At 32.2% G+C, this 72,089-nt stretch overlaps 7 protein-coding genes across 7 annotated transcripts; 2 read left to right on the forward strand and 5 right to left on the reverse strand.

Moving 5' to 3' along the window:
* Positions 1-5,295: 5,295 nt before the first annotated feature.
* On the forward strand, positions 5,296-6,043 carry LOC133789720 (lysM domain-containing GPI-anchored protein 2-like). The gene has a single exon (XM_062227484.1). The coding sequence runs from the start codon at positions 5,324-5,326 to the stop codon at positions 6,041-6,043; it is 720 nt and encodes a 239-aa protein (XP_062083468.1). The 5' UTR covers positions 5,296-5,323.
* Positions 6,044-8,620: 2,577 nt separating this feature from the next.
* Positions 8,621-9,272, reverse strand: LOC133790380 (histone H3.2). Its single transcript, XM_062227991.1, has one exon. It carries the CDS (start codon positions 9,178-9,180, stop codon positions 8,770-8,772), a length of 411 nt encoding a protein of 136 aa, XP_062083975.1. The 5' UTR covers positions 9,181-9,272; the 3' UTR covers positions 8,621-8,769.
* A 6,877-nt stretch (positions 9,273-16,149) lies between these two features.
* Positions 16,150-20,877, reverse strand: LOC133790382 (uncharacterized). Its single transcript, XM_062227993.1, has 4 exons — positions 20,275-20,877; positions 17,513-17,796; positions 17,056-17,283; positions 16,150-16,966 (listed from the first exon to the last, which is right to left on the reverse strand). Exons 1-4 carry the CDS (start codon positions 20,696-20,698, stop codon positions 16,436-16,438), a joined length of 1,467 nt encoding a protein of 488 aa, XP_062083977.1. The 5' UTR covers positions 20,699-20,877; the 3' UTR covers positions 16,150-16,435.
* A 9,565-nt stretch (positions 20,878-30,442) lies between these two features.
* LOC133789721 (uncharacterized) lies at positions 30,443-32,176 on the forward strand. Its single transcript, XM_062227486.1, has one exon. The coding sequence runs from the start codon at positions 30,443-30,445 to the stop codon at positions 32,174-32,176; it is 1,734 nt and encodes a 577-aa protein (XP_062083470.1).
* Positions 32,177-41,022: 8,846 nt separating this feature from the next.
* Positions 41,023-45,409, reverse strand: LOC133790383 (uncharacterized). Its single transcript, XM_062227995.1, has 7 exons — positions 44,909-45,409; positions 44,296-44,472; positions 44,054-44,197; positions 42,083-42,202; positions 41,890-41,976; positions 41,305-41,748; positions 41,023-41,214 (listed from the first exon to the last, which is right to left on the reverse strand). The coding sequence occupies exons 1-6, from the start codon at positions 45,275-45,277 to the stop codon at positions 41,308-41,310; spliced, it is 1,338 nt and encodes a 445-aa protein (XP_062083979.1). The 5' UTR covers positions 45,278-45,409; the 3' UTR covers positions 41,023-41,214; positions 41,305-41,307.
* Positions 45,410-47,362: 1,953 nt separating this feature from the next.
* On the reverse strand, positions 47,363-51,474 carry LOC133790384 (glycerol-3-phosphate acyltransferase 9-like). The gene is made up of 13 exons (XM_062227996.1): positions 51,258-51,474; positions 50,488-50,634; positions 50,321-50,378; positions 50,099-50,217; positions 49,688-49,787; positions 49,495-49,590; positions 49,287-49,383; positions 48,808-48,895; positions 48,629-48,722; positions 48,401-48,486; positions 48,027-48,146; positions 47,793-47,891; positions 47,363-47,703 (listed from the first exon to the last, which is right to left on the reverse strand). Exons 2-13 carry the CDS (start codon positions 50,613-50,615, stop codon positions 47,655-47,657), a joined length of 1,134 nt encoding a protein of 377 aa, XP_062083980.1. The 5' UTR covers positions 50,616-50,634; positions 51,258-51,474; the 3' UTR covers positions 47,363-47,654.
* Positions 51,475-54,780: 3,306 nt separating this feature from the next.
* On the reverse strand, positions 54,781-57,794 carry LOC133790385 (transcription factor bHLH130-like). Its single transcript, XM_062227997.1, has 6 exons — positions 56,508-57,794; positions 56,061-56,410; positions 55,800-55,973; positions 55,622-55,687; positions 55,451-55,519; positions 54,781-55,343 (listed from the first exon to the last, which is right to left on the reverse strand). Exons 1-6 carry the CDS (start codon positions 57,070-57,072, stop codon positions 55,290-55,292), a joined length of 1,278 nt encoding a protein of 425 aa, XP_062083981.1. The 5' UTR covers positions 57,073-57,794; the 3' UTR covers positions 54,781-55,289.
* Positions 57,795-72,089: the final 14,295 nt, after the last annotated feature.

The following is a 72,089-nucleotide window of genomic DNA, read 5'->3' on the forward strand; positions in this document are numbered from 1 at the left end:
GGCTCCTGAGGCTGTTCGGTCCTTTGCGGACTTGAGGGTTGGATAGGTGGGCTAGGATTAGGACCCCTTTGTGTTGGTCCATTCATAGGTTGATCAGGCTGTGAGGCAGGTGTAGCCTGATTCCTAGCCAATTGCAAGGCTGCCTCGAGGGTTGCCATGGCTTCGTTCTGGCGACGGTCCATCTCCGCCTGCCTCTCAGTTAACTCCACGCGCTGCCGTTCAATTTCTTGCTGCTGCCACGCCATGATTTCGACAACACTTTCTTGGTTGGCCCTCAGATTGGCCAACTCTTCGTGCAACACCCCCAGAGTACTTTTTAGCGTCGCGTCATCCATTTCTTCCTCCTCAAATTCCAAATGTGGCTCATCCTCAGCCACGTTGGGAGGGGGAGGAGGCGGGTTAGATGGTGCAGCGCCGGCCGCCTGTCCAGTTTTCCTGGTAGTTTTCGCCATTGGTTTTCTCAACGGTGATATATTTGGCTCTCAATGAAAGCACCAGAATGTTGACCCAGATTTTGGCCAACTGACACGGAGTCAAAATACGCTTGACGTGGAAGGATACATTGAAATAAATGTAATGACGAAAATAATAAGAGTACAAGATTTTAGAGTGGTTCGGCCCCAGGATCTGGTAATAACCTACATCCACTTAGATTGTTATTGATATAAGATCAAAAGGAGTGATCAAAGAACTAGGGTTCAATGAGTTTCACCAACCTCTGAAGAACAAGACAATACCTCAAATAGAATCCCTCTAGTCTCAAAAAATTCGAAAGCCAAAAGTCCCTTCCTTGAGCTATCTTTCTCTATTTATAGGCTCAAGGGGGATTACATGAATTTGTTACAGATATTCTTTCCTAAATAATCGAATATTCAAGAGATTGTGGGAGTCAATTTCGAGATTTACAAAGATCTTTATAGAAACATCATGAAACATGCAGAACCCGCGACCATACTGGTTGCAGGTAAGTTTCAGCTGCCTACTGCTTATAATTTGTCTTCTGGTCGATATCCTAGCAGAGTTCCTCCAAGTGTCAGCCACGTGTCCGGGAATCACTTGCCACGTCATCCATTCCAGTTTTTTGGATAACATCCTTCTTCAAGGTTAGCCATTGTTGACTGTCTAGCTTCGCTGTGAGGTCGATTGCCAGGGCCCCATGGTGGGCACCAAATTGTAGACGTACGAATCTACAATTGAATCGATCGAAGGTGGGCACCGACAACTTGCACACAACAAAACGGGAGAAAAGGCTGTAAAGTCTTTGGGACACTGGAGTGGTGCCGACCAAAGAGACTCCGACAATCAAGCTAGTAAAATAGTTCGTAACAAGTAGGCTGGTAATAAGAGTAGAATACTTAGCTAAGGTCGTCGTCGAGAGGTCGATGATTCATTGAAAAGAGAATGCTTAGAGAGTAAGAATTGAGAAAACTAAGAGAGTTTAGTGTGCAGTTTGTGTCCCTTCTCTGAGAATGATTTCTTTCTTAAATAGGAATCTCATTTGGAGACTGAACAACCCTTTCTCCGTAATGCTTGGTCGAACGACGCATAGAGTCGGTGTCCGTGCCTTCTTGCTTGCGGACCAGGCGATCCGTGACCTTTTTCAACGCGACCATCTGTTCCATGAGTTGCCTGGCCGTGCCATCTTCTAGGGGGACTCTCTTGTTCCTTCTGTCGTTGATGTTGTTCCTGAGGTCGCCACCTCGGGGGAGGATCTTTTCCTTGCGGGCCCGCTCCTTCCGAGCGTTCAGTCCATTGCGTAAGTCTATTTGGGAAGTGTCGTCTCCTGAACTGAGGGCATGACGTTCTTCGTGGTGGGGCCGTTCCCGACGGTTCTTGTTAACCGAGGCACTCGAGTGCAAAGATCTTTCCCGCCCGTTTCGCCCTGGGGCGTGCCGGGGCGGTGCGATCCGCGGCCGCGTCCCCTACAGATCGATCGGGTGGCCTCGTCCTGGGACAAGGCGCACCTTTTCTTTCCTAGGGAGCGGCCGGGAACGGGTCCCAGCTTTTGCGACGGGGGTGGTCTTTTCTCGGGTCTTTCCACCGGCCTTCTTTCGCTCCCTGTCCGGGTTTCCTGGAGCTGGCTCAGGAAAAGGCTCCGGGGGAGGGGCCGGGCTGGCTCCTTCGGGGACCCCGGCTCGCTCTCGTGGAGCAGGCTGCTGCGCTTCTAGAAGCGGGCCAGTTGCGGAATTGGCTGCCGGACCTTGCGCGGCCATGAGTGCCTGCAGGGATTGAAGAGACTCTTGCATCCGTCGATGCGCCTCCGCATGCTCAGCGATCCTGGCTTCCTGATCCAGGACTTGTTGCCTTAGTCTGGTCACCTCCAAGTCTTGCTGGTCGGGCTCTCCTTCGGGGGTCTTAGGATCCGCAGCTTCGTCGTGGTACTCCCCCTCATTTTCCTCTTCATAATATTCCTCGTTTTCCTCTTTGTACTCTGTTCCACCCTCGTAGTCTTGTGACTCATCACGGTGAGATGTTTGAGGAGGCGCATTCTCGGGCAGATCTTGAGGGATATGCTGTGAAGGCAGCGGGTCTCTGTTGCCCTGCTCTGGATTGCTTGGGTCGAAGGTTGTGTGTCGTGTGTTCACCATTGTAGTAAAGGCCTGACGTTAGCACTAGCTTCCTTCAGCTCTCAATGAAAGCACCAAACTTTTTACCGAGGGTTTCGGTAACTATATTAATAAATATTATTTAAGGGTAATTGTAATGAAAGTATAAGATTAACATGGGGGTTTTACGTGGTTGGGGCGTTAACTAGCCTTAGTCCACGAGTCTGTAGTATTAGAGCTTGAAAAACATTTTACAATGGAGTTTCTCTCTATATTTCGACAGAGTCACTGTATCTTAGTTGAAAAGAGATCCCTTTTACAATGTTCTATAGCCTGTATTTATAGGCTTATGGGAACACTGGGTTTGGGCCGGGTATGACCCGGGCCCTTCAGAGATACGGGTATTCTTGGTCTTTCTAGTGGAAGCCCAATACAAAAGATACAACATACATGAATTCCAGACCAACTAAGGCCCAATACATTGGCTCAAGAGCTATATCTCGTCCGACAAAATGGCGCTTTTGGTCTGGACACTTCGAGTTACGAGGCAGATTCAGGAGACAAGACCAGTCAGAGTACTTGGCAGCGCAGACCTGAAACAACGGCGTGCAATCCCGAGGTGGCCTTTTCCGCAGGTGAAAAGTGGGGACAACGCCCACGCGCAGTGGGGCGGCTTCAGGTTCCTGGATGCTTGGTGATAACTCTACAAAATAGAGTTATTTTACCATGTTTTACATGCTAATTGTTGCTTAGTTCATGAGTTTTTAATTAACTTATTAAGTTTTTATGTAATTTTTAATTTATTAGTCTTATTGTAGTTTTCTAGATTTTTATATGTTTTTATAGATATGTTATTATAATATGTTGTAGTTTAATTATTTAAAATTAGTATTGTTAGTTTGAATGCTAAAAATATGATTTTATTGAAATTAAATGTTATGTAAATTAAATTTTAATTAATGTTTTCATGGGAGTTATATGATATATTTTATTAATGAAAATATTTAATTTTAATTTAGTTTATAATTTATTGTGTAGGAAAATTATTGCCCTTGAAAAGCAAGAAAATCAAAGGAAAGATGGTAATTTTGAAAGAAAGTAACAAGAAAAATGGTGTTTCTCCAAAAGCCCAACCACGTGAGGCCCACTCTAGGCCCAACCCGTGGCCCCCCCTCCAACACCCAGCCACCACATTGCTGCCATTTCCCTTATTGAGCCCAACAAAAAATGCATTTTGTCCCTTTGTCTCCTATGACAAAAATGCCAACTTTTTACCCTTTTTCCTACACATTTTCACCACAACATCATCATTACACTCTATAATTTACCTCTACATACCATATTTATTTTATTTAATTAATCTAATCAATTTAATTAATTTAAATTGATTATTTTAATAATCTCATTTTGGCTATAAATAAGGGTTTTGAAGACCATTTTGGGGTGCTTAATTTTTTGGTTACCATCTTTTTCTCTCATTTTCTCTCTACCATTCTCTCTTCCATTTGGGTTTTTCAAGAGCATTTTGCAAGTATGTATGTCATTTATTTTGTAATTTCTACTCTAGTTATGTGCTTCTAATCTTTTTCATAAGATTATTAAGATCATGATGAAGCAACTTGTAACTAGGTAATATTTATGTTGTATGTTGATTTCCCTTGTAATGCAACAAAGTCTATGGATTTTTCTTCTTCATATATTTCTTTCATCTTAAATATCTTGTATTTTAGATTGTTAGAACATATTTACACTTTGTTCTTCATTAGTGCATAAACATAATATTCTTTGTGTAAGATGTGTCATTAAATTGTACACATCCATGCTTAGAACAAAAATATTATGTTTTGCCTTATAAATAATGTTAATTGATTTATTTGTTATTTCATTAGATTGATTTACACTAAATGTTTTGAAATTATAATTTTGAAAAGTGAAGAAAAATCCTATCTTTTTATAAGAAATTTGTGCTTAAAATTATAAATCTTTTTGGAAAATGATAGTTTAAAATATTTTAACTATCACTAAAACTTTGGAATCAATATACTAATAAATATTATTAAACTTACATTTTGTGGATTTTAGTATCTTAATAATCTTTTCTTTTAACACTTATTTTCAACTCATTATTGCTTTATTTTTATTCTCTTAAATAGCTTTATTTTTCAATCTTTTATTTTATGTTCATAATATTAAAACTCATCAATCTTTGGATCTAGGTTAGAATTTATTATTTTTGATTTAAAATAGTTTCATTTTCGATTTTAGACAACTCCCTTGGGTTCGACATCCTTGCTTACATGATCACTATTCTATATGGACGAGTCGTGCGCTTGCGATATATAAATTTTTAAACATACCTGTTTTGGGTCCATCAAACAGATATGTTGTACACCAGATTTAGGATCATGTTTTGTACACCAGATATGTTGTACACCAGATACTAGTTTACTGAATGAAAATGTTGGCTCACTTTTTACATTATTTTTCTGGTTGTATTATGCTATTGGAAACCTTTTTTCAATCAAATTTCATTACAATTAAGCAACTATATATGCTACTAGATATCTTATAATCAATAAAAATATATAACAAATATATATGCTGCCAAATATATAAGATCCAATAAAATACATAAGCCATAAATGATGTTTTTCTTCATTTCTTCAACACAGTTACATTTTTTTCAGTTAAAACAACAACACAACAATTACATTTCACTATAATGCCAGTACCAGTACCACCACTTGCACTTAGCTCCAGAGAAATAAAAAAGAAAAATGGGTTCCACAACTTATCCAGCGATTCTCCTCAGCCTGTTCTTCATCTCGGCCCACCTCGTGGTTCAATCGGCGGCCCAAACGCCGCCGGTTTTTAAATGCAGTACTGGTGCGAAGACCACGTGTCAAGGCCTAGTCGACTACGTGGTTCCCAACGCCACCACCCTCGTCGATATCCAAGCTCTCTTCGGTATCAAAAAGTTATACACTTTTCTCGGCGCCAACAACCACCCGATCACGACTCCACGCAACACAACAGTGGCCGCGAAGGAGACGATCAAGATCCCGTTCCCCTGCTCCTGCTCTAACGGAACGGGCGCCTCGAGCGGAGCCCCGAAGTATACAGTGAAGCCCGGAGACGGACTCGACCATATAGCGAGAGAAATTTTCTCGAATCTGGTGTCGTACCAGCGGATCGCCGACGTTAACCGCATCCCGAATGTGAATTTGATTCAACCGGGGCAGACGTTTACGATTCCGCTACCATGTAGCTGTGACGAGTTGAACGGAACCCAGGTGGTCCACTACGGACACGTGGTGAAAACTGGAAACACCGTAGAGGGGATTGCTCAGGAATTCGGTACTACAGAGGAGACGATACTGAAGCTGAATGGGATTGTTAACTCTACTGAGATCCTGGCTGGTCAAGTCCTCGACGTTCCTCTTAAAGGTTTGGTTTTGTACACCAGATATGTTGTACACCAGATACTAGTTTACTGAATGAAAATGTTGGCTCACTTTTTACATTATTTTTCTGGTTGTATTATGCTATTGGAAACCTTTTTTCAATCAAATTTCATTACAATTAAGCAACTATATATGCTACTAGATATCTCATAATCAATAAAAATATATAACAAATATATATGCTGCCAAATATATAAGATCCAATAAAATACATAAGCCATAAATGATGTTTTTCTTCATTTCTTCAACACAGTTACATTTTTTTCAGTTAAAACAACAACACAACAATTACATTTCACTATAATGCCAAGTACAAAATAAAAGATAAAAGTACAACAAAAATACAGAAACCGGTTTCAACATCCTCCATCAACATAAAAAAATTTCCAACTTATTCATCTATTTTCTCAACAAAAATCTATCGTCGCAAAAGATTGCCTTCGATCTCCTCTACTCTTTTAAACAACTCATTATCACAATTATGTCTTTCACCACTAGGAGGGTCTATCCAATGAATAAAGCCACATCCATCTCTCTCATTTCTCTATAAATAAAATACAAAGTGGAGTTTAAGCCAATCATAATCAAGAAAAATAATTGAAACAACAAACCTTGTATCTTGGGCAGCCATAGAACCTTCTCCCGAAATTGTATACAATCCACGTTATGCCTAGTACGACCTCATATCCACAATGACAAAGAGGGGGACTCCCTTGAACTTCTCCATACCTTTTTCCCCTATAATATGCCATTTATGATGCTTGATGAAGACAAGTGCAGAATGGATAATTAAACCTAGGGTTTGAAGAGAAGAAAATCGTGAAGAAGAGGGAAGAGGAAAGAAAATAATGGTAGGCCTAAGTGTATTAATTTTACTTTCAATTTTTCAGCCACTATACATGTATTATGCCACTTCACCGAGTAAATGTCATAACTGAATAGAATGTCCATAAATTACTAACGTTAAAAGTTCGGGGGAATTTAAAACAAGTGTGTATTTTGTAGATTATATTAGATATTATTTAAATTAGAAATGCATAAGTGGGTTTTAAACATAATAAAGAGGTATAATTTAGTATTTGAGTATGTAAGCAAAATACAAAGTGAATAAAATAGTGTATATATATATTTTCTATTTCTTTTAAAGTAATTTTTATTGAAAAGACTATAAATTAGTCATATTCAAATTAACAAAAGATTTGGAAAACTCAGGCCACCAAACATGTTCATTGTCCACAAAGAGGGCCACTTATGCAAGTTTATGAGCTACACAATTGAACTTTCTAGGACAATAAGAATATTGAATCTGAATAAAATTATTACAAAGCATAGAAATATCTTGTAAAATGACTCAAGATTAGGAAGCATCTATAGAGTTTTGCCTAAGCAATCTAAATGCATTGAGACAATCACACTAATAATGACATAAAGAAATCCATGCCTTCGAGCCCCCTCTATCTAATGCTACTGAGACTGATTAGAGTTTGATCTTTAGATCAACAATAGAGGAGTTTGACGAAATGGTGACGCCTATATTGACCAGAACTAGATTGAAACAACTGCTTCCACCTTCAAAGAGTTCGCTAAGAATAGCATTCAAGAAAATATATATCATAGCTATATTGACCAAAACTAAATTGAAACAACTGCTTCCACCTCCAAAGAGTTCGCCATAAATAGTATTCAAGAAAATAAATACCAAAGGCTATGATTTTCCCATTGATAATAGTGACGAGGACAAGGATGATTAGAGTCAAACTAATACACTTTAAAGATTTAGTTTGAAAGTGGACTTAAATATTATTTTTTAATAATATAATATATAATTAATAAAACTATATAAAGAATAACTTATAAATTTAAAAGAATAATTGTTTTAGATAATAAATTTCATAAACTTTACATGAAAATATTGGGATGATGTTATTTTTCGGATGTGGTTGTGATATAGTATAAAATTAGAGAAAAATTCACTCTCTAAACAATACGGAACTTTATATTTCTATATATTTTGTTTGGTGAAGAAACTTATGTTTATTTGGTTTTAAACATTATTCTAAACCATTAGTTGCCAACAAAATCAATGCTTATGATGGTTAAGGTATACGCATTTGAAGAATCCTTATGGAAGCAAAGTTTTAATTTTTAATCAATCAAATTGATTTCTTGTAGTGATGTGTTTTGAGAGGTTCATTATATAGTTTTATAATTTCACAATGTTTTTTAATTTAAGGCTCATGTCGCACCATGGTTAATTAGTCACACCTCGTATTGTTTATTAAATTAAAAAAACAAAAAAAAAAACAGGATTCAATAACATATTTATGGATTTCCATGTATATTAGCTTTCCCAACAAAATATGATAATCCAATAACAAAAAATGGGATCTTATCATCTTCACTTTCAGAATCCAAATAATATAAATTGCGATTTCGCATTACATTTGGATCCAATCAAGTTTTTCGATTGGGGTTTCCAAATGTTCAACTGGGTTCTTAACATTTTCACTTGGACCTTAAATTTATATATAGGTAAGAACTGGAATTTGGATCAAGTAAATTAAAAACTTTATCATAAACGTATTAAAGAACAATAATAAAGCACAAATCTTGAAAACCAGAAATAGCCATTAGATTCTTAAAAGATATGAACAACTATTGCCCAAAACGGGTTACAGAAAAGAAATGCAGCCTAGATCTAAACTTCCATGACAGAAATACAAACAAAAGGTTTACATTTTCTGGGTTATCTCAACATCTTAAGCTCTCTCGCCCCTGATTCTTCGAGCAAGCTGAATATCTTTGGGCATGATGGTGACCCTCTTGGCGTGAATGGCGCAGAGGTTGGTGTCCTCGAAGAGTCCGACCAAGTAGGCCTCGGCCGCCTCCTGAAGAGCCGAGACGGCGCTGCTCTGGAAGCGAAGGTCAGTCTTGAAGTCCTGAGCGATCTCCCTCACAAGCCTCTGGAAAGGCAACTTCCTGATCAGAAGCTCAGTGCTCTTCTGATACTTCCTGATCTCTCTCAGAGCCACGGTTCCGGGCCTGAAGCGATGAGGCTTCTTCACACCACCGGTGGCCGGCGCCGACTTCCTGGCGGCCTTGGTTGCCAGCTGCTTCCTTGGGGCCTTGCCTCCGGTCGACTTGCGAGCAGTCTGCTTGGTACGAGCCATTTCGAAAGATGAAAGAAAGAGTAGAGAAAATTTCTTTACTTTGTTTGTTTCTTGAGAAAAGTTGGCGAGAAAACGAGTTGAGGTGGAAATGAAGAAGGTTTGAGAGAGTGTTTATAGACAAGTGTCGGAACCGCCAAAATCTTGAAAATTTGCTCTATTTCCGAGAGTTTGAAAGGAATGATTTTTAGCCGTTGATGAAGGATGGTATGAACGGTCAGATATGATTGATAGAGGCGGATAGCGATCCGTGCAGGCTTTAACAGCCAATCAGATTCTTTGTTTTTTTAAAGGGTTTTTCGCTTTGGGTGTTTGTTTGGCTCCATATACCTATATGGTGCCTTGGCCTATCTTTGGCTCTATATTCTTGGACGAGGACAGGATAGCACAAACCCTATGTTACACTGTCTAATTTTATTTTACCTCGAGTTCTTATTTACATAGAAAATAATTAATTTTTATTACAGATTTTTTTTTTTTTAAGGTAACTTGTGTAAAATTGAAACAGCCTATCGCTGCTGTTTTAGAAAGTCATATTTAATCAAATATATTTAAAAATCTAAGAAGAAAATATAATCAATATCTAACGGTTTTCAACAAAATAAAAAATTATTTGATCTTGATACTATTGTGCTTTGTAAGTGCATTAATATTTATAAATGTTATGTATTTTAACTTGATAATAGACTTGATTCTCAATTTCAAGAATTTTAATGATAATTTTTTATTTCACAAAATAAGTTGTTGGTGCAAGATTTCGTTTTAAAGCACTTATAATGGATGTGCTATTTTACTACTATTTTACATCATCAAAATTCTATTTTTTTCATTTTACATCAAACTACCATATATCAATTACTCTATTTTACATCACAAAATCTTTACTTTAATATTTTTTTTGTTCATTTAAATATTATCTATCACTTTTGTTGACCCTAGATTTGATCAACGACATAGAGTCAAATGAACGACAAATAACAAAAAAGAAATCAATAAGAGAATCAAATGGAAAGAAATTGACACAAGCGATTTATAGTGGTTCGGTCCTAATTCGATGGTAATGACCTACGTCCACTTAGTGTTCTTATTGATATTGAATCTCAATACTGTGATCAAAGAACTAGGGTTTTTGAGTTTCACAAGTCTTAGGAGAATTACAATTTCGGTAGATAATCACACTATGCTTTTCTCTCTGAATACAAGGATTGAAAGTTCAAAAGTCCAAAAGTCATTTCCTTGAGCCTTTTCACTCTTATTTATAGGCTCTAGGAGGTTACATGGGGCGATGGGCCTTAATTACAATTAAAATCAGCGTATCAAGGTAATAAAAGAAAATATAATAAATGTAATTATTACAAGATTGCGTATCTCAAAGGAAATAAATGGAAGTATGCGACCAGACTGGTCGCACCTAAACACGAGATTTAATGAAGCAATAAACATCTGGTCGATAGTCGAACAGAGTCCTTTCACTCAGAACTGCCACGTGGAAGAGAATTTTGCCACGTCATTAGGAGTCATTTTTTGGTAAACAACTTTCAATAATATCTTTATATATTTTAATATTTAGAACATTTATCTATATATGATGTCAAATATAATTACACTTAATTCACTGAAAGTTATAAAACAAACTAAAATATAAACTAATTCAAAAATATAAAAATAATAAAATTATTATAATAACGTTCATTTTATGTAACGCCCTGGTTACCCCAAGACAGTTACAGTGAACTTTGAACTGTGAATTTAACTCGTTAACCGAGTTTTTTGGTTAAAAACGTGCTTCTAGGTGTTATTAATAGGTTAAGGTGGAAAATCAATCAAAAGGAAATGATACATTTTATTTAAAACATAAAACTGTTCATGGGCCCATCAAAACATTTACAAGTTGTTTACAATCCAAAATGGTCATTACAGTTTAAATTTATAACCTGCCGATCTAAGCGGCAAAAATAGGGTAAACCCCCTAGTTCCCTTGAGAACTCCTTGGTCGTGGTGGTCAAGCGGTCGCATATGTACACATCACCACGTAAGCTCTCCACTCAAGGTTGGGTGAGCTTTTCTTTCCCTTTACCTGCACCACATAGCACCCCTGAGCCAAAGCCCAACAAGAAAACACAATAATGCATATAAATATTATCAAATGATTATCATTATAATCATACAGAGCTTATGTAACGCCCTACTTCCTTAGAGCCGTTACTAAGTGAGTTTAAAAACGTGATTTCATCTCGCTAATCGAAGTTTTAGATCAAACAGTGTAATTAAGCTATAAATAGAGGAAAAAAAAACCTTAGAAATAGTAATTTCCATCGAAAATCATAAAAGGTTTACACTTGGGATCCCAAAATACAGTTTAGAAATGTTTACAACATATTAACTAAACCAAGTCGACTAGACGACAAAATCAGAGTTTATTTACAAGCATCTCCCCAAAATCCTCTGGCCGTGGCAGCCAGGCTGGCCAATCATGTACACGCCTGCCTCAAAGCTCGGGGCACCAAAACGTCTCCAAGGGAAAAATGGTAAATTTCTTCAATATTCCCACCTAGACATTCTATCCTCAAATATATCTCCAAATATTTATTTGCATGTCCCGATATCCCCATAACACACCTAGTACCCAAATTACCCCTCGACTCGCCCCGAGTCGGAATCTCAACCCTGTTGTGACTCTCTGGCTAACCGCTCCCCAGGACTGTCTCGGATCGTGCTGCACAGTCATTTCACATATATATAACATATATCACATTCATGCCCCTAATATCCAGACGAGCCCACATGCGCATTTAACTCACTAGACATGCATCACTATCATATATTCACGTTAATTCACCCATTAACATATTAAAGCATATTAAATCATTTATTGCCCTCCAGGCACACTAATCAAGGCCCTAGGCCCGATTAGCAAATTCGGGTCGTTAAAGCTTATAGCCCTAAATAGATGAGTGAATTGTGGTTACGTTAACCATGAAGGAGCTTATAGCTCTAATCAGATGAGTGATTTACACACTTGAGGTTCTGGTAAACCATAATGAGTGACTGGAGAACAAGTCACTAGCTTAAACAAATGAGTGACTGATGGGTAAGTCACTACGGGGCTCGACACCCATAGCCATGTGACTAAACAGTCACTGGGGCTCGCTGGCCCTGGCTCTAAATGACTAGCCTTTGGCTAGACAAGCACTTTTAGTTTTCATCGAACTTGAGGTCGGTCCAGCATTAATGCTCATTTGAGTCATTCAATGCAAATGACGATTAGATCTAATCTTTGTCGGCTTGCGTTAACACGCTAAGGCCGTTCTTGACTTATGAGTCAATACCATGTGACCAGTGCTCAGTACCACTGCCAAACTTGACTAATGAGTCACAACTTCACAGTTGATACTGACACCATTGCCAAATCTGACTATTTAGTCAGTGCCATACACAAGTGAGCAAGATTTGCTAAGCATTTGATATTCAATCCATGTCGACATTTAAACATTCAACATGCCTCGTGAATAACCATGCATATCACATATGGGGTGCAGTTTTCTTACCTCTGATTCGAGCGATAATTAACAAAAGAATGACCATTGAGAACGATCTGTCTTTAAATTCCTTAGTGGTCACTTAGTCATAACCAAATATGGGATTCTATCAATACACTGAATAACAAAGGTTCCCGAACCAAGACCTAGCCTTCGGGACATCGAATCCCACTAAACTGGGTAGTAGGAACGATTCCGAGGCCTAAGGTTTGAGTTCCCATGATCAAAACACTCATTTGGCCTCAAAAACCCTCAAGAGTCGCGGCCCCAAAGCCCTGAGCTGCGGCCCCCAGCCAAGACAGGGGCACCAGGAGCAAGCGCCGCGGGGCACCTTCCCCAGTGCCACGGCCCCCAGTCCACCTCAACTCCACCGCCATCAGCATCATGCTCGGGTTGCGGTGCCCAAGAATAGGGTCGCGGCCCCCACCTGGAAATCAGCCATAACTCTGATTTCACACCTTTTAAACCTTCCAAAAACCTACTAAACATCTCCAAATCCAAAAATCAAAGTTCCCAAACATCCCAATGATCCAAAATCATCAAAACCTGAGGCTCAAACAAATCAAAAACTCATCAACACACAAAATCCAAAACAAAGCTTAGATACTCTAAAACTTAAAGCTTGGATTACCTTTTATCAAGTTGTTTATCGCTAAATCCTTCGGTTAAGAAGCTTCTAATCTTTCTTAGGATCACTATGCCTCGATCCTCGCTTGATTCCGACTCTTAAAACCCAAGTTTTCTTTGAAATTGCGATGAACGGTAAAAAGGAATAACGGGAGAGAGATAAAAGTGTTTGAACGTAGTTTTCTTTTTGACAGGTTATTCAAACTTAAGTAACCTCAAATAAATCATAATGCTCGGGGTCCCAAAAACACCCCGGGGGACAAAATAGTCAAAACTTCCAGAATTCCCTCATGATCTCACCAACTCCCAATATATCCTTAAATAATCATTTTCATAATCCAATATCCCAATAATTGACCCTGTCATGACAAAACCGCTAACTTGTGTTCTAAGCTCTCGTCTCATGCCGAATAACTCGAATATATCCACATAATAATGAGATCTCAACCATAAGTCACAAACATGCACCAAAATATACAAATATGCCATCAACGGGCCAAATTACCAAAATGCCCTTATAATGAAATGTGGACCCACATGCATGCATTAAACATCATATTATAAGATAATTCACATAAACATGCACATAATCATTTAATGGCATAATAAATCAATTATGGCCCTCCCGGCCTACTAATCCAACCACTAAATTGCGTTAGGGATTTTGGGGCATTACATTTTATATATTGTAGAAATTGAGAAAATATTTATATATAGGGTAAATGTCCATTTGGTACCGTGTGTTTTATCGAAATACAAACTTGATACCCTCTATTTTTTATAATTATTAATCGGTACCCTCTGTTTGCAAAAACTACATAGTTTGGTACCCTCCGTGTGTTTAAATTTTTAATATTCTCATATCACCCCTCATTTTAATGATTTATTTGATTTTTAATTATTTAATTATTTATAAATTATTTAAATATATTTTCAAAATTAATAAAATAAAATAAATGTTTAATTAAAATCTTATTAATTAACTTTAAATAAAAATAAAATTTTATTTTATTAATGAAAAAATACTAATATTTCACCTAATCTCACCATCACCATCTTAGTTCCTCACCCTCCCAATCTCACCATTATTTTATTTTCAATTGTTTTATTGATTTAAATATATTTTTAGAATTCGTAAAATAAAATAAATGTTTAATTAAAACTTTAAAATAATTTTAATAATTTAAAAAGAAATTTAATTAATTAAAAACAATAAAAATGGAATTAAAAAATTTAAAAATAATTAAAATCTTATTAATTAAATTTAAATAAACCTGATTTTTAGTTTAAATAATGAAGAAAAAAAACTCATATTTCACAAAATCTCACCCTCACCATCTCAGTTCCCCACCCTCCCATACTCACCAACGTTTTTGTTTGTTTCAAAGTTTGATTAATTTGTTAATTACATTAAAGTTTTAGGTTTATTTAAAGTTAATTAATAAGATTTTAATTAATTAATTTTATTTATTAAATTTATTTTAAAGTTTTGATTAAATATTTATATTATTATATAAAATCTAAAAATATATTTAAATTATTTAAAAAATATGAAATAATCGAAAACCAAATAAATCAATAAATAAGGGGTAATATGGGAATATTCAAAATTTAAACGCACAGAGAGTACTAAATTATGTAGTTTTTACAAAGAGATAGTATCAAATTTATATTTCGATAAAACACAAAATACCAAATGAATATTTACCCTTATATGTATTGAGAAGAATATATACATTATAGTATATATTTTTGGAGGGAGAGATATATGTGTATGTGTATACATGTAAATATATGAAAAGAAAGAGAAAATATACAACATGAATAGTATTCTATAACTCTACAACATGGATAGTATATTGTGCTAATTTTTTTGCATTTTACAACATCCAATGTTAAAATGAAAGTTTTGCACCTTACCAAGGCAAGAACCTATCATTTCTCTACATGCCACCATACTCAAACTTGGTTGGATTGAAGTGGGGTAATGCATCAATTGTTGTTTGGATGGCTCTAGGGTATGTCACCTGATATTGTAATGGTGTGCTCCTACCCTTTGAACCGTACAAGTAACACTTACTAAAAGCACTTAATACTATTTTTTTTAGTTTTGATATTTAAAAGCACTTTGTAAGATGTGTTTGGGTGTATTAGTAAAAAACAATTTTACAAGAAACAAAAAAAAGTAGCTTATTGTAAAAGAGTTTTTATTAAGTTAAAAGTTAAAAGTCAAAAGCTATGCCAACCAAAGCCATAAAAAGGAGCAACACACGGAACCCCACAACCACACAAGGTGCAACTCGAGGTCATGGACTTAAAGGCCAAATTCGACTGAACCTGAACCTGACAAGGCTAGCTCGTGAAGTTTTATCAATAATAATTGTTGTGTGTGGTTTTAACTTGTTAAAAATGACTTTGAGTAGTTATCTAAGACCACGAGTACAAGAAAGGCAAGCAAGAATCAACCAAAAGATAGATATACACTTCCTCAAGTACAGACATAACTAGTTAGTTTGGACATCAAAGTTCCAACAAAATATGCTGATGGCCAGATTGTATATAAGGTAGTGCTCGAAATCAACCAATAACAAAATACCAAAGGAAGTAAGCTATTATTTGGAGGTCGAATCGCTATAATTATGTTTCAAGGTATCTTAAATTCCAAAATACTTTGTCATAATATATAAAATGGATGTAAATAATAATAAAATTAAAATAATTATCTTACTAAAAAAGTTTGAACAAAATTAGTAAATAGTTAATTTTGATAAATTTATGAACATATTATTATATGCGACAAGTTAACTCAATTCAAGTTATACATATTTATATAAATATATATATATATTTTTTTCTTATATATTTTGTAATGCAAGTACATATCTAAAAGAAACAGGTTGAGACAGTTTTGTTTACATGTTCTTCAAATATACAAACCACATGAGAATTGAACCAGAGCAACTTGACACCTATTTTTCAATGCTGACCTTTATTTCTAAACTCACTATAGCACATGAACAACTTCCACTACTTAAATTTTCCTCCTTCCAAAACAATAAAAAATAATCAAACAAGAAACTCAGTAGTTAATATCAAACCCAGCTGCTGGAGAGAGCAAAATCATGGAACCTAAAGGAGAGCTCCCCGGCCGTGTCGCGAATGAGCCTTTGCTCAGTCCTATTATTACTACTGGCTCCGCCACCATCATGTGTATCAGGAGGCAGAGGCAGTACTTGGCTGTCACTTGGCTGGCGCACTAGTTGAACCTCAGGGGGTAATGGCATGGCGGGCGGTGGTGAAGCTGGAGCTCTCAGTCTGTGCTGGCTAGCACTTGCAGCAGCTGCTGCTGATACTAATGCCCTGTCCCATAGGAAGACATGTATGAAGATAGGAACCTTGGCGTGTCGATGTAATGACAGCTTCTGGCTGAGTGAGACCGTGTCAAAGCATCTAATTGCTCCTGTTGATGAAACCATCCAAGGAAGGACCTTTTGGTTCGATACTCTTGATACGACCAGCAGCCTAGAAGTGTCCATTGCTTCTCTGTATAAATCTCTCAGCCCTGATCGGCTGGAGGGTACGTTGTCATTGCCTTCCATGACTGATGACACGTAAATAAATCCCTGTGATCAATCACAAGAAGAAGATGAAATGAGCAAGAGAATGATCTGGTACTCTTGAGGAAATTGTATAGAATAATAGTAATTAATACCTCTTCAGTACGGCTGATTGCAAATCCAAGTTTGGTATCGTCTTCTTGTATCTTTATTTCAAGGGCGATTTCTCCTCCTAAAGGGGCGTACCATAGGCGAACAGCTCGAACAACACCTAAGTCAACCCCATGGTAATCCTCAAAGCCGTATAAACTTGAATTAGCAAGGGTCGCCAGATCGGACAACGACCCTGCATTCACAGTGGAAGAAGCCGTCTCTCCTGAGATCTGTCACACCAAACACAACGTCAAATTTAATTGGCAATTATAAGCCTATTTAATATGACGGTGGATCTTTCCGAGCACCAATTCTGAACCAAATCTCTATCAGTTTTTCTATGTTTTGTTCACTATTGTTTTGAACAGACGCTAGTTTTAGCAAGTGAGTTTTGATACATGTTGGCAATAAATGAAATGTTTTTATGGTATAAGCATTGATGTGTTGATGAAATTATACCTTGGTGAGGAGGGATTCCGTCTGTATGTTCATGAAGACAACAGGGACCCCAGAGGCCTGAGAGGCATTAAGCCAAGCATTTGCCCTAGCAAGAGTGTCCTCAAGATCATTGTAGCGGAAAGCAGCTCTATCAGGAGCTTTTGGAAGAAGAAGTACAGAAAAGAAGGAGCTAGAGTTGGGAACCGATAGCAACTCCTGCATCCTTCTCTCCCATGGATATGAAACATATCCATCTTGTAGTCGAGTTCTTGATAAAGCACTAACCATCCTAGCATTCCTTGAAGCTACAAATCATAGCATATTCATATTAATCACACATCTGATTTAATCCACTCTAGCATGTTTTAGCTATATTTAATCCACATTCTGATTATAAATCCTATTAAATTCAATTAATATTTAGAATGGATTTGTTATTATGTATATGGACTTAATTAGTAGAACTCTAATATGAGAACATGCAATTTGCCCAACAAAACATAAAATAATGGGATATTTACGGCGAAATTACCCAAATTATTACGTTTGTAGCACTCAAATACCCAAGTTATTTTTTTGCCCACGAAAATACCTTCCGTTTATATTTTGTTGCAGTTGTTTAATATGTCACTAAGTGCACCACGTGATGTCAAATTTGCTTATAACCTGGGTACTTTTGCCGTAAATATCTCATAACTTGGGTACTTTTGTCGCACATATCTATTAAATTAGTTACTTTCACCACAAATATTCATTTAATTTTGTACTTTCAACAACATGTCACAAACACACTTAACGGTACGGTTGCAACAAAACATGAACGGAAGATAATTTCGCCGGCAAAAAAATAACTTAGGTACTTAAGTACTACAAACGTAATAATTTGGGTATTTTTGCTGCAAATATCCCTAAAATAATTAATGATAAAAACACAAACATATCACTATAACACTAAAATTACTACAATAATTGTCCCCAACCTTCATTTTCATAATAAAAAAAATGTAGGTATCATCATTTCACATACAATTATGTAAATAGTATATAAGGTTTTTTTCTTCAATTAAAGTCTCTATTTTTCACAATTTGTATTATCTAGGTTTCAAATTAACATTTTATTAATTGGATCTCTAACTTTTTTAAATTATGCAAGTTAGATTCTAAATATTAATATTTTTTTATCAACTGGGTTTCCAATCTAGATTCTAAAAGTAGGACATTGATTAGTCAAAATTTAAACAGTAATTCCCATTAATACTACTTTAAACCACACTAGGCACGATAACATACTATTTTAATGTGTGATTTAAAATAATTGTATACTATTGAGTGTATTTTGAATATGTAAAATAATTATGTATCTCTATTTCAACTAAAGTAACTTCTTTTGTAGAAGAACCCATGTAAGTCATGTGACTTAGTTTATCTTGATCAACCTAGTAAATTTCCATGCAAATGCAATGGAGATGAATATAAAATTTCACGTAAATTCAACTAGGCAGAGATCAAGAAACAAACAAAATAGAACAATAGTTTTCACAAAAGGAAACCACGGGTGTGACATGACATATATATATATATATACATATTACATGGTTTTGTTGGCTACATAAAGTGGCGCTGCTTTTAGATTGCAGACACGTTATTGAGTCTGATATTTACCCAAAACTAAGGTGAAATTAGAACATGAATGATTCTGGTCAAGGTGGGCCAACCACACACCTTTTCGATAATGTCATAGACTAACAACAGTAAAAAGTCATTAGATTCTTCTCACTTGATTCACACCGATTATATAATAATACTAACCATACCCCATTTGCCGTTTGGTTTTATTTTAAATTTAGAAAATTATTATAAAAGTTGAAACTTAGATGAGACAGCTCATTCAAATAAGAGTTTATAAATTGATAAAAAACAAAAGAAATAGACAGAACGCTAGGAAGTCTAAGCTAAAATCTCAACAAAAGATTCCCAAGGTCCAACTATATGGCCCTTTGGTTTTGGTCTTAATTAAGGGTTAATTAAGGCTAAGCTAAAATCTCAACAAAAGATTCCCAAGGTCCAACTATATGGCCCTTTGGTTTTGGTCTTAATTAATGGTTAATTAAGAGATGGTTTGTTTTGAGTAGTTGAGTTGTCTTAAAAAGTATAGAAAGAGTTATAATAGACGTAAAATTAAACATACACAATAATTTACTTTACCTTTAAAATAAAATACACGTGACATACACACAAATTATTAACTTTAACTCGTTATGATTTGAACCAAATATAAAAAACATATTAGATTATCATTCTCATATTTACTCTACCCGTACCAAATACTACCTAAATCTTAACCTCCCAATTACAAAAAATAAAATGAAATAAAATATTAATCTTTATTAGAAAAAACTAGCACTACACATAAATTCTAATTTGGTCATTGTCCCCAAATATATAGTTTCAAACAACAAATTTATAGAGATGACTCACATAACATAAATGCACTAATTATTTATATTGAATTTAAACTAGGTTGATTTCATCAATTTATTTAATTTATGTGGGACCACAAAGTGGGATTAATCTCAAATTAATTAATTATTAATTAATACATTAACAATAGCAAGAAGCAAGCCAGAACAGAACTACTAGATGCACAACAAGTCTAAAATTAATTAATTATAATGAAAATTAATGGCGAAATGATTATTATATATTCTCACGCGTGTGAATAAGCAAACTCGTGTGAGCGAAATAGAAAAAGGTCAAAGGAAAAGTCAAAGAAAGAAACTCACCCTGGATTTCGAAGCAATCGGACTCGGTCCGATCCGAGAAGCCGACGGTGTAATTGGGATCGTCGATGGACCTAAGCATGTACTGCTTCTTCCCGGCGGATTCGTTGGGGACGATGCAAGCTTGTAACTCGGTGAACTCGTCCCGGCCGCGGCGAACTCGGACATGAATCGAGGTGTCTTTTGCCCTAAAAGAGCTGTGGAGAATCTTCTGGACTCCGCTCCGGCCATTCTTGAAGGGAGCTTTGACGGTGATTGAGGTTCCAATTCGAAGCTCCTCGACTATGTCGCCGGTCTGGAGCATATCGTCGGTCCACTCATCGGCTTTGGAGCTCCCTTTCAGGCACTCGATCGATAACACCGTCGGTGATTTTGAGTCTCTGCTTGGTGAGTCTGACGAGTTGTTCTGCGAACGATCCATGGTCATTTTGCAACTCTGCAATTACACATCTATATATTATATACATATACTGTACATATATACGTGCACATATATATATATATATAGTTCTTCTTCTGTAATTCTAGAGAGAGAAATGTGAAAGGGTTTAGCCGAGAGAAAAGAAGATAGAGAGAGAAAAAAAATGGAGTTTGCCGAATTTCAAAGGTTGGGTGGGTATAACATTCTCTATGTTAGAGACAAAGTCAACATTTTTTATAGATTTTTTTTTTTTTTGGAGTTTCTCTCTGTTTTAAATATAGAAAAAATATCTGGATTTTGTTTTGGGAAATTGTCTTGGATTGGATCTATTTGAATCTCCAAATAATACTTTATATTTACAAGATTTTTTTTCTCTCTTTAAAATTAGTCATACGTGGAATATTTTATTTTTAAATTAAATTTTGGTATAGTAAATTATTTGAAATTTTATGTAAAATTTACAAAATGCTATAAATAACTATAATATACACGATCATTAAAACAAAAATCGCATTGAAAACTGTTCACCGGTCGAGAATCCCACTGATGAACTCTTTCTCTAGTCCCTATACCATAAAAACACACACTATATATAATAGGATGTAAAATATATTTAAGGGTTTATATCTTTTTAGATCATGTGTTTTATCCTATTACCTGTTTGGATCCTGTGTTTTGACAAATTACTTGTTAGACTCTATGTTTTGTAAATAGTTAAAATAAAATCCTAAACTCAATTTTGATGAAGAAAAAATTGAATGTAACAACACAGTTTTTAAGCATACTGATTTTATTTTTGTTCTGAATTGTTAGTTTGGTAAATTATTTGTGATTTTAGTTGAGAAAATATTGACCGAAATCGGATTTATGGTCCTATTTTAACTATTTTACAAAATATAGGGTCCAAAAAATAATTTTTCAAAACACAGGGTCCAAACAAGTAATGAGATAAAACACAGGGTCCAAAAAAGTATAAACCCTATATTTAAAGGTGTATGATATTTAGAAAAATGTTAAAATCATTTATAAAAAAAAACTTAGAATTTTATTTATAAAAATTAATTAATAAAAGGACTTACTTAATTCTTTTTTCAAACTCAATCACTTACCAAATAAAATTTCTCAAAGACTTAATTGCCAAATAACAAAAAAAAAAAGACTCAGATTGTATTTATTTTAAAAACCCTAATAATACACTTGTTTAAAATAAAATATAAAAATAATTTAAATTAAAATTTTTAGTAAATTTAAATTCAAATGTTTACTTTGGATGAAAATAATGCAGATGAGATTAACATCACATGATTTCACTTTTGTCAAAAAAAAAAAGAAGTTATTATGATTTATAGATATTGGGATTGTATTTGTTTTTGTATATATGGTTGGTGGTGAAATTAAAGCTATGTTGGAAAGATATTAGGATATGTTGGACTCTTGTAGTTGGAGATGGATATATATATATTTATGGGTTTATATTTGTTTTTTCTCATTATTTATTTGGACATTGTGTTTTGACAGATTATTTTTTGGATCCTATGTTTTATAAAATGGTTAAAATAGAACCCTAAACTCAATTTTAATGAAGAAAAAATTAAATATAACAGCACAGTTTTTAAACAGAATGATTTTATTTTTGTTATGAATTGTTAGTTTGGTAAATTATTTGTGATTTTAGTTGAGAAAATATTGACCAAAATCGGGTTTAGGTTTTTATTTTAACAATTTTACAAAAGATAGAATTAAAAAAATAATTTGTCAAAACACAGGATCCAAACAGACAATGAGAAAAAACACGTAGTCCAAAAAAAAGTATAAACCATATATATATTTATGGCTTTTATCCTTTTAAAACCAATAATACATTTCTTCTCTCCTTTGAAAAAAAACAACTAATTCTAATTGGTATGATTATTATGATATCATATTAACTTAACCACTATGACATCAACCAAGTTATTGTTAAGTAATTCCCCAACAAGAATAATCACAAATAAAATAATAATATATATTTCTTCATTTAATATTCTTTGTTTTGAATTTCACTCTATATTTTTTGTTGAATAATGGAATTGTATTTTTGCTTGTACGACAAGAGTTATTGTGAATATTTATGTATATATATATTACGTGCGCCCAAACGTAAGAAATGTTTTTTTTTTCTTCTAGACATAACATAGTAATTTCTCAATAATAATAATAATAATAATAATAATAATAATAAGATATTAATTGCATGTAACATGCAGCTATGTATTTGTTATTAAATTTCATTTATTTTTTAACAAAGAGGTATGAAAATGTTGACAGCCGTATATTATAATAAACTGTAAAAAAATTTATTGGCATTTTTGATAATAAAGACAAAATTAATTAAAATGGTATTTTCGAAATTAATAGTTTCCTCTTTTGTAATATTTTGTGGTAAATTTCGAAAATGGGTAGTTTCTTGTTTTGGTGAAATATGTCTTTATATATTCAGATTTTTATTTATGTGTTAAATAAAATAAATATATATATTTTCCTATAAAAGATTATTTTTTTCTTGAAATGGAAATTATTATTATTTATTTTATTTATTTGATTTGGTTGCCCAGAAATCGTGTACAACTTGCAATAATAAAGGATATATTGTTTCCTTATTTATTTAAGGAAACTGGGTTGAAAAAACTGTCCAGGTTCAATGAATCTGTTTGAACAGATTGCCAGTCTGTTTGAACAGATTCTGACTTTCCTGTTTTGGAAAATTTTCCATTTATGGGCTGTTTGATTTCTGACTTGTTTTCCACGACCTTAAGGGATTCTAAACAGTATATAATCATCCATAGGTCATTGGTTTTTTATCATCTCTCTTGGTGTATTATTTTCCAAATATTTTTCAAGTTTTAGAGAGACTTTTTATTATGTGAAGAACTTGAGTCCAGCAAGTTCTTAGTGGTTTATTACAGTGTACTTCTGTATTGTTTTCTTTGTGTTAATTGTGCAGGTTGAACACACTTGGACATTGGTCATCAAGCTTCGGGAGAAGTTTTGTTCGTGAGTCACTTTTCGGGAGGAAAAGTGCAAGTGTTATGATTTGAAGGGAGTTCAAGATCTTAGCACTTCAGAAATTTGATTAGAGGTTTAGATTACAACAGTTGCGACAAATTCAAGAGGGAGTCTTTATTTGTATAAGTCAATTTGGTTTTGTAATCATTTAGATATTCTTCTAATAAATTTCATTCTCTGGGCGTGGCCTCGTGGACTAGTAGCAATCTGCAAAGATTGCTGATATCACGTAAAAATTCGTGTGTTCTTTACTTTATGTTCGTTTTTATCTTCTGGTCACAAACTGTTTAAACATATCTGGTGTCTGTTCAAACATTTCTGTAACAGTTTAACAATTAATTATTTAATTTAAATAATTAAGTTGGTAATCTTAAAAAACGGAATTTCAATTGGTATCAGAGCGGTTCACTAAACTCTTAGTGAGATCTTGTGGTTATTTTCCGTTTGATTTGTTTTGTGTGAAATGTCTTTCTTTGCAGAAGGTAGTTCGGTGTCTCGACCTCCATTGCTAAATGACTCAAACTATCCATACTGGAAAGTTAGGATGAGAGCTTTCATAAAAGCTCAAGATGAGAAAGCATGGAGAGCAATTTTGTCTGGATGGTCACCTCCTACTGAAAAAGGTGAAGATCAAGCACAATTGTAAAATCTGAACTTGTTTGGGACACAGAAGAAGAAAAACTATCCAGCTATAATAATAAAGCTCTTCACGCCATATTTAATGGTGTTGGAGAAAGTTTTATAAAACTTGTTTCCACATGTGTCTCGGCTAAAGATGCTTGGACAATTCTTCAAACTCAGTTTGAAGGAACTGTAGATGTTAAAAGGTCTAGATTTATCATGTTACAAACCAGGTTTGATGACCTTAGAATGTCTGATTCTGAAACACTATTTGAATTTTATGAGAGATTATCTGATATTTCTAATGAGTATTTTGCACTTGGTGAAAAACTTGATGATTATGTTCTTGTTAGAAAAATCGTTCGAGTTCTTCCTGACAGGTTCAATGTTAAGCTCACTGCTATGGAAGAGGCAAAAAATTTCAGTACTATGAAGGTAGAAGAACTGATGGGGTCACTTCGTACCTTTGAGTTAAATCAAAAGATTCGTCAAAAAGACAAGCCAAGCTCTTCCAAAGAAAAGGAGAAAACCATAGCTTTCAAGAGCACTGAAAAGGAAGTCTCAGATGATGAAGATGGTGATAATGAAATGGCAATGCTTGCAAAGAATTTTCGAAAATATATGAATAAAATAGGAAACAAAAAATTCAATGGCAAGATGTCAAAAGGTAACCCTTCTTCTCTTAAACCTTTTCAAACTAATAAAAAGGGTATTCAGTGCAGGGAATGTGAGGGATTTGGTCACATCCAGTCTGAATGTGCAAATACTTTGAAAAAGAACAAAAAAGGTATGATTGCTACTTGGAGTGATAATGACTCTGAAAGTAGTGAAGATGAGGAAGGTAATGTCGCTCTCACTTCTATTTTACCTGGTTCTAAATCTGTAAATGAAAAAATTGTTTGCTTGAATAATGTTTCAAAAGATGAAAAAAATTCTGATAGTGATGAATCTGAATTGAATGATGAGTCTTTGAGTGAATCTTACAAAAAAATGTATGGTTCATGGGTGAAAGTGTGTTATGAAAATCGGTCATTGGTAAGCAAAAATAAAGATTAATCCCTTGAAATTAAACAACTTACTGATTTGAATGAAAATTTGGAAAAAGAAATAATTTCAAAAAATGTTGAAATTAATAAGTTGTCTAAAGATTTGGATACTCTTGAGAAAAATGTTAGAATGCTTAACCCCGGTTCAACTATTTTTTAGAATATACAGAATTCAGGTCAAAGAAGTCATGTGGGACTGGGTGCTTCAAGTTCTCAAAAATCAAAGAAAACTGTCTTTATCTCGGCTGGGATGTTATCGTCTGATGTTCCTGTTGCATCCTCAGTGAAATCTGTTGTATCCGGTACTCGGTTTGTTCCAACAGAAAGGACACAGTCAGCAGGTAAATCCAATGGTAAATTCGAAAAATTCATTCCAATCTGCCATTTTTGTGGTAGGAAGGGTCATATTCGTCCTAAATGTTTTACTCTTATGAATTTTGCTAAAAATGAATATTTTGAAAATTTTAATTATTTTGATGATTTCAAAAGAGTAAAAAAGGAAAATGTTCAATCAAAGAAAATATGGATCAAAAAGAATAACTGTTTTGCTGGTTTTACTAGTGAATATGATAGATCTGCTTCTTCATATTTTTGGTATTTTGACAGTGGTTGTTCAAGACATATGACAGGTGACAAGTCTATTCTTACAGACATAAAACCTATGCATTGTGGGTCTGTTACTTTTGGCAATGGAATTGAAGGTAATGTTCTTGGTATGGGTACTCTTAACTTTGAAGGGTTGCCTAGAATCAAAAGAGTGTTACTTGTGGAAGGCCTTAAAGCTAATCTTCTAAGCATAAGTCAAATTTGTGATCAAGGTTATACTGTTAACTTTGATAAAGAGAATTGTTTTGTTTTAAACAAGAATGGTGAGAATGTTCTTGAAGGTTATAGATCTAATGACAATTGCTACACTCTTCTGCCATCTATTATGTGTCAATCTGTTGTGAGCAATAACACTGATATGTGGCATGCTAAACTTGGTCACATAAATTTCAAAACCTTGAAAAAATTGTCACATGCAGGGAGTGTTCGTGGTTTACCTAAGCTAGGTAAAGAATCTGATGGTAAGTGCAAGAGTTGTCAACTTGGTAAGCAATTGAAAATTACACATAAAAGTGTTTCTGACATAAACACTTCGAAAGTTTTAGAATTGCTTCACATGGATCTTATGGGTCAAATTCAAATTGAGAGTTTAAATGGGAAAAGGTATATTTTTGTTTGTGTGGATGATTTTTCTAGATATACTTGGGTGGATTTCTTGAAAGAAAAATCTGACACTTTTGATGCCTTTAAAACTCTTTATTTGAAATTAAAAGTTGAAAAAGATTGCAACATTGGAAAAATTGTTCGTATAAGAAGTGATCATGGTAAAGAATTTGAGAATTCTATCTATGATGATTTTTGTAAGTCTGCAGGTATCTCTCATGAGTTTTCAGCTCCCAAAACTCCTCAACAGAATGGAGTTGTAGAGAGGAAAAACCGCACTCTTCAAGAAATGGCTAGAGTGTTGCTAAACAGCAAAAAATTGACCAAACGGTTATGGGCAGAAGCAATCAACACTGCTTGCTATATCATAAATCGTGTTTTTCTTCGTCCAGGTACATCTAAAACATCCTATGAAATTTGGAAAGGTAAGAAACCAAGTGTGGCTTACTTTCATGTTTTTGGATGTGTTTGTTACATTTTGAGAGATAGAGAAAATCTTGGTAAATTTGATGCTAAGAGTGATGAAGGTGTTTTTATTGGATACTCCACTAACAGTAGGGCCTATCGTGTGTATAACATGAGAACCCAAACTGTAATGGAGTCGGCTAACGTGGTTATTGATGATTCCAGGGATTTTTCTGAGTTTTCTACTGAGGAAGAAATTGAAAGGTTTATTGATGAACCTACTGAAAAACACGAAGAAGCTTGTGTCAGTGATACTACTGTTGCAACGTCTGGTCCGTCTGTTCCAACAAATCACGAATCCGATGAAACAGATTCTGGACAGACAGAAAAGAAATTTCCAGATATTATTTTGGATGAAGTCCAAAAGGAGCCATCAACCAGAGTTAAGTTAAATCATCCAACAGATTTAATACTTGGAAATCCAAAAGACGGTATGGTAACACGAAGAAGGTTTAGTAATGTTGTTCAATTTGTTTGTTTCTTATCTCTAATTGAGCCTAAAAATGTGAAAGAAGCTTTAACTGATGAAAATTGGATTAAAGCTATGCATGAGGAATTAGAACAATTTTTTAGAAACAAAGTGTGGATCCTTGTGCCAAGACCGTTGCATACTAATATTATTGGCACAAAATGGATTTTCAAAAATAAATCTGATGAATTTGGTACAATTGTGCGAAATAAAGCAAGATTAGTGGCACAAGGATACACACAAGTGGAAGGAATAGACTTTGAAGAAACATTTGCACCTGTTGCAAGACTTGAATCAATTAGATTATTATTGTCTATTGCTTGCTTGATTGGTTTCAGGTTGTTCCAAATGGATGTCAAATCCGCATTTCTCAATGGGATCTTGAATGAAGAGGTATACGTTGAACAACCCAAAGGGTTTGAAGATCCCCATGCACCTGATCATGTTTACAAATTGGAGAAAGCTCTATATGGTTTGAAGCAAGCCCCTCGGGCTTGGTATGAGAGACTCTCTCAATTTCTTGTTTCTCATGGATACAAAAGGGGTGGAGTAGATAAAACTCTATTTATCAAAAATATTAAATCTAACATAATTATTGCTCAGATTTATGTTGATGGATATTGTATTTGGTTCTACTTCTGACAATGAGGTGCAGGTATTTGTGAAGCAAATGAAAGAGGAATTTGAAATGAGCATGGTGGGAGAATTGACCTATTTCTTAGGTTTACAAGTCAAGCAATTAGATGAAGGCACATTTATTTCTCAAAGCAAATATGCTAAGAACTTGGTGAAAAAGTTTGGACTTGAAAGTTCAAAGATATCCAAAACACCAATGGGAACGACTGTGAAGCTATCCAAAGATGAAAATGGTGTCAAAGTGGATCCTACATTGTATAGGAGCATGATTGGTAGTCTTCTTTATCTCACTGCTAGTCGACCTGATTTGAGTTATAGTGTTGGTGTGTGCGCCAGGTACCAAGGAAATCCCATGGAGTCTCATGTTGCAGCTGTCAAAAGAATAATTCGATATGTTCATGGGACTGTTGATTATGGTATTTGGTATTCAAAAGAAACTAACCCTAATCTAGTGTGTTTTAGTGATGCTGATTGGGCAGGTAACACGGATGACAGAAAAAGCACTAGTGGAGGATGTTTCTTCTTGGGAAATAATCTTGTTTCTTGGCACAGCAAGAAACAGAATTCTATTTCTCTCTCAACAGCTGAGGCCGAATACATTGCAGCGGGAAGTTGTTGTGCACAACTTTTGTGGATGAAGCAAATGATGATGGATTATGGGTTTGATCTTGACACTTTAACTATTTTTTGTGATAATACAAGTGCAATTAATATTTCAAAAAATCCTGTGCAACATTCTCGTACTAAACATATTGATATTCGTCATCATTTCATAAGAGAATTAGTTGAAAATAAAGTTCTTGTCTTGGAATATATTGAAACACATAAACAAATTGCAGATATTTTCACTAAAGCTCTTGATTCGGTTCGCTTTGATTTCCTCCGAAAATCTTTGGGGGTTTGTTCTCTTTAAATTTTCTTGCTATGGTGTTGTCCGCTTGATCTAATGTGTGTTATTTTTGGTTAAGAAAATTGCTAATCAATTTGAAAATTTTGTTGTGTGTCAAGCTGGATAATCTGTCTTGTGTTTATGAATCTTTGGTTGTATATTCTTGAGAGAAATTTAATCAATTCCTCCTAGGCATATTCGAGTAAATTAATCAATGTTTAATGTTTGAGCTTCCTTTTGTGTAGCATTGTTTCAAGCTCCTGTGCAAGAATAGAGCTACCTGCATCAGTGTGTGAAAGCCGTCTTTTGAGTAAGTTGGAACTTTGTAATTCGGAGTTATGAAGAGGATACGCTACCATAGAAAAGGGTTACTACTGGTGTAGTGTGACAGCGTCTTCATGGGTTACAATTATTTTAATTTCGAAAAAGACTTATTTGTCATTGGGCAATGTTCCCTTGCATACACTGTCACACACTTATGCTTGAAACAATGCAATAAAAATTGTGCACAGTTTTAAAAAAAAAAAAAAAATGTGTGTAAGACTCATACATGTTGTTTGATTCACTTAAAGAATATGTGCTTGTGACTGAATTGTGCTTTATTTCTCTCGAATATTCTTTCTAAATTTTACATTTTCACAAGTGTTCTTATCTTTGATTTACACTAACACTTATTTTCATTTGCTTGATTTTATTCTTATCATGATGACTCTCTTTGATCAAAGCAGATTTTTCTTGGGTTGAGTTTTTATTTTTGTTCATATATATAAAATAATAATTGATAATAAAAAAAAAAATGATGATAATCAAGGAAATACATGGTGGACCGAATCATTGTGGTGATTATGAGAAATTTTGCATTTAATTGTGTGATTTAATATATTCTTTGTCTCCAAGGAATTTATTTTTGTCTTCTTTCTCATTTTGGAATATCATGATTTGTATCTTTATTGTTTTGTCCTTTGTTTAGGATTTTGGTTTTAAAAAAAAAATAAATAAAAAAAGGAAAAAGTCAATAAGGAGATCGTGTGGGGTATTTATTTCTGGTTACCTTTTTTGGTTTGGGTGTTTATATATATTCCATCTTTATAAACATATTTTTTATTAATATAAAAAAAAAAAGGAAAGTTGTACGAGTATCGTGTGTCTTAAAGATTGTTTCCTTTTCTTGGTTAATTAAAACAATTTTTTTAATAAAAAAGGGAAACCTCTTTTTGCCGTGGGTATTCATTTTGGGTAAGTAATTTATTTTAAAAAGGCATGCCATTACCCTATTTCCTCTCACCCACGATTTCACTCAGTTATCTCTTCTCCTTCTATTTTTTTTTTCTCTCATTTTCTGGTAAGTGTTTTTGTTTTACAGAGAAAAAATGGTGAGAACTCGTGGTGCTTCCTCCAAGAAGATCCCTGTTTCTCAATCCCGAAAGGTGCCATCTCCTTCGCCTCCTCCGTCTGTGTCAACGGCGCCTCCTTCTGTTCCAACAGCTCCCACATCTGTTGGAAAGTCCTGCAAATCCAAGGCACGCAAGAAGGTGTTTTCGCTCTCTCATGAACATCCTATGGTGTTTCCAGATATCTCTGCTGATATTGTTGCACCACCATCTGAAGTGGTGGTGCCCTCTCGAGCCAAGGACCATTCTCCTCTTCCGTTTGATTCGTGTTTGGAGGCTAGGGCAAAATCGAAATTTGTTTCCTCCTCTTCCAAAGCTGCTGCTGCTGGGTTGCTCAAATTGCCTTTGAAGCCGAGTCAGTCCAAGAAAAATTCTGTGACTCCCAAAAGGAAATTGGGGTTGGACGCGTCTCTTTCTCCTTTGTTTGCTGCCAAGAAAAAATTGAAGGCTCATCCCCCTTCACTGTCCTCCTCCGAATCTGATCCTGAGGAAGATAAGTCAGAATCTGAAGCAACTCATGATACCACATTGTCTGATGAAACGGTTCCTGACATTGCAGAATCAGAGGCTGAGTCTGATGAGCCAGAAAAAGAAGACACTATCCCCTCTGAACAAGAAGCCGAATCTGACTCAGACCACATTGCATCTCCTTTGCCATCCAAAGCTAAAGGGAAGAAACCTATTTCTGGTTCTACACCTTCACCAAAACATTCAGGTGTAAATTTCAAACCCTATTCTTCCATTTTTTGCCATAATGATAATGTACGTGATATGGTTCTATATGCTCAAAGGAAATTTATCATTGAAAGAAATTATGTCTTGAGTGATCATCGTCCTTTTGCTGTGCTAACAATGCTTCAAGATCGACAATGGACAGGTTCTTTGGTTAAATTTTCTGGTTTTGTGGATAAAATAGTCAAGGAATTCTATGCCAATCTTACTAATGAAATTATTGAACCTTCATCTCCTCTGTATAATAAAGTGTTTGTTAGGGGCCATTGGTTCTCTTTTTCTCCTCAAGACATTGCTCTTGCTTTACATCTTCCCCTTGATGTCGAGGATGATGTTGATGGTGCTTCTCTTGACAAAGACATGGTTATCACTGAGTTGGTCGGACAAAAAATGGTATGGCCATCTAACACAGTCATCTCAGTCTCCAATCTCACCTACACTTATGATGTCCTCCATAAGTTTGCAACAACAAATTGGAAGCCCACATCTCACACGGCCACTATCTCTTTTGATATGGCAACATTTTTGTACAAAGTGGGGACCGGTCTTGGTATAAATTTGGCTTCGATTATTCATGATCAAATCATTGGGTTTCGCAAAGGTAACAGGAAAAACTTGAATCTTCCTTTTCCTCAAGTTATTTATAAAGTGTTGAGTATGCAGAAACAAGACCTCCAACGTGATCAAGAAGACTTGGTGGCCCCAACTACTGCTGCTTCCTACAAGGCCTCTGCCCCTCCTACTGAAGCCACTGCTACTCCGTCCTCCAAGAAAGTCAAGCCTCAATCTCTGAAGATCGCCTCGGATGACTTCCCTCATGCCTCCTCCTCTGTTGCCACAGATTCAGGACTTGTTGCAACCGAAATAGCTGCTGTTCGAGCCTCTGTTGATTCTTTGACTGCTCGAGTGATGTCAATTGAAGGACTGCAACGTTCTGTGTTGGAGGTTGTTCAATCTCTGTCCAAAGCTCCAATTGTTTAGTTTTATTCTCGTTTTTGTCCATTAAACATTGCTACTCTTGTTTTAGTTTTATGGTTCTTTGGCTACTTTGAAAGACACAAAGGGGGAGAGTAGATTTCCAAAACCTGTCTGATTGTTTGTTTGTTTAACTCTGGACCTTCTTATTTTGAGGGGGAGTTAAGTCTAGTTTATTTACATGTTTGTTATAAGTTCATGCATGTTTGCAAGGGGAGTTCCTTCTCTTTACTTATCACTAACATTTGTGTTGCAGGTTTTCTGAATTAATTTTGTCTATCAAATTGCCAAAGGGGGAGATTGTAAAATCTTTTATTGGCATTTTTGATAATAAAGACAAAATTAATTAAAAGGGTATTTTCGAAATTAATAGTTTCCTCTTTTGTAATATTTTGTGGTAAATTTCGAAAATGGGTAGTTTCTTGTTTTGGTGAAATATGTCTTTATATATTCAGATTTTTATTTATGTGTTAAATAAAATAAATATATATATTTTCCTATAAAAGATTATTTTTTTCTTGAAATGGAAATTATTAGTATTTATTTGATTTATTTGATTTGGTTGCCCAGAAATCGTGTACAGCTTGCAATAATAAAAGATATATTGTTTCCTTATTTATTTAAGGAAACTAGGTTGAAAAAACTGTCCAGGTTCAATGAATCTGTTTGAACGGATTGCCAGTCTGTTTGAACAGATTCTGACTTTCCTGTTTTGGAAGATTTTCCATTTATGGGCTGTTTGATTTCTGACTTGTTTTCCACGACCTTAAGGGATTCTAAACAGTATATAATCATCCATAGGTCATTGGTTTTTGATCATCTCTCTTGGTGTATTATTTTCCAAATATTTTTCAAGTTTTAGAGAGACTTTTTATTATGTGAAGAACTTTAGTCCAGCAAGTTCTTATTGGTTTATTACAGTGTACTTCTGTATTGTTTTCTTTGTGTTAATTGTGCAGGTTGAACACACTTGGACATTGGTCATCAAGCTTCGGGAGAAGTCTTGTTCGTGAGTCACTTTTCGGGAGGAAAAGTGCAAGTGTTATGATTTGAAGGGAGTTCAAGATCTTAGCACTTCAGAAATTTGATTAGAAGTTTAGATTACAACAGTTGCGACAAATTCAAGAGGGAGTCTTTATTTGTATAAGTCAATTTGGTTTTGTAATCATTTAGATATTCTTCTAATAAATTTCATTCTCTAGGCGTGGCCTCGTGGACTAGTAGCAATCTGCAAAGATTGCTGATACCACGTAAAAATTCGTGTGTTCTTTACTTTATGTTCGTTTTTATCTTCTGGTCACAAACTGTTTAAACATATCTGGTGTCTGTTCAAACATTTCTGTAACAGTTTAACAATTAATTATTTAATTTAAATAATTAAGTTGGTAATCTTAAAAAACGGAATTTCATAAACCATAATTTCATTTACACACTAATTTGTACTATATTTCTCGAAACAAATTATTATGTTTATTTATGTTTCCGGTTCGTGAACAGTTTTCAGCGTGATTGTTTTATGATTGCATTTATTATAGTTATTTAGAGCATCCTGCAATTTTTCAGGAAATTTCGAATAATTTACAGTACCGAAAATTATGTTCAAACAGATTGTTGCACACGTGAATAATTATTTTTATGCGCATGGAAAACAACATGTTCGAACCTAGTTTTCGGCACTGTAAATTATTCGAAATTTCTTAAAAATTTGCAGGAAGCTCTAAATAACTACAATATACATAATGATCATAAAAAAATCGCACCGAAAATTATTCATGAGTCGGAAAACACAAAAGATATGCACCTGTGCATACTTCTTTTTAGGTATGCAACATAGAATTATCCAATAATTTTATACTTAGCTTTAAATACATAACATTCTCGGTTGGTCACATAAAACTTTCTAAGGAACTTCAAAACAACTCACTTTTAGTGAATCTTCTTTCTCATTGGTCATGACTCATAGTTCTTGAAATTTACATTTTCACCATTAGATTGGTTTATATTGTGAAAATCCCACATGAAATTATATAAGTGTTGTTTGGTAACACTTACAAAAATAGTTTTTTATTTAATTAATTAAAAATTTTACAATTAAATATAAAATATAAAATGTGTTTGGTAACTCTATTTTTATTTATTATTTTTTTAAATTTTAATTAAAATTTTGAAAATAGAATTTTTCCACTTTCAAAATTTTTTTAAACAATTTTCAATTTTTTTCTTCTCTTCTTCAAATCTTCACCTCATATTGTTAAACAAAAAATAAAAATTATCAAACGCGTTTATTATTTTTTGTTTTTAAAAACAAAAAAACAAAAATAGTTACCAAACATATTTTTATTTTTTTAAAATAAAGAAACAAAAATAAAATAATATTTCTATTTTTGTGTTTAAAAAATTCAAAAACAATTTTTTTACCAAACGACCCATAGCTAGTTACCAATTCGAAATACCTCTTTTATTTTATGTAAGTGCATTAAATTCAGATAAGAAACTTGGTAGACCCAAATAAAGGCCAAACCCATGAATAGAAGTGACACTTTGCTTGAGAAGAAGGGAATCCATAGTTGAGTTTGGGATCTAAAAATGAAGAATTTGTTGTTTAGGGTAACCTTGTGTTATATAGACCAATGACTTAATTAATCAAGTAATTAACTAAATCTCTTTCATTTGTTATAAATAGTCTCTTTTATGAAGATAAAAAATGAGAGATTAAAAAATAAGATTATTTTGCTTATTATTTAACTTGTGAGAGAGCTTTGTATAGATTTAGGGTGTGTTTGGTATCAAATTTGGATACAACTTTATGATTATAGATTTTTAAAATATGTGGGATCCGTTAAAATACATGATTGATTGGTAGATTGTATTTAAAAATTAAATACAAATCAGAATTCAGATTTTATGAAGGAAAATATAAGTTTTTTAAAACTCAAAAACAGTTTGCAAACATTGAACCAATCATATTTTCATAACACATGTTTTTAGTCACTAAATTCAGATTTAGAATCTCACTTTTAAAAAATAAAAATATAATTTTCTAATCGTGAACCAATCAGACTCTTAAGCATCAGAATCTCTTTACAATTTGATGGTAATGTATTTCTCATATTTGTTTCAATTTTTAAGGTGGGGTTTATAAGTTTTTTGTGGGTCCCACATGGCATTTTAGAAGTAAATATCAATCTATGTGGATGGTTGAGTTTGATATTATCATAATTCTAAGTCCACTTACCAAATACACTCTAAAGAGATTCTTAGAATTTTTTTTATCTAATAATAACAAATAAAAAAACTATTTTCACAAAAAATTGAATAATTTAAAGAAGTACTATTATAATGTAAAATATATATATAAATAAAAATAAAAGTAGGCAAGTGAAATCATTCTAATTACAATTTACCATTAACCCTTCTATTTTTAATTAACATAATATCAAATCGTTTAAATAGATAAACTAGAATCATCTAGAAATCTCCGAAGTTAGCTTTAATTACCAAATGAAAAAGTTAGTTGAAGTTATAAAATGGTGGTGGGGACAATAGACAAAGACAATAAGTATATGATACATAGTACTACTGGTACTTAGGTAATATTAGGTCTATAGTATAGCCGACTAAAATGAAAAAATAATGATGTTACACATGTTTGACCTTCTTATGCCACTTTCAACGGTGGAGATTAATTAAACACCATCCTTCTCCTAAGATTATGAAAAAGAAAGAACACGATGACATCATTGTCCAAGGGCTTCAATTTTGGGCTTCAACATTCTCCTATGGAGACAGGCCATGCAGGGAGCCGTCCCTAATGGGGCAGGGATTCTCCGCCTAAACGGGGAACGTGGTGGGAACGGAGTGGGGACGGAGTCATTTTCAAACTCTGAATGTTAAACGGTGTAGGGATGAGGATAGCACTCCCCGGCCCGACATGGCTCCGTTTAATTTTTTTTTATTTTCATGCTTATTTATGTGATTTTGTAGCATATTAACAACTTTTTAAATATTTATTTTATTTTATTTTGGACATATTTAATATTTTGAGTAATTAATATAGTATAATATATATTTTAAAATATATATATTAATTTTAAGTAATTTACTTTTGTTTATTTTATTTTTAAATAAATAGGTACTCATGGGAATTCTCCGTCGCACCCCTGACAGGAAGGGAATATGTGAGAATGAGGACAGAGATGAGGATTAAAATAGTTAACAGGAATAATGATAGGAGGAGCACCCCTGCCAGCTCCTCTGCCAATTACCTGTCCCGTTTCCATGGCTGTTCAATTCCTTTCATTATTATTATTATTATTTTGTTTTTATTAGAGAATTTTTGCCGTATAAATGTCAGTCTACATGTAGAAGAAAAAGAAAAAGGAAATGTTTTTTATTTTATAATTATTTATATCTCTTTTATTCTTTTTTTCTTTTCTATTTTTGATTAATGTATCTATTTTAAAACTAATTTAAATTATTTTTAAATAAATTTATACACGGGACTACTCAAGGTATGACACTTGTTTGTTAGCCTAGTCGACATTAATTGCTGTTGATAAAGTAGATAGTAACTAATGCATTGTTTTTGTAGCTTTAACTAAAAATGTTACATTTTATAAATTTTGAGTATTTAACCCAAAGTCCATTCTTTATTAAGTAAGACTAAAGTTGAAATATATATAATCATATTATTATGAACAAAAAATAACTCTACTATATTATATTATATATATTCTTATTATATACTAAGTGGGAATAAGCTCTTCGGTGAAAATATTTTGGCTGACCTTTTGATAGAATTTCAATTAAATCCTTTTTTTTTTCTTTTAGTTTTTTTTACTACTTGCAAAATATTGTAAGTGAATGCTCTATTACACATAAATCCTTTAACTTTTTATTCATCTATCATGGAAAACTTGACTAATTATGCTTCTTAACACTGGGTAATTTTTTTAGTATGCCAACTTTAATAATTCTTACATTTGTATGCCACCAGACATATTTTAGACAAAAATACCCCTCTCATTAACAACTCATTTTTCTATCAACCTCAAACTCTCTCAATCCCTCTCCATTTCTTTATCACTACGGTACCACCACCACCACCACCACCTCCCCACGTTGCCAACGCCATTGACGCCCCCACCTCCCACCTCCCACCACCATTGAAATCACCATTGAAGTCGCCAAATAAAAAATCTATTCCAAAATTTAAATCGAAGGAAAAATTGACCTGAGACATTAACTTATGGATTTTGAACACTTGTGTAAGATTTTTTGGTTTTATTTGGCTTTTTTTTAGATCTAAAACTTAATAAATTACAGAAAAATGATGTTTAACGATGCATATGCGATGGTAGCTTGAAAACATGATTTTAGGCCAAAAAATGATGCATTAACGATAGTGACTTTAAAGCTTGTAAAAGCAATACTTTAGCGATGCATTAACGATGCTTTGGCTAAAATTTGATAAAAACTTTAGTGATGCATAACATTTCACTCGAATGTCAGTTTGAGGAATTTTTTTCATTTCAATTTTAATATTTTTTCAAGATCTACATTCTTGGAATGTTTAAAAATCCAAATTTGTGATGTATGGAACACAAAAGGGTTTTATTACGGAACACAATAATTAAAGTTTGGTCAATCGTAACACAATGCAATTTAAAATCTGGTTAAATATATTTTAATTTAAAATATAATATGTGAGACTCAATACTAAATTATACCAATCAGTGTAATGTAGTGTTGGACATCATCGATACCTTATAGCAGTGTTCAAATATTACTTAGTGTGTAAATTATATACTTATACCAAATTCCTTGTGCTACCCTCGTAAGCAAATAATTCAAAGTTAGAAGTTCATATTTAGTCAAGATTTTTAATACATTGGTAACGAAAGTAAATATTTCTAATAATTATATGTTATAAGGTTAAGATAAGAGGACATTATTATAGTTTAGTCAAAGGGAATAGTTGACAAACTTCCAAGTTATCATTTCCTCCAAACCTTTTTCTTCCAATAAACTCGTTCAATTATTATCTTATTCATTTTTAATTACATATATATATATATATTTTAAAAGATTTTATTATATATGTAAATTATATTTAAAAATACAGCGACACATACTATGGTATAAAAGTCATTTTTTTAATTAATTAGTAAATCACTATGTTACATGTGTCCAAATTAATGTATCAAATATCATATGTGTTATATGATCATTTTTATTTTATTATTATTATTATTTAAAATGTTTGTATTGTATGGAGACATCTTATGAGAGGAATCCACGTGTAAAATTTATATATAAAGCCATATTATATACAATTTCATACCAATTTTTAAAAATCTTTTTTTCTTATTTATTGTCATTTGAATCATATCCACGAATTGTACTTTGTATTGAAGTCGTTTTATAAGATAACGATATCTTGTCCTTTGTTTATTAGTGACTTTTCGTTTAATTTCATCAATAGTATGGAATTACAATTATTATACCAACTTAGTCCTTCAATTTTCAATTTTCAATTTAATCTCTTAATTCTTTTTTTGTCAATGCACAAATTGATATATCTCACTATACCATAAAATTGACATAACCATCCCACAATGACAAAGTTCAAAGTTTTATAATATCTAAATTTGATTTTAAGGAAGAATTATAATTAGTCAAATTTATTAAAGTTTAATTCTTAAAGTTTTTGTTTGCTTTATTTTTTTTTTCTTTTGCTTATAATTTTATTTTATGATATTTTTGTAGGTTGGTTTTTAGTCATTCAGTCAAATTGTGTAACTTTAATAGTGACTCTAAATTAATCATTTTTTATTATTGTTTCTTGAGTAATTAGTGGGAAGATCTCTTTATCTTTACTTTTGTTACAGCTAAGCCCCATTCTTTTTTTTTTGTCATTGAAACCTCCAGATCTTCCGTTCCGTTAGCAAATCTACAATCATGTTCACTTGTCTCCGTTATTAGCCAACATAGTGTCAACGTGGAACCACATGGCCATCTAAGTTAATGCCACATCATAAACATTTAATTTTTTAAAATAAAAAATTAATTAAAATATTTAAATTAATTAAAAATAAAAAAAATTATTTAATTTAAAAAAAAAATTATTCACCAATCAAAACCCTAATTTTCTTCTCTTCTATTATCTTCCCTTGTTCTTCTTCTTTTTCCTCTGTCAAACCCAGATCTCAAAGCCCATCATTGTCAATCTTCAAACCTAGTTCAACAAATACCAAACTAAAAAATTTCAAACTGAGTTCAATCAAATACTTGCAAAATCACATATGCTTCAGAGTGCAAAGAAGAGCTTGGAATGACTTAGTGGGCTATGCGATTTGGGACTCTTCTTGCGCCTGAAATGGGTCTGAGATGGTCGGCCAGAAATGGGTGGTGGAGGCAAGGGTTTTGCGGTGGAGCTCTCATGGCTTGGGGTCGTGCGCCTGGGGTGGTTTTCTTGGGGCCTCTCGAGAGGACGCACGGGACGGTAGTGTGTTGGCGCTAGGCTTGGAAACGACGAGGAAAGGAAGATTGTGACTACACAGTCTTAGAATCATCACACTTGACCTTTCTCAGGCGATGTGGGATTGCATAACTTTTACCCGATCTTTCCCTCTGCGGATCACGGGATTACACAGTTGAAGAGTGCTTAAATGGATTGATGGGTACTACCTATGTCAACAAGATGCATCTTCTTTTCGGTAGCCCATCACTTAAGAACTCCAAAGTTAAGTGTGCTTGGCCTGGAGTAATCTAATGATGGGTGACCTCCTAGGAAGTTTTCCCAGGAAGCGTGCGAGTGAGGACAAAACACGTTGGAAAGACTCGTGTTGGTTTGTAGGGTCAGTCGTCATTCCAGGAAGCAACCATAGTGATGTGGGGCATCACAAAGATGGTCGGAGATGGTCGACCTGAGAGAAAGGAAGAAGGGAGGGAAAGAAAAGGGTTTCGCGTTGGGCTTGGAAACGGCGAGGCAAAGGTGGAGGCGAGGGGAGGACAAAGAAGAGGAAGGAAAGAAGAAGAGGAAGAAGAAGGAGAAGAATGGGGAAGAAAGATAGAAAAATTAGAGATTTAGTTTTAATTTTTAATTTTATTTTAGATTATAAATTAATATTAATATTTTTGTTTTTAATATATATTTTTAGTTTTTAAGTAATTTTTTTTAATTTTAATTAATTTTTTTAAAATTAAAATGACTTTTATTTATTTTTAATTTATAATAATTAAAAAATTATGACGTGTCATTGCTATTTAAAACATGGTCCAATAAATTATAGACACGTGTATCTACGTTGGCATTTAATAGCTACAACAAACATAAATCTTAGATTTGTTAACAAAACGGAGATTAAGATGTTTCAACGGCGAAAAAAAAGATAAGGGTTTAAGTGTAGCAAACGGTAAAGATAAGAGATTTTTCTGCTAATTAATCTTGTTACTTTATATGTTATTGATATAAATTCCTCATTATTATTATCTAATTGATCATAATATTTTGATAAGTTAGATATTAGAGAATATTACAAATTTATTGTTCAATTTTCTATGAGTGTTTTTTGACGCACATTTTGATTATTTTTCAATAAAAATCTTAAAAAAAACTTCAATCCTTAGTCTCGTCCTCATACAATTGTCCTCTAAAAGCGTGTCGTTTATCCTTAATATTGTCGTTTCCAGTTTAGTCTTACAGTTGCCATTATTGAACGAACTACTTTTTTAAGGATCATCAAGCGAGACTATATTTATTGTCGTTTTTGTAGTGCTGTCACTTTCACTAGCAGTTGTGGTCACTATTTTCAGTCTTTTTCATGGAAGCTTACCAAACCATAACGCTGTTATGAAAACACAATTATATTATGATGAGAAATTTCTACCATTAAATATAGCTTTGATTAAGACGACTAAGTAAACCACATTAACATAATCTCACTGACATCTAAACTAACACCTATACATAAATAAATATATAACGAAAACGAGGAGGCTTCCAAATGCAACTTGGGCATGCAATGTGTTCCCAATTGAACCTACAAAAGCCCAGAAAAAACCAGAAACATGTTAGAAACTCAGGACAGTTTATATGAACATAAACAATGTTAAAGAATAAAAGTACTCACTAACTAAACCCATCTCTTGTGTGTGGTTGTAGTTTCCTTGTGTGCCGATACATGAGGTCTTCTACTCCTTTTGGTTTCTCCACTTGATGACAACAACGGCCTTTGTTTCAAAGAAGAGAATGTGTCTGATTTACGGTTCATGGACAACTCCTTGAGAGGGCTTACTGATCGAGATTTCGAGTGCTTGTCTTTTGTTCTCACAATGGAGAGTTTTGCTGGCACTGATCTTTGTTGTCTTGTCGAATGAAAATCGAAACTTGGAGGAGGGATCTCTGGAGTTTTAGGAACCGGTGACTCTGCTCGGTCTGAATCAGAAGATGAAGAAGGACTAGTGGTATTGTCCAGGTCGTAAAGTAGGTTGTCTGTCAATGGTGGAATGTGTATACTAGGTGACTCTGAGGAAGAAGAGAAAGATGGCCTACGAAGTCTGGTAAGACTCACCACCTGTTCTTACAATGTCGGGTTCAAAAGACAATACCAGCAAAAATCCATGAGAGAGACATAATTCCAAACTATGAAACCATGTATACTAAGATTAAGATAGTAAGATGGGAAAAGTTTACTTAGGTGAAGTTTCTGTTATACCTTTTGTTCGAGGATTATCATGTCCTTCTTCAGTCGAGTAATCATAGTGTTCTTCCTCTTAATAATGTCTTCCAGTTCTGATATTCTCTGTTATGCAGGAAAATCAGATCTTAAAATGAATAAAGAGAGAAAAGTGATGAAAAGACCGAAAAATGCAAAAAAGTTTTTCAAAGGAATGAAAATAGAAGAGTACCTTTGAGCCAGCTACATCAGATGAGTGCAGTAAAGTGGTAAGCTCTTTTATGGTGGCATCCTTGTCTTCACAATCCTTCTTCAGATTGTAAGTGTCTTGTTCTATAGCTAAGTTGTTCAGCTGTATAATGATGCACAAAATGAGATCAAGAAAGAACCAACATTGACACTTGCACATAGGGTTGTGCAGAAACGATTCGATCCAATAACAAACCGACCGATCCAATGTCAACCGACCGCTAAAAATTGGACATCCAATCATGATTGGATTGGATCAGATGACATTTTTAAAAATCCAATATTGAATCGGTCGGTTCTTGGATGACATGTAAATCCAATGGATCCAACCGACCGATCCAATCCAATAATGATCCAATACCATCCAATTAATATTCAGATAAAAAATACATTATATATATTTTTTAAAGTTAAAATATATTATATTTTATTACATTTACTGTATTTTTATTATTTGGATGAGTAATTAGTGTTTTTATAATTGAAATAATATTTTTTTTAAAAAAAAAAATCAGCCTAAATAAAAGTTTTAAAATATCGGATGGATCCGATCCGATCCAACGAATAACCAATGGATGCATCCAATGGATGGAACCGAACCGATCCAATCATCCATTGGATCGGATCGGATCAGTTGGTTCAAGATGATTGGATCGGATCGGTTCCAAAAATCCAACATCTAATTGGATGATTGGATCAGATCGGATGGGCTTAAAAACATTGAATGTCATCCAATGAACACCCCTACTTGCACATATCCATGTGAACAAATTCTAGTACAGCAATTGTTATAATACTCAGGGTTTGATCAAACTGATATGGAGAGAGTTATCCATATGCACATTCTCAGTTGGTTATAAATTTGGGCAAACATGTTCTAGGCAGTTACCAACTTGATTGAAGTAAAACCAATTTTATTTTTATCTATATGGTTTTTTTTTTATATAATCTAACATAATGATTAAAGGAAGTGGAGCATACTTATATTTCAGACATATTTAGTGTTAAAATATGTGTGTAAATAAAATAATAAATGAAAAAAATTATGAATTATTGGTTTAGTATTTGAAAATAATTTTACAAATTCAAATTCATTAAGTAGGACCCATTGAAAAAATTTGATTGGTTATGTGTTCAAAAAAGTTAAAATCTCATTTTCAAAAATACTCAACCAACCCATCATAAAAATTGAAAATACTATTTTGTTGTTTTCTCTGTATTCTCATTATTGTGTGTAGAAAAAACTAACTAAATCAAAAAATTTAAAATAGTGTCCAAACAAAATTGTCAAATCATAAGATTTCAAACTAATATTTAGCAACTGATTGCTATTCTATTGGATCCAATTTTATGTTTTTAAATACTTATAATTAGTGTGATCCATTATAATTAGTGATTGGTAGTTTGTTTTTTAAAATCAAATTCAAATCTGTATTCTATTAAAGAAAATTGAAAATGAGAAAAACTCAAAAACTTGTTTTCTTATTTTTGTGAAATTATTTTTCAAAATCTCACATATTTAGCTTTTGTTATATTTTCAAATTTAATAACAATCACAGATTCAGTTTTTCATAACTCAAAAACAATTTACTGATATTGAATCGATCATATTTTCATAAACATATTTTTAGTCACTAAATTCAGATTTTCATTTCAGAATCTCAATTTTAAAAGATACAGTCTTCTAATTGCGAACCTATTAAAAATTATTATTTTCAAACCGAGAACCAACCAACCCCATTCTCTTCAATATTGTAAAATGAATGATAGAATTCCCATATTTCCAAAAGATCATTTTGAAGTAAAGAAGTGATCAAACAATAAATAAAAAACAAACATGTTCACATCAAAAAATCTATGCTCCTATTACAGATCTGAGGTTTCATCAGTCAGTTTAAATTTCTATTAAAGATCTATCTAAATGACATAATTAACAACATCAAAAAAACCTCACCTGGATTTCAGCAGCAGATGTGACACTGGAAGCCCAGTCTGATAAATCAGACATTCGGCGCTCCTCTTGCTCAGCAACATTAGTGAGAGACATCTTATACTGGAGAATCTCATCTCCACTGCTGCCTTTACTGAAAGAATTGCCCTGTTTGTTCACAAATCATAAGAAACATTCACAATTTGAAAATTTCAAAATAGACCAAGAAAAGTCTAACTGGCAATGGAGTGAATTGTTCTTCTTACTCCCAGCTTGTTAAACAGGGTATGATGTTGATCACAGAGTGAACAACCACAAGAGACAAGCTTGTTTTTGTCAGAGCCAAAAACTTCAATGTCCCCAGCTCCTGAGTAGTCCTTGACATTGCTCAGCTGCTCACACAAACTGTCCAACTTTTGTTGCATGCTTGATAAAACTTGATCCTGCACACATTGTTACTCTAAAAATTCAAAAACTTGTATTCAAAAATTGAGTTCTCTCTCTCTCTCTCTCTCCATTAGTGTTTAGCCAAATAGAACAAACATGTTCTTTTTCACATAAAAGACAAGAACAGTTTAGACCCTTTTGTCTCAAATTAATTTGAATGTTTCAAAATAACTCGTATTAAATCAAGAGTAACCGTAGATTAGAACAAACCCAGCTACTAATACAAGTCTCAATTAAAAAACACTTCTTTAAATCATAATCAAACGAAAACCCATAAAAACAGAGTGATTATTGATTACGAAGAAAATAAAAAGGATCTCAATTAAAAATCTTTTCATTATATCGGAATCAAACGAACACCCATAAAAACAGAGTCATCATTGAATACGAAAGAAGTTTTCTTTCTAAGAACCAAGAAAAAGAGCAACGAACCCTAAATTCCACTGATTTTTTGAGCTGAAAAATGAGACCATTCTTCTTGGACTCAGCAACAGCAACCCCAATGACAGCAACAATGAGGAAGCGTTGAACGGGGCTAAAGAGCTCCCAGGCCACGGCTTCATCCGGGAGCAAGCCACCCTTTATGGCTCCAGCCGAGCTGGCCTCGTCGGCGTTGAGGAGCCGTCCTTGGAGTGAAACCCGGGCGAGTCGTCGAGCCGCGGGGACAGGAGGGGTCGGCGCGATGAAGGAGCTGGAGAGGCGGCGAGTGGAGGTGGAGGAGGGCGTGAATGGGGTTAGAGAGACGAGAGGTGGAGCGGAGTTGAAGCCGAAGAAGAGGTCGTCGGCTTCTTGTTCTTCCATGGCATAAACAAGAGAGTGAGTGTTATTGAGTAGAAGAGAACTCTGTTTTTAAGGTTTTTTTTTTTGTTTGTTTTTTTTTTTTTTGAGATTACAAATTCAAAAAAAGTGTAGAAAAGAGGGAAAATAATGTAATGTAAGAGACGTTACGAGGCAGAGTTGTCAACGTTATAATACATATACATACAATAACATATTCTTCCTTCCTTCCATAATAATCGATATTTAATATAATTTTTTTTTTATAGCAATCTCATTTATAATTTATCATTATAAAATAAAGACTCAAAATCATCCCTAACACCAATTTTTGCAAAGATCATCGGTCAAAAATACAACTCCGTTCTTGTATAGATTGAATAACATTTTTGAAGTCGTTCTACAACAAATAAATTTTAACTTTCTCTTTATGACATATCTTCACTTAATCTAAACACGCTATCAGTTCTACCGTAAAGGGTGATTAAAGATTTAATTTTTAACAATTTTTATATTTTAATTATATGTTTTTTAAGCAAGTCATTTTAATAAAAAAATTGTTCTTTATTGTTATTATTATAAGGGATATTTGTGGTGTAATTATTTATTTTATTATGTTTGTTGCACTTAAGTATTAAGTTATTTTTTTAGCAGTGAAAGTATTTTTTATCTATGTTGTGGTGCAGTTTAGTACAACCGTCAATTCTAAGAGAAAACAAACATGTTTTGGTAAAAGTACCTAAGTTATAAGTAAATTTCAAGCCATGGTGGCAGATTTAACGACGAAATAAACAATTGTACTAGACTGCACCAAAACATAAACCAAAACATAGAGAAAATATACTTTCGTCGCTAAAAAAAATAACTTAGTTACTTAATTACTGTATATTTTATTAAGGAAAAAAGTTTTGAGATTAGGTGATTGTTCTTTCTTGATTTTTTCCCTTATAAGACTCACAATCCATATAGTATTATGGAATAATAATCTTCTTGATATTCCTTTTATAAAAAAGAATAAAAAAAATTGTATTATGAGAAAGACAACTTTTATGGAGGGTGATTTTACTAAAATCACGAGATGGAAGGATATTATGTTATCAATGACGAAAGATTTTTTTTCTTTACACAATTACATGTTTCTTTCTAAAAATATTCTAATTTTAAAAACAGTAGAAAATCAATATATTTTTTTTTATAAAGATAAATGAGATATAATTATATATTATAAACACCAAATTTTTTTAAGGATATAAAACTCATATTTCTTAGTTGGTTTATGATATAATCATTAATGAATAATAGTAATTAATGTTTAAATATTATATATTTGTTTACTAATTAAGTGAAAACTTGTTTAATCATTAAGTATTTTTATAGGGTTTATATTTTTATAGACCTTATATTTTTTTCTTATTACCTGTTTAGACTTTGTATATAAAAAAATTTAGTTTTGGACTCAACACAATTGTTAAGCAGAATGATTTTATTTTTGTTCTGAATTGTTAATTTGGTGAATTATTTGTAATTTTAGTTCATAAAACTTTGATTAAAATCGGGTTTAGAGTTTTATTATAACTATTTTACAAAACAAAAGATCCAAAAAGTAATTTGTAAAAACATAAGGTCCAAACAGTTAATGAGACCCTTTTTTATATATATAAGCAAAGAGAGAGTAGATGCAAAAATGAAAGTTCGTAAAAGAAAATGAAAAAATTATACAAGTTGTTTGACCTTGACATGTTAAAAAAAAAACTCATTTTTCACGGGTGCAATTTCCTTCCTCTTTCCCATGCTCAGCCGCCGACCACCCCAAACAGCTGTCGTCGGCCGCTCCCTCTTTGACACACACCACCCAAGAACGGCATGAGACGCTCGCACATCCATGGTTCCCGTCAATCTGCGTCGCCATTGTCGTGAAATTTACCGGACGTAGAAATCACATGTAGAGTTCAATTGTTTTTTTTTCCTTGTATTACTCAAGGCACAAGTGGGGTGTGCTAATTAACAGAGAATAGTATGAAGGGTTTTCAATTGAAACTCAATGTTTCACACTATCATATCACTCAATTTCATTTGGTTATGAACTTAATAAATTGGACTCATCATCGGTTAAGCAAACCACAAAAGAGCCAACTCTTCAGCCTCATTCAAACACTCTAGTTCAACAACAACAACAACGGAAAGGGTAATATTAGCTCTAGTATCATCATACAATTGACCAATGCCACACTGTTATACCATTCTACACAGAAGGAAATAACATTATTTTACCTCTTTTTCTCAAAGATCCTTTACTTCAACAACTCCATGCCCAGACCAAAACCCCAAAGAGTGAATTCAAACAAAACTATTTACATGGTACACACAATAATTGGACGAGGTGACCTACTTATTTTTCGCTTCACCTTTCCTCCAAGCGTCGTAGCACTGTATCCGCAAAGCTTTGTTGCCTACACATACAGAAAACAATGAGCAATAATCCATCAATTGTTGATCGAGCGAGGGAGAGAAAGAGAGAGAGAGAGGAACGTTGATTTACTTTCGCTCTCTGTGCTTTGGACTAGGGCGAGAGTGCTTCAGATATCCATCCCAAGGAACCTTCTTAAGACCTGCCCGAGCAGATATTATGTCCCGCACTCTGCACAAAACAAAAAAGCACGAAAGGGTTTAAACAACAAAATCATCTTTTCTTTTGAAGATAATATTATGTTCCAATCAAAGCACATACATGCATGATTATTAGGAAGGAAAAAGGAAGAAATTATTCATTCACCTCTCAGCAAACTCAATGGGAGTCTCCCCTGGCCTAAGATTTTGGGGCTCCAAGTACCACACATCACATACTACAGCCCACGACGTCATAAGCCGCAGCAGATGCTTTGTGAACGACTGCCTGCAAATTGCAAATAAGACCATCTTCTTAAATGTGCCCCTGACAATGTTTTCTTTAGCATAATATTGAATATCAAAATCAACATGATAAACGGTTGACTGTGTCTAAATAAATTCCATGTAGAGAACAGGTGCATCCGAATTTTTAAAAATAAAAGAGAGAGAGTGATTGAACAAGTATTAATAGTTTGCAAATTGCAAATGCATAACTATCATTAGATGTCAAGATCAGTATTTTTATAATCAACTCCTTACATTCTGCTATTCCAAAAAGCATCAACGAAAATTTTATTGTACTTGATTGCAACTGGGCAAACTGAACATCCGAGCTCAAACGCACCCTAAACAAACATTATAAACAAATTAGAAAGCTTATCAAATAACTAACAACTGCCCACAACATGAAGTTCAAAACTGTCACAAAGTCTACATCGATTACTAAACTTAAAACATGCGACACCCAAAAGAAACACAATTACCTACCTTCTTGAACATAACAGTATAGTGGTTATTTACACAAGTTCCTTCAGGAAATATAAGAAGAGGGTTATCAGCACCCTGCACGTGATCCCTTAATCTGAAAAGAAAAGGTAAAAAGCCATATTACAACAATATGAACAGTTTTACAGGATAAAATTATATTTATAAAACTTTATACTTACTTCTTTGCTACAATTTCACGGTCCTTTGACTCTGTGCGATTGAACCAAATACAGCCCACACTCTCCAAAATAGTGCTTTGCAATAGTCCTTTACAAGGAGTACAAAAGAGAAGACTAAATTATTACATGAGATTTGACGTTGGCAAAAGGAAAATGTGAAATTTAGTCACAAAAGCTGCTATTGGCAACAAGAAGAAAAAGTGGTACTTATAAGTCTAAACTAATATAAATGAAAACAAAAAAGACTCAAAACGAAGCCGTGAACTTTGATGTTTTTGTGAAAGATTTCACCTCTATAACTGAATACTATAGCAAGTTGAGTGGATTAAACCTGTCAACCCAATTTTCAATATATAGAAGCCTCTCTCCTAGTAGTATACTTTTGTCACTCCGAAACAGAAGTTTGTAGAGCACATAAATCTTCAATACTGGACTCCTAAACCAAATCAAATAAGTGTCTGCTTAGCAAAGAAACATACCAACCCATCCAGCATGCTTCTGCATTATGACCGCAAATGCAGTCATTTGTTCTAAGATGATGAAATCAATCATGGAAGTATGATTGGCCACAAAAACCTGCACAAAAGCATGACAACAAAGATCAAGACACAGATTTAAAAAATTCACTGAAAAAGTAAATACAGAAACAACAGTCCATGTCTAAACGAATAAAATTAGTCACGAAACCTGATTAGGCCGCATACTAGGTCGTGGTCCGTGATATCTGACCACTCCAGTCCAAGATGCAACAAAGAAGGCACAAATTAACTCCACCAAACACCTCTGGATAGTGGATAGAAATGAAAACAATGAGGTAAGCTAAATATAGTAGACAAGAGACACAATTTCACAAAGACACTAATGAAATGAAAATATTCACCTCTAACTTTTTCCTCAACCTATCATGCCCTTTCAATAGAATGTGCACTGGCATGTATGAAGACAGGAAAATTATCCACCCTATCGTCAACACTAGAACCCTGTACCACCATGAAATAAGCTCATAAAAAACAACACCCCCAAAGTCCATAAGCAAATACAATTATAAAACCAATGCAGTTCATACTAAACAAGACTAATGCTGCAGTATTTTACAGATGTATATAGAAAGACATAAATATATTTATTTATATGTATATACAACAGCAAAATTCTGTCACAAACCAAAGTGATAAACATTAACAATATTGTCACAGCCTTACATAATGGTATAAATTCAAAATTTAGGTACGATAGCACCAATGCATGAAAATCTTCAGATTTCTGAACAAACCACCGTAGAAATTCTAACCTTACGGGAAAGAGAATGAAATAGCGAATGAATACTCCAAAACACCATAGGGGAAACAAATAAATATTCCAATTCCATGGCTCCGGAGGAATTGACTTGAAGCATCGTGTAAATGAGTCCTGTTTATTCAACATTTTAAAGAAAAAAAAATCAATCTTCTTAATTCAGAGAAACTCATAAAAAAATACATACCCAAATTGAAACCAAAATGATAATACTTACATCCACAATGGCACCGGCGGCCTCAGTTAGAGTCGGCGAAATATCAAGCAAATCACGACTAGCAAATAAAAGTTTAATTGGAGCACATAAGTTAATGACTCATTCCAAGTTAATTTTTCTCAAGAAACAAACAGAACATACAAGAAAGATGAGAGAAAGAGATTTACAGGCAAAGCTTGCCAATAGGTTCCGGCTGGATGGAGGTTCCAGAAGGGAGGTAGTCTTCAATATTGGGCCGATCCAAATCCAATTCGGAGATTGAAGGTTTGAGCTTTCCAGTACTAGTGGTATTCATCTTTACAGCTTCTCTGGGCCTGTTTGACAGTGTTTCCAAAATATGAGAACAGAAAAAAAAAGTGTTTATTGTTTTTAGAGAACCAAAGGTGTTTGACAAATGTTTTCTAAGAACAGTTCTTTCAGATCAAAAGACATTTTTATATAGAAGAAAATAAATTGTTCCATTTCTTTGTATATATTAATATCAGAGAAATAGTCAATTCAAACGGAGGTCTAACAAGGAAACAATCAGAATTCAATACACGCACGCCTCTCATTCCATGAACACAATCAATTCAACGAGTATATTTAAAAATATCGATACAAGCAAAACATCTCAATACCAGAAATGCTGGATTTTGTCTAAATTGTTTCATATACGTGTAAAAAGGATGGATCTTTACATTCATTTTACATATGTATCATTTTTCAAAGCAAAAGAAGCTAAATTTCATAATCCTTTAAGCATAAATATACTATTCAAATAGATAATCGTATAGTTCCATTCGGGGAATCAACTCCACCAAAAATTAACTTCATTTTTCCGATATAGAATGCTACCCCCAAGATTCCAACTTTCCTATATACAAGAATTTAAGCTAAGCGCTGCATGTCTAATATTTCTAATCAAAACATGCATAGAGTAACAAGCATAAGATACCTGGCAGCGTTAAGGGGCAGAAAACCGGCGAAGTGGGTTCGCCGGAGGACCCAAATGAGGCGGCGGTGGAGAGAAATTTGGGATTTTGTATGAGTCTGAGAAAGAAAGAATAGATTTGCGGTTTGCCGAGGATGGTTTATCGGAGTAGAGACTGTATAGTGAGTCGAAAAGATATTTAGAGAGGAGCTGTGGGATTTGGATTTCGGAATTGGATTTTGAGAAAAGCGTTTTCAATTTTTGTGTTAGTTTTAGAATTGAGATTTAAAAATGAGTAACGTTTTCAGATTTATAAAGTCGTATTCGGATTGTAAATCAATCAACATTTTGGATTTTGTAATTATCTTTAGACTTCATAATTTTATTTTATTTTTGTGTAATTAAGTGTCAAAAACATATTTTAACAAAAGTATTACTCTAATATTGTTTTAAAAAATATACCAAATTTGACGCAAAATATAACATAGTAAAATTTGACCCAACAATAAATATTAATTTTTTATTTAACATATTGCTACTAATTTATTAATGAATAATTAATGACTAAGCATATTACTTTTTTATTTATTTTTTTACAAAATAAATAAAAAATAATGAATTACTGACTTTTCTTTTAATTTGTATATTGTGCATGGTAATACAATTGCAAATATTGAATCAAATATAGCATTGATTTATTTTTTGCGCTAAATTTAACACAAAATTTATATATTGCATTAATGATGATCTTAGTCCTCGTATTGTATTTAAATTTCCCATTAAATTTGAAAAGTTTTTTACACTAATACTCTACTTTTTTTTTGTTATTTGTCAACCTAATATTTATAAATCATTTGTCAATCAAATTCTTAAATTTTTAAAAAACAGTAGTAAATAAATTTTATTAGTTATAATTTGTGAGCTTCTTAATTTTATATATCCCACAATTTACTAGAAATAAAATTAAGTAAATTACTAAATAAGCAAAATATATTACCACTAATACTGCCTATATGTTTGGTTAAAATATTTTTTAATATGATTATCATTAAAGAAATATTAGAAATAAATGTGCAATAGTTAACGTATGAAGAGATAAGAGATAAAGTAAATTGGTGAAGTGATCGAAATTTTGAGAAGAAAATTAATTTAATACTACTTTAGGCTAATTTATAGCTAAATTTAGTTTAGTGTTATAGTTCAATCAATCATAAGGAAAAAAATATAAAAACTACAAGGGTTGATTTAGATATAATTTTTTCAAGAAGTGGATTTATATATAATTTATAATTTCAAAAATGTTAAATGTGCGGGAACCTACTAATAAATGTAAGTAGTTTTAAATTTTTTGAAAAATACATACAATTATTTATAGAAATTGAACACAGTGTTCTCATTTTCTCTATATTTTTATGTTTTATTAAAAAAAAAACTAACCATCACAGATTTCAAAAAGGTTTAATTTTAAAACAAAATTTTCATAAAAATTCAAAATAATGTTTTGAAAGTAAGACAATCGGCTTATCAAAGTATCGAAAATCAATGTCTTGGGCCTGTAGTATTGAAACGAAGTACCCAACCCAAAACAAGGCCTATTATGGAGCCTATTGTCAGACTAAGGCCCAATAAGTAGATAGAAGTGGGCCCAAAATGAGATGATAGAATAGAAGAAGGCCCAATTCACCCCCACACGTGAAGAGGAAATGAATTGATAAAAACACAAACTTTTCTCTCCTTTTTAAACATGTGACACCTACTTTAAAAACTTAATCCAAAGTTTTTTTTTTTGTTGAGAAAGGGATCCAAAGTATCTTTCAATATATATATATATATATATATATATATATTTTATGCCTCATTTGATTTTTTAAAAAATTAAATAATAAAAATATTTTTTTTTACAATGTCACTTTTGCAAAACATCCTTCTTTCTTTTATCATTTCATTTTGCAAAATTACCTTTCAATTTGGAAATTATTTTACAAAAAATTATATGTATAAAAGTAAAAAAAAAATTATTGTGCAAAATGACTATAAAAAGTAAAAAAAATTATTTTGCCAAATACCATAAATTTATGGAACAAAGAAACCACCCTAATAATGTTGCCATTAATAAATATAAAAAAAAGGAAGCAAACAAATAGGAAGGTCCCCACTACAATAAAGAAAAAAAGAAGAGATTTTATTTGTAGGTATGTGATACCCACTACTAGGCACTTTCTCTATCACACATCCTACTTACACCCCATTGAATTAAGCCCTAGTGAGTCACCAAGAAAGCCCAAGCATTAATAATCAAAGGGGTATTGTGCCCTTCCTAACCTATAGACCTACTAGTGACGTGGCACTTGTCATTTCACAAGAAGCACTGCTAAGAGATATTATTGGTGCCCAACACAACAAGTAGGTGGCATACTGCTATTGGTATAATTTAATATCGGGTCTCACTTATTTAAATTTAATAAGTATAATGGAATATCGCTAACTAATCATGAGGTATCATCTCATCTGGTGTTGGACACCTTAAGGTGCCAAATAGCAATACTCTTTCGTAAGGGTATGATGACATTGTTCATGACGTGGCACTCACTTCCTTTGAATAGTGACCTTACAAAAGGGATGTAACATCTATACCCTTATGCTTATTTATATTCACTTCACTACAAAATAAAGCCAAAAAGAAGCTTTCATTTCTTCCTTAATCTCATTTTTCTTTTTGTTCATTTCCAATTTACAACCTAAAAGCCCAAAAACTATATGAGGTTGCCCTTGCTATTCACTTTGTTTAATTAAAAAGAAAAAGTATTTACATCCATTATTTTATAATAATAAAAAGAAAGGTATCAATTTTACAATGTTTGGAATGAATGGTATGTCATAATTTTGAATGAAAAAAAATAGAAATCATAAAAATATATAAAGGGCTATTGTGTAGTAAAGGTGTCACTTTAACCCCTATTAAAATAATATTTTCTATTTTCAACATGTAAATTATAATTATAACAAGCATTCCATTAATTTTAAAAAAAATACTGAATAATTTACGATATCAAAATCATAATCCAAATAATTTATTTTACACGCTTATATAAAAAACAAATAAACGTCCAACTAATTATTTAAAATTTGATTTGAACACTATATAGATTATTCAAAATTTCTTAAAAATCAGTGAAATACCTTCTATAAGTATAACATACATCACTATATAAAAGAGTTTGTTTCTCCACATATATTTCACTAACAAGTGACACCCTTATTCTAAAATTTCCCAATATAGGATTTTTATTCTATAATAAAAAAAATTAAATATTTTGTAAAAATCTAAAAAAAATGAAAAAGAGTTTGCCCCAAATGGGAACCATTGTCTATGGCTAAGCACTAATAACTTATTATGCTATACAAAATCAGTAACAATTATACAATTTCCTTATTTCATTTATAGAAACAATAACTCTAAAAACACACCCCATACAATATCACATTCTCATTTAATGATTTGGGCAACTTACTCCACTCCACTCACTCAGTCACTTTCTCTATACACTAAAAAAGAAAGCTTTTTTATTTTATTTTCACTGTGCAACATGCATACCATGAAACTAAATAAGTAAAAAAAATGAAGGCTTTAGTTTAGTGGCAATGATAGAAAAATAAATGCTATTCAACTAGGCTGAGTTACAGAACTGAAAACAGCACATGTTACATGGTGTTATTGGCTACAACCACAATATAATATGTAAAAAATAATATATATATATATATACTATTACTATACACCTTCAATTTCTATTTTGAGTCATTAAAATATTTGGGGTCTGGTCAGATTCTACACAGTACCTTTTCTTTTTCATTTTCAGCCTCTCAAACTCAAACCCACTTCAAATCTAATAATAATAATAATAATAATAATAAATAAAGAGCTAGCTCATTATTATCATCATTTTGTTTTCTTCTTTTTCAAAAGACAATCTCAGAGCTCTTTTACCCAAACTTCCATGATTCTCTCTCTGTACATAACAACACACAACCAAAGTCACTTCCAGAGCTTTTGTGTTATTGCTGGTGCTTGTTTGAACACGTACACTTGGCACGATCATCAGAAAGTGTCTGAAGATCATAACCAAAAAGAAAATCTTACTTTAGATTGAAAAAAATAATCAGCATTTAATACATACATATATACTAACACATATTTTAATCTCTTTTTTTTTTACCTGTACTTGGCTCTGTAGATCTTTAATGTACTCAACTGCCAGATCTAACATGTCGGCTGTGTTTGTTTGCTGTTAAAAAATTCAATGAAGACATTTACTGTATCAGTATATGATCATCAAGCTCTACAGACTGATAAAAATGGTGTTAATGAAGGTGTTGATCTCATTAACCTTTTCCATGTTGGGTACAAGCTCTTGTAGTTTTCTCATTCTTTCACTGATTTTGGTTCTTCTTACCTGAAAATGAACTCAACGTACGTACATTTCATGTCATTATATAAATATATATATATTTGTAAATTTATAATGATTATTAAAAGTGATTATTAAAATATGTATAATAAAGTACCCTCTCAGCTATGCTTCTAGGGTGAGTGGCGCAGCCTCGCTTAGCTCGAATCTTACATGGAACAGAATCTTGAAACTGTAAGAACTTTTCAATGGCTGCCATTTCTGATGATGTTTTGGGCAGACTCAAGTGATGGGCTAGCATGGTGGGAGGTCTAGTTCCAGTCTCCATGCTCTGAAAAATCAGTAAATAATTCATTTTAATTTGACTTAAAAAAGAAAACCATTGATCATGGTTAAGAAAACTAATCTATATACGTACCTGAGTTTCTGATGCATTACTGTTCAACCCGGAAAATGGTTTCTCATCTTCTTCTCTGAGCCGTTTCAAACCAGTGATGTTATCAGATATAATAGCAGTGTCATCCCAAGAACCCATTGGAAAATTTGAGACGAAATTACTATTGCTATGACCTTCACCAAAAGCTTCAGTGCTGGGGTCTTGAATGGCTGCCACCAAGGTTTTGTCATCGATGAGTTCATCTAAGTGATGACTCATTAGACCAGCCCCAGATGAGAAATTCTTTAACTTGTTTGACGAAGAAAAAGTTGCATCTTCGTTAGTACTGGTAGTGGCTCCGTAACTCCCCATGCCTCTCATTGCAGCCAAGCCTTGAAAAAGATAAAAATTCCACTTTATTATTCGTTCAGACAAAAGAACAAACACATAACGAACAAAGCTTTTTTTTTTTTTTTAAAAGTAACTTACTTTCGATATCAATACTGGCAAAAAGTCCAGCAGGAGAGCTGCTGTGTCTGATAAGGTTGGAGTTATTGACACCGCCGGTTCTCATCGCCGGGAAATGATTCACATAAGCAGAAGCTTCGTTACTCGAAGCCAAGTTCTGAATAGGTAAAGGTGGCTTTGACTGACTCTGGTAAAAGCTCGGCGAAGCAGAGGAATAGCTACTCAAATTTGTCGGTTGTTGCGGCGGTTGTGGCGGGAGAACCGCCCCTGCGACGCCACCAGCTGGCTCGTTACTCATCGCCGTTGAAGTTACGAATTGGGCTGTCTCAGACGACAACTTCTGAGGTGTCGTTTCGGCTAAACCACCAAGACTTCCGCCTCCGTCGTCACCAGCTCCGCCGTCATCACTGTTCATAAACCGAGCAAAAATTCGCTCCGTTTCAGGGCTCGATGGCCGATTAAAGAACTGTTGACAGAACTCTCTGTCGAGTATGTTCGTGAAATACGAGCTCGGAGCCGACCGATAACGCATCAAGCCGGAGGAGGAGCCCATTTGTTGTTGAGGGTGATGGAGATCAGACTCCATTGATTCCTGTTCCTTCTTCAACTTTTCTTCTGTTTTCTCTCTAATTTTCTCACTCTTTCTGGGTTTATCTTTCTTCCTGTTCTACCTACCTACCGATCAGAACAAATTAAAAATGAAAAAAAAAAAAAAATTCAGAGAAGTGGACGTGATTGTTTCAGGTGAATTTTGTGGATCTTGTACGAGCTAACAAAAACCCCCCAATCAGTATTCTTCTCTTTTTAGTTGGCTGAAAATAGCTCTAGACTCGTGAAAAAGAAAACAGAGGACTGAAAAAGACTCGACTTTTACAAGAAAAATTTTCCGGGAAAATCACAGAAACTGTAACACAAAAAAAATCTAACAACCACCCTTTTCTCTAATACAAAATCTGAATCAGCCCACCTAACCAGATTACACAATACTAAACCAGAAACCATGAACAGAACATATCCAAAACCAAAGCCAAAACCAAAACCAACACCAAAGAACCTCTCTCTCTCTCTCTCTAGACTTTCTCCCTCCACAACCTGAAATTCTCTCTCTACGGTTGCAGAGTGGTGAGTTGGTGGTGATGGTGGTGGCGATAGTGTCAGTGGTGTGGTGTTCTTCAAGCTTTGATGACAGACACAGTGATGAAAGAGAAGCTAAAATCTTTTATATTTTGGAAAAAATAATAATAATAATAATAATGATAAAAATACAATTTTTATTTCTAAATTTTCCGAAACATGAGCAGTTGAGCTAATTGGAAAGAGGCCAGAAATCTAGTCCCCCAGATTTGGCATGTTTTTTTATTTCATAAAATAAATAATATGACAATAATACCCTCGTCGAACTCCTTAATAACGAAAGTAACTTTGCTTTTTAACAAAAAAAAATTAGGAAAAAAATGATTGAGTTGGACACATGTCAATTATTGTGTGAAGAATAACATTAGATAATAAGTTTGGTGGTGTTTTTGTGATGTAAAAACATATAAGGTTGTTTTCACATACTCAATTTTGACTCCCACTTTCTCTCTTTCTTTGGACCACTTCAAATATTTTAACTCATCTCATCTCATGAATATAATTAATTTTAGTTATTAATATAATGTTAATGAGAGTATATATTAATGTAGGAAAAAGATTTTGGATGCAGGACCACAATTTTTCTATAACGTACTATTTAGGTTTCTAAATTTTATTTTGTATCAAATTCGTTTTTTCTTTATTTCAGAAAATAATTCATATAATGCACAACAAAAAAGGGCGTTTGGTATGGGGTAAAGTAAAAGTGGTAATAAGAATCTAAATTTTTTCCTATGTTTGGTTCAAATTTTAAGAAGATGAAGTTAATAATTTGTGTGAAACTCACATGTATTTTAAGAGTAAAGTGAACCATTTTGTACACAAGAATTTAATATTATATTCATCATAAGTCTCTCTACATTTTCTAAAGCAGCTCAACTACTTAAAACAAACACCCCCACCAAAGAGATTTATGACCTAATTAATCATAAAATAAACTAACTGGTTCGTAAATTACTCTCCGTTAGGTCATAAATCGTTTTTAAATGTGTATTCTGAAAATTGTTTTCCAACCAAAATGACCTATATGATATACATTTAGTAAATTTAAGGACCTAAGTGATACAAAATAAAATTTGAAGCCCTATATGATATTTTTCATAAAAATTAAGAACTTTGGTGATATAAACTCTTTTATTTAAGTAATTTTAATATAATTTTGAGCACTTAATTTTGTATATGATATTTAGAGACAAGTTTCCAAACACAATCAAATCTAATAGTACTTTCAATTGAGGTATACTTTATCTTTTAAAATATATCAAAACAAAATTCCATACATTAAGATATTTTCTATTCATTTTACACACATATATAAGTTAAAAAAAAAGTTGTTCCCTAAAAAAAAATCAATATAATATGTTTAGAGCAATATAATATATAGGGAAGCACCTAGTATTCATTGCTATAATATATATATATATATATATATAGAATAACTCACCTAAAGAGAACTATATTACCTTTTTTCCCTATATATTTTGGAAAATTACTATTTTATCTCATCTGTCGAGACTATTCTAGATATTGAATTTTATAATTATATATATGAAAATCATAAACATATCTACACTCAAAATTTACGTCAATGATATAATATTTATTAAAAGTAGAATATACAATTTTAAGAGTACACATCATGTGATTATGTATAAAAATTAGCATAAAATTTGGATTCATGTATAAGTATTATTCATTTTTTCTAAGTTTTGTTTGTCCATTTTTGTTCCAACAAACAATAAATAATTCTTCAATTTAAATTTGGTTGATTATTTATGCTTTAAGGTTTAAATACATTAGAGAATATGAACACATTTTTTATTTAGTGAGACTTAAATTGCAAAAAAAACATAAGTTGCAAGGTTTGACATTTTTATAATAACATTTGTCCTTAATTTTTCTAAAAAATATCACTTAAGTTCTCAAACTTAATAAATGTGTATCACATAAATATTTTTTGTTAGAAAATAATTTACAGAATGCACAATAAAAAAATATTTATGACTTAATTAATTATAAAAAAATTAATTGGGTCAAAAATCAATCTCTGCTATGTCATAAATCGTTTTCTGATATGCAATTCGAAAATTATTTTTTAACAAAAAAGACTTATATAATACATAAATTTGAGGATTAAAGTGATATGAAATAACATTTAAAGACATAAGTGATACTTTTAAAAAAAAAATTGTGGACATGATATAAACTTTTTTTATAATTTATTTTTGAAATTATAGGTCCCACCCAAGAAAGAAATTCCAACACACATTAAAGGATTGTAAGTGAAATGCTATTTCGGTTGAAATTAAAATTTTATGTGTGTTGGTGTGTTTACATGAATAACAACATGAGAAAGATTTGGGTAAATCTAATAATGATACAAAATAAATGCATATTTAAAAAGTCAACCGAAAAGTGAGCCAATAATAATATCAAATAGTCACCATCCATAATAAATATATAGGACAAATAAATCGTACCACTTTTTAAATTATTTTTTTTTCTTCATCTTTATCTTCTTCAATCCTAAATTTCAATGAGAAAAGAAAATTACAAGTTTTGCTTAGAAAGAAGATTTTATATTCTAGTAACTTTTAGTACTTCAAGCATAGAACATGTATTGTTGTTATCAATAAATAGCTTAGGTTTTATTTAATGGATAAAATATAATAATTTAAAAAAAAAAATTGATGGTCAAGAGCAAGACGTCTAAGCATAATAAGCTAAATCATATAATAATTTCTAATTTAAGGTCTAAAATGGACATTTTATCAACCTTCACCAAATCCAATTAAAAATGCTAATCTTCCATCTCTTTGGGAGAGAGAATAGACCAAAACCAATAATAATTTTTTAGTGAATTATACTAATTAATTGAAGAGTTTTATTTATTGAATTAGAATATAATTAATTAGTAGTTTGTTTAATCGTGAAGTGCCACGCACGGACTGGGAATATTAATTAAATATGAAAGAATTAATATTTTTTGTTTGGGAAATGGGGGACCATAAGAGCTACGTGGAATCTTATTACACATAGTACCCAATTTTCAATTATTTATTTCTCCTGGCCCTCTGTGGTTGAATGAGCTGTACATCCTTTATCTTCAAAAAGACTAAAATACCCCTGTCAATCCCTGATTCCCCCTTCATTTGTGAGGGCAAAATTGTCTTATTGTTGCTACTAATGGTGCCCAAGACCATTATTAGTTCCTAACACTACTGTGAGGTGTTGTCCTAGCTAGCAATTTTCTATAATAATTATTAAATTAAAATATGTGTAGGGCTCAATATTAAATTATATTAATAGTAGTACGATAACTTGTGGTAATATTGGAGGCCATTAATGTCTTATAGCATTTCTCATTATTTAATAAAAGATTATATTTGCACTCTAAAATTTGATTAAGAGGCCCATTTTTATTAAAAAATATTATATAATATATATTTTTATCAACTTATACTAACATTTTTCTATAAAATTTCTTTTTAATATTCTGGAAAATACATATAAATAATATATTTTTTAAATATTTAAATAAAATTTAAATTTAAACAAAAAAAAGTATAAAAATTTGTCAAAGTAAGAATTTTTTTTCTAAAAATTTATGAGAACTAGATAAAATAAAACTATTGAAATTAATAAAAAAAAATTAAGAATATAAAAAAAATATTGAATAAGATGCCTATATATATTTTTGAGATATAAATATTATCCCTTATTTAATTCGAGCTGTCCTTTTCCTACCCTTACTTTTAACCCAAAAAAATAAAATAAAAATGCTTTTGCATATGTCTTTTTCTGTGATGGTATTCTTTTTTAATTCCTTTGTAACTAAGGGTCATATCAATAAATAAAACAAAACCCATTATTTCTAATTGGAAGATAAAAAATTTAGGCACCGAAATTATTGACAATTTTTTCTTTTTAAAATAAGAAAAGAACAGCAAACAACTCTCGGTTGTGTGCTCTTCAAGTGTGATTCTTCCTCTTGTTTGTGATTCTTCCTCTTGTTTTATTTACTATTATAAGTTTTTGTGAAATAATTACGAGAAGAAGAAGAAAGAAGCGTTAGAGTGCGATTCTAATTCAGTATCTTTCGAGATTTTGAGAAGAGTTGCATTTTACAGATCAAAATTCGATGAAAATTCTAAACTTGGGAGAAAGTTATTATTTATTGTTGTCATATATTGTAGATTATGCTTTCCATATTTAAATTAAGATTTAATGTACTCAAAACTCAATTTGTTGTGCTTAAACTTTCAATGATTAAAAATCGTCGATGAATCAAATAAATAATCCAATAATTATAAGATCGTGACAAAATCCAATCCTTAAAAATTTATTGGATAATTAACAAGATAATAAGAGTTTATTAGGGCTATAAGAAAAAGGTACTCAAACCAAGAATCTCATAACAAATATTATTTATGAATTTTCCCCAAAAAAATTAATGTTAATTTAAGTTTGTAATGCATGTGTGGTCAGATTAGATTAGAAGAGGTGATTAATTTAGTTGGCCCTAAAACACAAAAATAAAAGGGTTAATTAATTTTCCAGCTGTATGTGATTAGTGTAGTTTAGTTATAAACCAATTAGAATGTACAAACGTGAGTTGATATGTTATATTATTAGGTTTCAGATCTTGTTCGATTAAAAAAACTAAGGTAGGTCATCTAGTTTTAATAAAAATATTCAGAACAAAACAAATATTGTTTACTGAGAGGACTAATCACTTAGATTAATTATTAGATCAAATGTTGTTATTGTGTTCCAAATGTTAATTTAATTAGATTATCTTAGTCATGTAAAGGTTTCGACTTTCTAAATTATTAATTGATATCGTGACATGTGGTGATGATATCGAATATTGAGCAAAATAATATTTTTTAATATATATTTTATTTTATCACCTGAATTGATTACTCTTTTCTTTATTGTTAAAAAAAGTTGATGATTATTTTTCTTTTAATTATCATAGGTAGGCAGGTAAGAAAAACTGGCCCATGCTCTTTTAATTATCATAGGTGGGGGATTTCGTGGGGGCTCTTTTTGGATAATTTTTTGCACGATTTTTTATGTGATTGTGTATATTATAGTTAATTAGGACATCCTGCAAATTTTTAAAAAATTCTGAATAATTTATAGTGCCGAAAACTAGGTTAAACATGTTATTTTCTATGCGTTGAATTTTTAGAAAATTTTGAATAATTTACAGTGCCGAAAACTAGGTTAAACAATCTGCTTAAAAATTGTGTTGTTATATTCAATTTTTTCTTCATCGAAATTGAGTTTAGAGGTTTATTTGAACTATTTTACAAAATATAGGATCCAAAAATGATTTTTTTTAAAATACAGGATTCAAACAGATAATCATAAAAAATACAGGGTCCAAAAAGATATAAAATCAACTCATTGCTGGTCTAGCTTCCCTTTCCTCTTACCTGCACCTTATAGCACCCGTGAGCCGAGGCTCAGCAAGAAAACATAGACATGTGTAAATACAGATTTCATATGCATATCTAGCATGCTAGTAGTAATAACATACTCATGCATGCATACAATTACAACTAAATGATCATAGAATCATTCCAGGGCCCACTGCCCTGAATAGATGACCATAGAGTCATTATGGGGCCCTATGCCCTAGCTAAGTGACCAGAGAGTTACTCGTGGCCCTTTGCCCTTTGCTCTGAGTAACTAGTCATGAAGTTAGCCAAGTGCTTTGTTTCTTTCTAAACGACCATAGGGTCGGCCAACGTAATAGTACGTCCCTGATTAGGCTTAAGCCTATCGACCAGCGCACAATACGATATCGCCGCCCTTGACTAATAAGTCAATGCCTTAACTAGATATTCAAATAACCAGACAAATAGGTACAAATACATATAAGCATACTGCAGACAATATAAGTATGCATACATATTAATCATATATCTTAACCAATTAAATGCAAACACAACAATAACCATGTTCTTTAACGGGGTCGAGCCCTAATTACAAAGATAATACTAACAATCATATATCATTGAAAAATTATCCAGTTACAGAGCATTCAAGCATGCTTAATCAACGATTACAAACATAATCTTAATCATGTTCATTCTCAGGGGCTCGAGCCCTATTCATAATTATATTTAACAACGAGGCCAAGCCCTAATCACATATATCACATATTGGGTGCAATTTTCTTACCTCAAGACCAAGTGCAATGTATAATAAGAACGACCCTCGAGCACGATCTCGATTCTGAGCCCCTAGCGATGTTGGGGTTGGTGTTGGGGCTGACGCTGAGGCTGGGGCTGAGGCTGGGGCAATAGGAGGGGTGGGACCTGCAACCTCCTCCCCCGTGGCAGCATCAACAAATATCCTGGCTGCCTGAGAAACTATCTCTGTGATTTTCTCAAAAGTCGCATCCTCCTCCTCATCAGTCTCCGAGGGATCCTGGCCAAGCCCAGGATAAAGGGGAAGATCTCCCTCAGTCAAAGACAAGTAATAGTCTTTTTCTGCTGGGCGAGGCTTCAACATCGGAAGAACAATTAACTGCAAACAACATAAAGCATTTGGTTAACTCAAATAATGACAAAAGATAAGCATATAGATAAAAAAAAAAAAAAACATAACTTACATTCTTCTTCAATAATATCGGTGCGATGATGGACTTGGTGAAATCCTTGTTTTTCCAATGCGACCAACTAAGCATCCTCGGGAACATGTTTCCCAAGCTCACAACAAGCTCCACCGCAAGCTGTTGGATAGCCTCATATGCCCAGTACTGTAAGGCCAGGGCATAACCATACATACTGTACTTGGACTCTTGCTGCACCTTGGCATCAAAGTTGGCCTTTTGCTTCACCATGTCCTTCTTACAAGAATGCAATAGCCTCCTATAAGAGTACTTCCCCCATGGCTAGCTGAAGAAGTACTCTACATTCTCAACAAGTTTTAGAATATCTCGCCAAATGTGCAACTTGCCCTCAATGACATTCAGAACCCCCTCAACAAATAGACATAGACCAAGCTTGTACACATCTTCCACAACCGTACAAGTCTTGAAAGCATGGTCCCCTTGTGAGAGCTTTACTTTCTCAGCATCGTTGAAATACTCCTTTATCAACCGGTCGCTGAGATTACACCCTCCCAACTCTTTTGGTGACGGGAAGGTACTGAAATCCAACCTCGTCACTAGGGCAAACTCTCCCATGCCGAATCTATAAGACTTCGACCCCAAGAAAAAATGCACCTCATATTCGTTGTTGCTGACGATTTTCCTCAGCAACAGTTGATGCACCAAGACTCTGGAGAAATTAAACTCCGAAGCCAAAAAGAACTGCTTGAAAGGGGATTCCTTAGCCCTTTCAAGCAGCCCGAGCTCCAAAAACCTGGTCTTAATGTGATTTAAAGTACTACTACCCCAATATGTCACTCGACCAGGAAAGTGATCACTGAACGAAACAAGCAACTTAGGCATTTGCAACAACACATGAAAAAAATTTGGTAAGAAAACAGAATGTTAAACATAATCAAGAAAAATTTCTAAATAATTTCATCAAAAAACTGAAATAAGCTATCATCGAGCTATAATCGAGCTAAAACATACACTATCGAGCCAGTGTCGAGCCTATCGAGCTAAGCAAAATATGTCTACATAAATAATCATCGAGCCAATTATCAAACCATTATCGAACCTATCGAGCCCTGTTTATTAATACCACAGATCCATCGAGCCTACTGTCGAACCCTTATTGAACCTATTGAGCCTTTTTAACATAATACCACAGATCCATCGAGCTCTTATCGATCCACCATCGAACCATTCAAACTACCCTATTGAGCCCACTATCGAACCATAATTGAGCCTATCGAGCTAGTTTCATATATTACCCATGGATAACATCGAGCTTCTATCGAACATTATCGAACCTATCGAGCCCTTTTAACCTAATACCACATATCCATCGAGCTCTTATCGATCCACCATTGAACCATTCAAACTACCCTATCGAGCCTACTATCAAACCATAATCGAGCCTATCGAGCTAGTTTCATATATTACCATGGATAACATCGAGCTTCTATCGAACCTATCGAGCTACTGGTTCAAACCCCGAAAAAACCACAGAAAAACCCAGACCAAAGAACTACCATACCCATTCCACACCACCAGATTCAAAGGAATGAAAACAACAAAAATAATCACGAGGGTTCAAGAATATACCTTAATGAGAAATGGGTTCGACGGGTTCGACGACGTGGGTTTCGAGCTTCTTTGTCGCTGTTGGCTCGATGGGTTCGACAACCGATGCCGGAGAAGAGATGGAGCCTGAGATTGATGGTTTCCTTCATTTTTTGGGGTTTTTGGGTTTCAGGATTGATAGACTGAGAGAGTTTGTGTGGGAAAAAATTTGAGTAGAAAAAAAATGAGAGGGCTATTTTTGGTACTTGTTGAAAGTTTAGCACCAATTTGAAAAATTTATTAGTGCTGGTATTATTTAGTAATTATACCCACTATTATGCATAAATAGTGAAATTTCCCATCACATATACTCAAATAATTTTCCATAATTTGCCATCTTGGCCCCCTAAGCCTTATTAGGTAATTCGAGACGCTACAATATATTATTATAATTATATTTTATAATATTTAAATTAATATTAATATAAGTATTAAATATATAGTCTTGTATTAAATATTGTTGCATAATTTGAATTCATATTAATATAATTAGTAAAAAAATTATGATTATATATTAATATCATAATAATATTTTATAACATTTAAATTTATATTAATATAATTATTAAATATTTAGTTTTGTATTATATATTATTATAATAATGATATTTTATAACATTTAAATTTATATTAATATAATTATTATATATGTAGTCTTATATTAAATAATAATATTTGTAAAATTTATATTTATATTAATATAATTAATAAATATCTATTTTTAATTAATTTTAAAAATATATTTCATCAAATATTTAAAATATTATGTCAAAATATTTCGTTCTCTAGCCACTTTTAATATAGAGCTTTCACCGATAATTGAAAATAAAAGTGAAAATAAATATATAAGAAATAATTTCTTTTATACGGTTGATAAGAGAGAAGAATAATGGTAGAGAGTAGAGTAGAGAGGGGACCTAACGAGTTCATTTTTTTTTTGTCAACTCTGTCATTTATAAAGTGGAAATGGACTTTGTACCAGTCCTCTTAGCTTGATTGGGATTGACATCACATTATTGTCACCATATATATATATATATATCTATACATATTTTATCTATTATAATTAGAGTTGATTGGCATTTGATAACAAGTATTTTAACAAAAATACATATTAGGAAATTTTATGGTAGGGCTTCAAAAATAGTTTTATTTGTGCGATTTTTGTGTGTTTTCAATCTAAATAATTTTTGGTGTAATTTTTTTTTTATGATTGTATATATTGTAGTTATTTAAAACATTTTGTAAATTTCTAGAAAATTCTGAATAATTTACAGTGCTGAAAACTAGTTTAAAAATAGATTGTTACACGCGTGGCTAATTTTTTTTCTTCTGATTTTCAAATTACATAATACCTAATTACCAATATTGAGAATATAAAATATAAAAATGATATTTCGATAAAATATAAAGTACTAATTAAATATATTTCTTATGATTAACTAAGTTGATACTATTTCCATTTTGTATTTTTTTTTTCCAAGGAGAATAGAGAGTTACAAAATTGAAAAATATGATAGGACTAATAACATTATATTATTATTTAACTTTTTTTTTGAAAGGATATTTAACTTATTTGATTAATTAGTTTTAAATTAAAAAATATTCTCTTTTTATTTATTTATTTATTTTTATTTTTTGTGGAGGGGACTATTTTTCTCACTTGGATGCTTAATATTTAATAATCGTTACCAATCATTAAATCAATCCTCATCGATCTTTTAATTCAAGCAAACCAACATTAATAATTGAAAATACTATCTATGGAAATTCGTCCAAACAATCATATAATCAGACAGATACATATATTTATGGCAGCCTATATATTAATTATCATTAATGAGAAAATACTATCTACAAAAGAAAAACAATACTTAACTTTGAAAAACACAATATATATATATTGTCAATTTTAATAAAATAACTCTTAATCTTATTAAATATGTCATTAAGCTAAATAAATAATATGGTGATTTGAATGGAGAAAAAAACTCCTATATCGATCTATTAATTATTATAATTAAACCACTTTAAAAAGAAAAAGAAATAAGTTTTGGAAAACAATTGAGTTGAAAAGAAGTACTTTAGACCATGTATCTAGTATACTATATTTTTATATTAAATTTATTATAAATTATAAATTATTTTATTTGTCATCTCCAACTTATTATTTCACAAAATAATAATAATAATAATATATCATGAGCTATATTGGCAATTTTAAAATGATGTGATGAATTGAAGTTGAGTTAGAGCTGAAATTTTACTCCATTATAATTTATAAATATTGGTTGGAGATGACTAATTATCATGTAGTTAATTTCAAAAGCAAATCAATTTAAAATTTGACTATCAACAAATATATGTATTTGTAGTAAAAGTCGATGAATAGCTGATAGAATTTCTAATAGACCAAATAACATAAACAAGTAATAATTTCTAATTCAAAATTCAAAATCATGTCATTATAAATGCATGTATTATAAATGCATGTATGAGAAATTCTAAATTATAATTCCATAGATCAATTGTTAAATTAAAGAAGAAGATTAACACAAAAACGGAAGCATTAACTTGAGACCATTGTTGGAGATTGCACAGAGGGTTTAGATCTTCCTATATAATATATATCTCTATGAGAGAAGTGTCTCTATTTTCTTTCCTGTTAATGGGATGACAGACAAAATAAAATGATACATATATATAGGGGACCATAACCCTAATTTATAATTGTGATTTCCAATTTTGCTAATTATAAAATTAAAAATTCACTTTCCTGTTTCTACACGTTAAATCCATGACACTTTAATACCGAATGATATTTATAACATAATTGATCACTTAATTTTATATCATACTTTATAATAACATTATACATTATATATATGTGCCCATAAAATAAGTTTTTAATCCAACAAAAGCAATATGCTTTTATGTAAGTTGAGACAGTTTTTTTCTTTTTATTTTTGTTAATATTTTAGGTTATTTTTTAAAAGATATATAACTTTTCTACACATAAACTATAAACACAATTATTTTCTAGTTTTTTTTTAAGAGTTTATACTTTTTTTTTTTTTTTGTAAATTGTGTTTAGTCTCATTATTTGTTTTTATTCTGTGTTTTAACAAATTGCATATTGGATAATATATTTTGTAAAATGATTCAAATATTTTAATGAACAAAAATTTGAATATATTAACACAATTGTTAGGCACAATGATTGTAATTATGTTCCAAGTTTTTAGTTTGATGAGCTATTTGAGATTTTAGTTCTACAAACTTTGATAAAAAATCAGGTTCAGAGATCTATTTGAACAATTTTACAAAATATAAAATTCAAAAAGTAATTTATTAAAACACAAAATCAAAACAAATAATAGAACAAGACACAAAGTTCAAAAAATTATAAACCAAAATTACACTTTGGATTACAAAATATAATAATATATACAATAATAATATTCTTATTTCTAATTACACTTTTACACCTATATTATACGGCAATTTCATAAATAGTATTGTATATAATTTTATATTATCTTGTTATAATTATGGTAAGTTAATAATGATTTTGATTTTTTCTAAAATTACTTTGTTTTTTTAGAAAAGTTATTGGAAATGTAAGTTGACAAGACTTACCTCTCTTTTTTCGAATTTGCACATTAAACTATACTCACTTTTTAAAAAAAAAAACTTTCGGTTTTATCCATTCCATTTATTTGAATATGTATAAATTTTCATCAAAATATACAAAAATATTTAGTTTCATATAAGTATTAACTCAAACAAAATACATCAAAATTAATTCATTTATTTTATTAATTATTTAATTCCAATAAATTTATTTCTTATGCATAATTTACTTTTTCCTTGTTGTTTAAAATTTGGTATATGGACTCATTTGGGTAAATCATTATGTTTATTTTATGTCAAGTGTATCAATATCGTCATATGATTAATAGTTAATAAAATAAAACATACCTTTGGTTTTTTGGAATACATTACAATTGAAATATATCGTGTTCTTGAATAAATTATATCAAACATAACCATTTATTTTATTTAATATTTTTTTAAACACAACGAATTAAACAGTTAAAAAATAAACAAGTTTAATATACGCATCAAACTTAACTAATTAGTTTATTATATAGTAGTATTTATGTATGAAACCATTTGGTTGCAAATAAAACATAACCAATCAGTTTTTTTATTTGATTTTCTTGTTCTATTAAACAATTAAATAAACAATATGATTTAATTTAAGTTAAATCATCCCTACAATAAATGTTTATGTTTATATAAGATGCCCTCGTGTTTTATTTTATGTTTTTAACAACCATAATTTTATTTTTTATCATTATATATAACATAACCAATTTGTTTACTTCATAATCTTTATTTTTTTTTAAATGTTCATAAACATTTTTCAACAAGTGATGTTGTCATGTTGCATTTCAAAATTAACAAGAAGGTTTAGAAACATACAAGTATTTTTTAATAATCATTTTTTTATTATTTCTAAAATAAACATCCGTTCAATGTTTTGTTTATAAACATTACAATCCGAATATGTGTACATGCATATAGTCGTTACAATTTGAAATCGGCGGATGGTTTTTGTTCACCATGGGACGTGGGACACTTAATTACGTAATATTAGTTGTAATGGTTTATTTTCTTTTTTGTTTGAACATTATTGTATGATAAAAAGTTACATAAAGCAGTTATTATATATATCTTAAACAATTTAAAAGAAAATATTTGTTGTATGCAATTAAAATAATACAATTATTTTTTATTTTGAGGTATGTTTTATATTATTATTATTATAATAATAAGAAGAATATATTGTATGTTGGTCAACGACACGGAGTCTAGAAAACGACAGAAAAGTAATATAGAGCTTGAGAAAATGATATAATAGAAAAATAGGAACACAGAGAATTATAGTGGTTCGGCCTCAGTGATTGGTAATAACCTACGTCCACTTGACACTATTATTAGTATTGAGCTTCAAATGTGTGATCAAAGAAGTAGGATTCCTGAGTTTCACAGACATTCGAAGAAAAAAGCAATACAACGATGGATAACATAATAGTAATATAATTCCGAAAGAAAAAAAAATCGACCCCCTTCCTTGAGCTATTTCTTGTGTATTTATAGGCTCAAGAAGGGTTACATGAATTATGAAATATTATCTATCCTTAATAAACATATCTGCAGGTCATAATGAATAAATATTATCGGATATCATCACAACTGTACAGATCTTTACATAAAATGAACGGAGTATACGACCAGTCTGGTCGTATATAAGACTTGATTTTTTCATGTGGAAATAATGTTAGTCGATAGGCGAGTAATATCTCTGTCACGTGTCGGCCACGTGTCGAAAAATCCTTGCCATATGATCAATGGCTGTTATTTGAATTAACATTTTATTATTTATGTATTTCATTATATAATATAGTACCCAATTAAAATATTTTTTTAAAGTGAATGATTGTTAATAAGAATATCACATCATTATGCCACCATCAAAGAATATGTCTCTTAAATACATGGTGGGGTTTGGTTTTAGTATTTAAATGTTCATTAATAACTTAGCATTATTTTTTTAAAACTAAAACAATATTAAAAAAAAATGATGTTTATGAAATAAGAAACTGAATTTAATGTTTGAAAATGTGTTTATGAAAATATAATTGATTAATATGTCTGTTTAGAATTTCAAAATATTAAATTTGTGATTGATATATGATACTATTTGATCCATAATATATGGATTAAAGAACTATAAGGTGTTTTTTCGAAACCATATTAATATATGACGTAACGTGTATAGAGAAAAGAAAAAGATATATCTTTTTTATCATACAAATATTATTTTTCTAATATATATGCTGATTTTATCATAATTTTTGTTACCAATTTAATAATTTTAGAAAGAAAAAAAAACTTTATTGATACTAATATCTCAATTTAAGGATATTTTTTAAGATTTATTTTTCTCTTGAGATTAATAGGCATTCAAAAATATAGTGCCACAAACCCATTTATTAAAGCATTTTTTTAAAATTATTTTTAATAGTATATGAGTAGAAATTTCCACGTTAGGACTTCAAAAAGAGCTTTACCGGTGACTAATTTTAAAAACAGATTGTTGCATGCGTAACTAATTTTTTTATGAGCGTGGAGAAAACATGTTTGAACCTAGTTTTCGACATTAT

The sequence above is a fragment of the Humulus lupulus genome, chromosome 7 (assembly GCF_963169125.1).
Source record: "Humulus lupulus chromosome 7, drHumLupu1.1, whole genome shotgun sequence".
Lineage (NCBI taxonomy): Eukaryota > Viridiplantae > Streptophyta > Magnoliopsida > Rosales > Cannabaceae > Humulus > Humulus lupulus.

What these genes read in the sequence shown, in the direction of transcription:
- LOC133789720 (XM_062227484.1), top strand. Translation starts at nt 5,324, where the DNA reads ATGGGTTCCACAACTTATCCAGCGATTCTCCTCAGCCTGTTCTTCATC.
- LOC133790383 (XM_062227995.1), bottom strand. Translation starts at nt 45,277, where the DNA reads ATGGAAGAACAAGAAGCCGACGACCTCTTCTTCGGCTTCAACTCCGCT. An exon ending in AAAAATCAGTGGAATTTAGG is followed by an intron (nt 44,473 to 44,908) that starts GTTCGTTGCTCT and finishes CAATGTGTGCAG; the next exon opens with GATCAAGTTTTATCAAGCAT. An exon ending in CCCTGTTTAACAAGCTGGGA is followed by an intron (nt 44,198 to 44,295) that starts GTAAGAAGAACA and finishes GTGAACAAACAG; the next exon opens with GGCAATTCTTTCAGTAAAGG.
- LOC133789721 (XM_062227486.1), top strand. Translation starts at nt 30,443, where the DNA reads ATGGTGAGAACTCGTGGTGCTTCCTCCAAGAAGATCCCTGTTTCTCAA.
- LOC133790380 (XM_062227991.1), bottom strand. Translation starts at nt 9,180, where the DNA reads ATGGCTCGTACCAAGCAGACTGCTCGCAAGTCGACCGGAGGCAAGGCC.
- LOC133790385 (XM_062227997.1), bottom strand. Translation starts at nt 57,072, where the DNA reads ATGGAGTCTGATCTCCATCACCCTCAACAACAAATGGGCTCCTCCTCC. An exon ending in TGCCAGTATTGATATCGAAA is followed by an intron (nt 56,411 to 56,507) that starts GTAAGTTACTTT and finishes ATCTTTTTCAAG; the next exon opens with GCTTGGCTGCAATGAGAGGC. An exon ending in GTAATGCATCAGAAACTCAG is followed by an intron (nt 55,974 to 56,060) that starts GTACGTATATAG and finishes CTGATTTTTCAG; the next exon opens with AGCATGGAGACTGGAACTAG.
- LOC133790382 (XM_062227993.1), bottom strand. Translation starts at nt 20,698, where the DNA reads ATGACCATGGATCGTTCGCAGAACAACTCGTCAGACTCACCAAGCAGA. An exon ending in CGGAATCCCTCCTCACCAAG is followed by an intron (nt 17,284 to 17,512) that starts GTATAATTTCAT and finishes TTGGTGTGACAG; the next exon opens with ATCTCAGGAGAGACGGCTTC. An exon ending in CAATCAGCCGTACTGAAGAG is followed by an intron (nt 16,967 to 17,055) that starts GTATTAATTACT and finishes GATTGATCACAG; the next exon opens with GGATTTATTTACGTGTCATC.
- LOC133790384 (XM_062227996.1), bottom strand. Translation starts at nt 50,615, where the DNA reads ATGAATACCACTAGTACTGGAAAGCTCAAACCTTCAATCTCCGAATTG. An exon ending in GGTTGAGGAAAAAGTTAGAG is followed by an intron (nt 49,591 to 49,687) that starts GTGAATATTTTC and finishes TCCACTATCCAG; the next exon opens with AGGTGTTTGGTGGAGTTAAT. An exon ending in CCCATTGAGTTTGCTGAGAG is followed by an intron (nt 47,892 to 48,026) that starts GTGAATGAATAA and finishes TGTTTTGTGCAG; the next exon opens with AGTGCGGGACATAATATCTG.